Source organism: Lithobates pipiens, unplaced genomic scaffold (genome assembly GCF_037356315.1).
Source record: "Lithobates pipiens isolate NorthernLeopardFrog02 unplaced genomic scaffold, aLitPip1_a1.2 Scaffold_8, whole genome shotgun sequence".
Taxonomy (NCBI): Eukaryota; Metazoa; Chordata; class Amphibia; order Anura; family Ranidae; genus Lithobates; species Lithobates pipiens.
The window spans coordinates 535,560,926-535,633,014 of NW_027507903.1; the positions used below are offsets into that span (position 1 = coordinate 535,560,926).

At 45.1% G+C, this 72,089-nt stretch overlaps 1 protein-coding gene across 1 annotated transcript; it reads right to left on the reverse strand.

Annotated features, from left to right (window-relative positions):
• Nucleotides 1-336: 336 nt before the first annotated feature.
• Nucleotides 337-26,119, reverse strand: SFTPB (surfactant protein B). Its single transcript, XM_077469574.1, has 11 exons — nt 25,972-26,119; nt 21,481-21,611; nt 20,999-21,070; nt 17,308-17,433; nt 15,392-15,544; nt 12,062-12,148; nt 10,328-10,511; nt 7,662-7,801; nt 1,260-1,340; nt 761-868; nt 337-471 (listed from the first exon to the last, which is right to left on the reverse strand). Exons 1-11 carry the CDS (start codon nt 26,048-26,050, stop codon nt 436-438), a joined length of 1,197 nt encoding a protein of 398 aa, XP_077325700.1. The 5' UTR covers nt 26,051-26,119; the 3' UTR covers nt 337-435.
• Between the last annotated feature and the right edge of the window lie 45,970 nt (nt 26,120-72,089).

The following is a 72,089-nucleotide window of genomic DNA, read 5'->3' on the forward strand; positions in this document are numbered from 1 at the left end:
TGATCCTGACAAAGGTCTTGTGAGCGAAAAACTTCCTGTGCTTTCTGCCTATGCAATACACATCCACCCTATGTTCTAAAGAAGAGGAGAGTTGGTGGTGTTTTGTAGTTGTGTCCTAAGGTGACCTCTGCTCTTCCACATTCAGTATGTACAGTGAGCATAAACGCCCTAGGACAGGAAGTGTTTTACTGGCTGGATCGTGAGGTGAAAATTAAGGCATATACAGCCTTAAAAAAAGAAAACGAATGCAGCTACATCTAAGGACAGGCATCCCACAATATATAACGTTTTGGATACTTTTTGGTTTTGCAGGTAATAATGACAGCACCGTTGGGGTGATTGTAACCAGACAGTATTTTATTGAAGTAAAACAGGAAAGTGTAAGGCTCATGTTCACAAAGTGCTTTGTAAGGTGCTCTGAAGAAAGTGGGTCCTTTAGTGCCATACGTTGGCCAGGCAGTGTCCGATGGCCTGGAAAAGAGAATATCCATTTCATTTACACAATTGATTTTGATAACCCCCACCCCTTGGATACATATTGCCTGGCTATCTCTGGCTTTGGTAATTCGAGTTACTGCCTTGGAACAAACATACAGATAAAAGTAGGAATGAAGGTAGAACTTCTAATCTGCATATCTGTTTCAGATCAACTCAAAGTATTGAAGCCATTCGATTAGCATAAAAGCCAGGCAACTAGCACTTTCAGAAGACATCAACAGTCGTCGTCTCCCAATTATTATTATAGATTTTAATTACTCACATTGCATTCTCTTGCATTGTCCAAATTTTGACACCAATAGGATGGCCCAGCTGCACACCCAGAATCCTCTGTGATGGCCTTAGAAGCTGCAGGACAGGCTCCAACTACCTGCAAGAAGAACATAAGGGTTTTTCTAAAGTTTTATTTTTTTACCCAGCAACATTTTTTTTTATTTTATTTTTTTTAGGCTTTGAATTGAGTGAGTTTTTGCTACGTGTTCCTCCCAAGGGGCGTATTTTCCCCTCATTTCCTGTTCTGGTGACATTTAAGAAATTTCAACTTTGTGTCCCAGTGGTAATGATCACCAGCACAAATAGAAAGTACTCATCTTTACAATTTGGCTGCAGACGCCAACAAATGTTTTTGTGACCCTTTTCCCACTCAATACAGAACTAGAATAAAAAGGAGGATGGTCTGCTAGAAACATGTAGCAGATAATATTGTGAAATGAGCTCATCTCAAAAGCTAAACATACATAGTCCTGTATTGCCTCATATACCTGACAGGTTGTCTTGTGGTCCCACGGTTTGAGGAGAAGCTGCGACAGTTCTTTCTGGTGCTCTTGCAGGAATACATGACACTGGGGAAGGACATAAACATTTCTGTACATTGCAAGGAACATTTCAAATTACATTCAAGTATTGTATTCTTCCTGTATATTAGACATGAGATTCTAACAAGCTCTGCATTTTTACTAGAATAAAAGGTTTTAAAACTGGGTTCTGAGGATGAAGAATAAGTGTTTAGTTCTGTATTAGGTTGGCCTCACAAATCAAAAGTTAGGCCAATTCCTGCTGAAATATGACTGAAATTTGTTCCATGGGTGGCCCTCTTGACGCTACTAGGGTTGAAAAAAAAAAAAAAAAAGAAGGGAGCCCAGTGGAACATTCTCAGCCCAAAAGCACTTGCATCCAGTCAGAGGCAGGCGCTGGTGCGGATTTGGTATTCTGACAGGCGCTGGTGCAGATTTGGTATTCTGACAGGCGCTGGTGCAGATTTGGTATTCTGACAGGCGCTGGTGCAGATTTGGTATTCTGACAGGCGCTGGTGCAGATTTGGTATTCTGACAGGCGCTGGTGCAGATTTGGTATTCTGACAGGCGCTGGTGCAGATTTGGTATTCTGACAGGCGCTGGTGCAGATTTGGTATTCTGACAGGCGCTGGTGCAGATTTGGTATTCTGACAGGCTCTGGTGCAGATTTGGTATTCTGACAGGCTCTGGTGCAGATTTGGTATTCTGACAGGCGCTGGTGCAGATTTGGTATTCTGACAGGCTCTGGTGCAGATTCATGCTTTTTAGGATTGGGGAATAGTGATGGACAAACTTCCGACGGGACGTTTCGCGAACGCGAAACGCGAACGGACACAAACGTTCGCGAAAACGACCGTTCGCCGCGGGCTCCATTGACTTCAATGGGAGGCGAATTTCGCAAACCTTTAGGTCGAATTTGCGGCCACGGGGTAATTATTAGGGGGTAGCACGTAGTCCCACCACCTGGACAATAGCATAATACATGTATGAGGTGAATTTGGGATCGATAACTACAAGCATTTTTTTTTTATTTGGGAAATTGTTCTGACAATTCAGGACTATGGAGCTAATGAAGGCAATGGAGGAGAGGGAAGGTCAGGGACCAGGGTAGGCAAACAAGAGGGTGCAGGAGATACAGAGCACTGACAGCAGCACCGTAATACAGAGCACTGACATCAGCACCGTGACATACAGCGCTGACAGCAGCTCCGTGACATACAGCGCTGACAGCAGCTCCGTGACATACAGCGCTGACAGCAGCTCCGTGACATACAGCGCTGACAGCAGCTCCGTGACATACAGCGCTGACAGCAGCTCCGTGACATACAGCGCTGACAGCAGCTCCGTGACATACAGCGCTGACAGCAGCACCGTGACATACAGCGCTGACAGCAGCTCCGTGACATACAGCGCTGACAGCAGCTCCGTGACATACAGCGCTGACAGCAGCTCCGTGACATACAGCGCTGACAGCAGCTCCGTGACATACAGCGCTGACAGCAGCACCGTGACATACAGCGCTGACAGCAGCTCCGTGACATACAGCGCTGACAGCAGCTCCGTGACATACAGCGCTGACAGCAGCTCCGTGACATACAGCACTGACAGCAGCTCCGTGACATACAGCGCTGACAGCAGCTCCGTGACATACAGCGCTGACAGCAGCACCGTGACATACAGCGCTGACAGCAGCTCCGTGACATACAGCGCTGACAGCAGCTCCGTGACATACAGCGCTGACAGCAGCTCCGTGACATACAGCGCTGACAGCAGCTCCGTGACATACAGCGCTGACAGCAGCTCCGTGACATACAGCGCTGACAGCAGCTCCGTGACATACAGCGCTGACAGCAGCACCGTAAGCAGCCCCAGGAGGAAGTCAGCACAGCACAGGGATGGTGTGATCCCCTCATAATAAGAACCCCCAGGAGGAAGTCAGCACAGCACAGGGATGGTGGGAGCCCCTCATAATAAGAACACCCAGGAGGAAGTCAGCACAGCACAGGGATGGTGGGAACCCCTCATAATAAGCAGCCCCAGTAGAAATATGACACCGCTCAACCTCTTCAAAGAGGAGGGTAGGGGCATATAGTACGGTGTGCTTTTTTGGGTCAGGGAAGTGAGCCAAATGAATTAAGAAGGTCTGTGTGCTTGATTCCAAAAATTGTTTATAGACATATACATGGTCTACTGATCACATGTGTTGAATTCCTCCGAGATCCATGCCTCATTCATTTTTAGAAATGTGAGGTAGTTAACACTGTCGTGAGCTAGGCGAGTACGCTTATCGGTCACAATCCCCCCTGCTGCGCTGAACGTCCTTTCGGACAGGACACTGGATGAGGGGCAAGCCAACAGTTCGATTGCAAATTGGGCAAGCTCTGGCCAGAGGTCAAGCCTGCCCACCCAGTAGTCTAGGGGTTCATCACTCCTCAGAGCGTCCACATCGGCCGTTAACCCAATGTAGTCGGACACCTGACGGTCTAGGCGTTCCCTGATGCTGGATCCGGATGACACCTGTCGATGGGTCGGCTGAAAGAATGACCTCATATCCGAAGTCACCAACACATCTTCAAACCGGCCTCTTCTTGCAGGCGCTGTTGGATTGGTACCCGCAAATCCTTCTCTGGGAGTGGGAATTGCTCCTCTGCCAGCGCACGCAAAAGCAGAATGCAGCATTTCTCGAAGCAAGGCCTGGAAGTGCTGCATTCTGACAGCCCTCTGCGACGGCGGTAACATTTCCGCCATTTTGTGTTTGTACCGGGGATCTAAGTACGTTGCCACCCAGTACTGGTCCTTGACCCTCATGCTTTTTATACGGGGGTCCCTATTAAAACACTGGAGCATGAAGGCCCCCATTTGCACTCAAGCGGAAGGTATGTGGTGGTGGTGGTGTTGTTGGTGGTAGTGTCTTTGGGGGTGCACATAGCAGAGAGTGAAGAAGAGGGTGCAGATCGAGAGGATGAGGAGGGTGCAGAAGAATAAGGCTGAGTGAGCCACTCAACCAAGTCTGGTGCGTCCTTTAAAGTAATTGAACGCACCTTCTGCAACTTCCCACTTTGGCTCAAGGCTGTTGCTCCTGCCCTACCCCTACCACCCCTGCGGAAGGGCCTGCCTCTTCCTCTGCCTGTCATTTTTTAAATCACCCTGTGACAAAACTCTTAGTCCCTATACCGCTGAAGGACTGCTGCAGTATAGGGCAGCGGTCAGCAGTAGTGCATGTCAACCCTATGTATTGTGGACCGATAGCGGTCCTTACAGAACAGCAGACTGTACTGCACTCAGGCCTATGTACCGTAGCACCCTATACCAAGTTACCAGTCCTTATAAAAACTTTTGTGGACCAAGCAGGTTGTGTGTTAGTGTTTAGCAGACTGTGCGTCAGTCCCTATACCGCTGAAGGACTGCTGCAGTATAGGGCAGCGGTCAGCAGTAGTGCACGGCAACCCTATGTATTGTGGACCGATAGCGGTCCTTACAGAACAGCAGACTGTAACGCACTCAGGCCTATGTACCGTAGCACCCTATACCAAGTTACCAGTCCTTATAAGAACTTTTGTGGACCAAGCAGGTTGTGTGTTAGTGATTAGCAGACTGTACGTCAGTCCCTATACCAATGAAGGACTGCTGCAGTATAGGGCAGCGGTCAGCAGTAGTGCACGGCAACCCTATGTATTGTGGACCGATAGCGGTCCTTACAGAACAGCAGACTGTACTGCACTCAGGCCTATGTACCGTAGCACCCTATACCAAGTTACCAGTCCTTATAAAAACTTTTGTGGACCAAGCAGGTTGTGTGTTAGTGTTTAGCAGACTGTGCGTCAGTCCCTATACCGCTGAAGGACTGCTGCAGTATAGGGCAGCGGTCAGCAGTAGTGCACGGCAACCCTATGTATTGTGGACCGATAGCGGTCCTTACAGAACAGCAGACTGTACTGCACTCAGGCCTATGTACCGTAGCACCCTATACCAAGTTACCAGTCCTTATAAGAACTTTTGTGGACCAAGCAGGTTGTGTATTAGTGTTTAGCAGACTGTGCGTCAGTCCCTATACCGCTGAAGGACTGCTGCAGTATAGGGCAGCGGTCAGCAGTAGTGCACGGCAACCCTATGTATTGTGGACCGATAGCAGTCCTTACAGAACAGCAGACTGTACTGCACTCAGGCCTATGTACCGTAGCACCCTATACCAAGTTACCAGTCCTTATAAGAACTTTTGTGGACCAAGCAGGTTGTGTGTTAGTGTTTAGCAGACTGTGCGTCAGTCCCTATACCGCTGAAGGACTGCTGCAGTATAGGGCAGCGGTCAGCAGTAGTGCACGTCAACCCTATGTATTGTGGACCGATAGCGGTCCTTACAGAACAGCAGACTGTAACGCACTCAGGCCTATGTACCGTAGCACCCTATACCAAGTTACCAGTCCTTATAAGAACTTTTGTGGACCAAGCAGGTTGTGTATTAGTGTTTAGCAGACTGTGCGTCAGTCCCTATACCGCTGAAGGACTGCTGCAGTATAGGGCAGCGGTCAGCAGTAGTGCACGGCAACCCTATGTATTGTGGACCGATAGCGGTCCTTACAGAACAGCAGACTGTACCGCACCCAAGCCTATGTACCGTAGCACCCTAGACAGACCAAGTTACCAGTCCTGATAAAGAGCTTTGTGGAACAAGTGAGTTGTGAATGATTAGCAGACTGCAGCAGAAGGGCAGCAGTCAAGTATAATATTCTTTCTATATTTGGAAGAAAGAATATTATACGTGTACAAGCCTATTACCGTACCACTGATACCAGTCCTGAAAAGAACCTTTGTGGAACTAATAGTAACAGCAAGTCTTTAAAATTATCCTCACTGCCTGACACACTGCTTCCTGCCTGTCCCTATACAAATTGGCAAAAAAGAGTAGGCTGGAACGATTAGCTGGAACAGCTCTTTTGTGGACCTGATAGTAACAGCTAATGATGATGATGATGATGATGATGAAGAAAGACTAATCTGGCTGAGCTGTCCCTAAAATAGCAGCATACAGCGCTCTGTCCCTTTATCTAAACTGACAAAAGAAACTCAGGCTGCTGACCTAACACCTATACCAGTCCTGAAAAGAACTTTTGTGTACCAAATAGCTAGCGTTTTCTCTGTCCCTACTCCACACAGGATCCTTTCCCTACAGTGACAGAAGAAAGAATGTAAAATGGCCACCGGATCGGGTGTATTTATAGGTTAGGGGGAATGTCCAAGTGTCCATGAGCTGTCATGTCTCAATTGGTTGTCCTGTAACACATGATAAACGTGTCACGAAAGGTTAAAGTTCTTGTATACATTAAACACGTAAGTCCGCCGGGGCGAACGACGGAAAAAGGCGTTCGAACCCGCGGACGGCGAAAGTCGGAAATTCGCCGCGAAACGACCGCCGGGCGAAACGTTCGTCCATCACTATTGGGGAAATCTGCTTGGCTAAACAAGAAAAATCTTGTATGGCCAGCTTTACAGTTTAAAAATGCTACAAACATGAAAAACCATATGGTGGGAAAACTGCACAAGGTGAGATAATGGCAATAGAAAAAAGAGCATTTCACGATGATTAGCAGATCTAGGCTACTTACATTAAATGAAAATCTTTGCTGGAAAAGCCCAGTTGGGTCAGTAAGGCAACACATTGAACTCAATTTTTCATGTGAAAGAGACCAAAGGCCATGCTCTACTTGAGATGTAAAGATATTCATATAACATTAGTGTCACTTCTGGTACTACTTATTGGTTTGAAATTCAGTTTACACTGAATATATTCTCTGCATATGCATTTTTTTGTGTTTTATTTTATATATATATATATATATATATATATATATATATATACACATACTCATTTTGAATTGTTTAGATTTGTAAGAGTTTTAATTTAAATTCTAGTTGACAGCATGGCAGGCTGTGATCATGGCTTCAGTTCCTTGAGTCCCTGGTTGGGCCAAGCTTCTGTTGGACTTGAATGTGAAAATTTCTTGACTCAGATCAGTGACTCTGGAAGTACTAAAGCACTAGCAGATGAAGACCAGAAAAGGCAGTGTATATTTGTATGATAACTTGATGCTTGTGGTGCCTTTTTACCACTGCCATAGTGTCAAAGAATCTTCTGAGATTCAAGGTAACATTTTTCTCATAAGTGTTCATCCTACTTTACTCTTTAATAGAAAAAAAACACATAAAAGCAGGAAACACACTATAGTATCTATTTTACTCCAGCTCAGCTGTGGTACTTCATATGTCAGTTCATTGCTTGGTGTCACTGACCGAAATGGAAAAGGGGGTCAAGTTGAGTGAACATACTGGAAACCTTTACTCTGTAGGAACACGGTTTGTGTCTTTACCCACCTCCTTCCAGCCCTGCTGTTTGGGGCACACACTGGATAGTGACTTGGTGATCTGCTCCTGGGTCACATTTTCCTTAGCCATTGGCTTCACGAGGGAGGTGACAGCCAGGCAGGTTTCACAGGTGATGTCGTATTCTAGATCTAGAAAAGAAGCAGAAAAGCAAAAGTCATTCTAAAGCCGCGTACACACGGGCGGACTGTATGGCCTACTTAGTTCGTCATACAATCCGACGGACAGTCCGTCCTACTTTCGAATGAACGGACTTGACCACACACGGATAGCCAAACAGTCCGTCGAAAGCTTGCGCGATGACGTGTACAGCACGTACGATGGGACTAGAAATAGGAAGTCGAATACACAGCAATGCAACCTTTCGCCGTGTAAATCGTTTCTGAGCATGCGCCATTCTTAGTCCGTCGAACTAGCCTACTGACGAGCGGATTGTCCGCTGAAACCAAAGTATGACGGACAGAATTTCGAAAATTCCGAAATACTTAGTACGCCAGACTGCACGCTGAAAAAGTCCGGTGAAGCCCACACACGAGCGGACTGTCCGCTGAAATGTGTTTCGACGGACTAAGTAGGCCATACAGTCCGCCCGTGTGTACGCGGCATAACTTTACCTAGACAGCCATACAGCCATTTCAAGTCAGGCTCAGTACAGCATAAGTGATCCAGTTCCATATGATGAGCAGACAACATTTGGCAGAATAAAACAGACTGGATTTTAAAACATTAAAAAATTAGTTTTGAAATTATATTAACATGTTAAAGCTCCAGGCTATCCTTTATCTGCTTTGATGAAAAAAAAAAAATCTACTAAAAATCTTTTCGGTGTCAAGGTCAGCAAGCAGAGGTAGTGACACAGGGCTTTTAAAAATCACAGGTATGTTGATCTACATAGATCAAGGCAGACTAAACGCAAAGGAACAATTGTTTTCTATGTGCCCTTTCCACATCATATTTGTGTGCTCTGCATAAAAAATGCACTGCATGTCAATGCACCACAGAGTGCGGCAATGCTCTATGGCAGTGATGGCGAACCTTGGCACCCCAGATGTTTTGGAACTACGTTTCCCATGATGTTCTTGCACTCTGAAGTGTAGCTGAGCATCATGGGAAATGTAGTTTCAAAACATCTGGAGTGCCAAGGTTCGCCATCACTGCTCTATGGCATTGATATGCAATTAGCGGACCTCCAGCTGTTGCTAAACTACAAGTCCCATCATGCCTCTGCCTCTGGCTGTCATGCTTGTGGCTCTAAGAGTCTTGCTATGCCTCATGGGAATCGTAGTTCTGCAACAGCTGGAGGTCCGCTAATTGCATATCCCTGTTCTATGGTGTCATTTATAGCCTTTAAGGTCTATGTGAAGCTGTTTCAAACGAATTTATTTATGGCGAAGATAATGTAATACTTAATAAGTACAATGTATTCATGTCTTGTGTTCACAAAAACTGTAACAAATAAAATAATTTAAAAACTCAACATTTTGTGACATTTAATAAAATAAAAATAATCAATAAAAGCAAAGTAAACTGTGTACTATATTGTAATAACACACTGCACCACCTTTCATAAAGCACACAGGCTGATGCAAGTCTCCCTTGGACTTCCGGTACCAGGACATTCTTCCTCCCAATGACAACCAACATTGGAACATCCTTTCACCTATTAGTAGTGTATTAGGGTGGGGTAATTGGCGCTACCTCATAGATAGTCCTAGGTTTTGAATTCACTAGAACCACAATATAGCTAAGGGTCCAGATGCCTCATCTATTTCTTATGATGCAATGTACTTCCTTCTTATACCTAACAAGGTCTATATCCCAATGATCATATACTTAGGGGAGAAAAGAGAGAGCAGGGATATGGGATTATATATGATAAGTGAAAGTGACTATCCTTTCACCTATTGTCCAACAACACTGGTGCAGTATTCCTCCCATGGACCAACAACCTCTGTATTTTATATCTTTTTGCTCACCAATGACAAGGTGTTTTTTTTTTCTCCTACTGGCCAATAAGGCTGAAGCATTTTCTTTCACTGATCAGGGATTCTGGGGCATTTTTTTTCCTCCCAATCGTCAGCAATGTAAAAGACACTGTTACATACTCCTGCCCATTGCATTCTGCATGGTATGCTTTACCTTACATACTCATGACCCATGCACTCTGCAATCTTTGCTGTGCATTACAAGCTTGTCACATATCTATGCACTACATTTGTGATGTAGTGCCATACATACATTTCACGCCTGTGCTTAGTAGGTCTAACTGTACACTTTTGACATAAAGGTGAAACTTAAAAAACAGTAGCAGTGCTGATTAGGCTGCTAATTTTGGAAAGTTTGTTTCAAAACATATGATGGAGCAGATTATGAGGGTATCAATACATATACATGCTGAAGGAATTAAAAGGCTCCCATTGAAAATGTTATATGATGATGGTGATATACTTGCTTTGTGTTTTATTCTTCTTTTATTGCAACGTCCTTCATAATTGGTAAAGGTCTATGTCTTTTTGTATCACTTTTAAGACATTTACATATAATACACCCTTTTACATCAGACAAATGCTCTATAAAACCTTCTTGAAAGTAAATAAAAAAACATTGTTATCCTAACAGTATTAAGACTGACTGTATGTGGTCATACTGACACCCACCTGCCTCGCAGTTCTCTTCAGTAGCACACATGAGTAGTAGTCCACACACCAATTTTGGGCCCAGTTTTCCCAGTATGGTATCCAGTATAATAACTGTGTACTTCTCAATCAGACACTGGCACACTCCAGCAATCTTTCCCGGGAGGGCTAGGCACAGAGCTGAGGCACTCTTTGCAATGGCACTCTGTAAGCAAAATCAACATTTATTATGCGCAGTATTTTAAGAGAACCTGTCACTAGTACAGGCTTGTAAAGTTCTTCTGAAGGTCTGACACAAAACTTGGTTTCAACTGTAGACCCCTGCCCCTTGGCGCTAAAATTGCAGATATCAAATTTCCAGCTATAAAAAAAAAATCTGATCTCTCTAATAACCTTCATATAATACCCACTTTTTCTGTTTAGAGAGGCCCATTCACACCTATGTGTTCTACAAAGTGCGTTAAACCTCCTCTTCACATTTGGAAATAGTACTGTTTACATTCTCATTAGTGGTGCACTCAACACAAATCCCTGCATTCAGCAATTTGTTTGCCTTCAGGGTGCTGTTATAGGGGTTGTCATAGGATGCCTTATTACAGCACTGAGAACCAGGTCTTACAAAGGCCTTAATATGTCCTCAGAGTTTATGGTATGGAAGTTTCGGAAGTTTACAGTATGGAAGTGTTGGAACTTTGTAAATGGTTCTAATGCCCCTATCTCAAGAGATAAATTCACAAAAAAATGTAAGTTGAACAAAACCCACATTACTTAGAGTTTGGCAAGTCAGTACAGATGGATAACTAATATTACAGCCCAACTCTTGGCAAAGCAAGAACACCCTTCCTTCCAACCCATCTAGTTATTCGCTGAAACATTAAAAATAATTCATAAGCCCTATTTACTTACCTAAAGCCACAGCCGCATGACATTTGGGTCCCAAGCCTCGTCTACTCTTGTTTACATCCAGTGGGTCCTTTTTACTGATGTCCGCGGCATTGCTATGTGGACTCTTCCTACTGGTGGAGACTTATGTTCCAGCTGTGAGAGCCTCATCACAGAGGCTTCAAAGGCAGCAGAACTACAAAGGTCAGTGAGGGGACTGGTCCTCAGGAACATAACTGGCCAAATCATCCCGTCTCCAGGGCAGGAAAAAAAGATTTCCAGCGCAAGCGAGAGATGAGTGTTAAACACTTCATCTCAACCCAGGAGAAAGGTAAGTCATTTTCCATAAACTGTTAAAATTATTTTTTTTTACAAATTTGGGCTTTAGGCTATTCAAAGTGAAAAATCTTCAGAGGAAGTGCTCTAGGCGGCTAAGCATGGCCATGTAGTACAACTATAGTATACATCTTGAAGTGTGGCTTTCATAATTTTCCTAAATAACATGTACGTGGGGCTGGTAGAAGCTAGGAAAAACCTGCAGCTGAGGTAGAGGAGGTGGGTTTACAGTAGTGCCTTAAAAAATAGACATAGCAATGTATACTGTCATTAAGAGGTTTGATGATAAGCACATTACAGATTAGGCTGGTCCCAATGAGCACATCTGTATAGGGTGATTTTTCATTAATGCCCATGAAGAAGTACAGTACTGTACATTGCTAAGCTAGGCCAAGATTCAATCCACTGCTTAGAGTACAGCTCCTGCATCTTGGTTGCAACAATGATAAATATAGTGGTAACAACAATACCCAAAGAGGTTTGCTTTCTTACAACTGCAGAGGTCTAGCAGAGCATGGTTTGCTGTGGAATACATACCACTGGGATTGCTGCCTCAAATTTAGAGACAAATGATTTACACATCCAACACATTGGCTTCGGAATTGGCCAGTCTTCCTTCATATTCTGCAAAACAATGAAAAGTATTGAAATAGCCTGCATGAAGGCCCTCTTTGAGGTGGGCTGAAACATCACTTTAGTCAGCTGAGTACATTTAAGATGCACCTAGGCCAATAAAAATGTGTGATGGGACCCCATATCAAAACCATCAATGGCCTCAATACCTTAGTAAACTCCATCTCAAAGAGAATTTCTTTATTGAAACATACCGTTTTCATAGCAATTTTATAAAGGTCCCCAATGAAGATATAAATGTATTTATTTGTTGTGCTAAATGCTAGTGCTGCCTGTATAAAAAGGGCTGGGCCCTCTGTACTTCTGGGCCCCACAGCAGTTGCATGGCCAACTAAGTCTATAGTTAAGTGCTTGAATGCTGCACACACTGAAGTGGATGTATTCAGTGAACATAATTCAGTCAGTGTTTCCTGCTGGTGGCACATGAGATGGGGCCTGCCCTCTTACTTCTATGGCTTCCGTACCACAATCCTCCAAATGGAGGATGGGTGAATAGGACATTGTATTCTCACTGATAGAATGTGGTCAATGCACAGACAACTGATCACCTGTACTGCCATGATACATAAATGTGTCATAGCACACAAGTTGTATTGAGAATCACTACTGAGCTGTATATACACAGGTCCTATATACATTATTAACTTTTTTTTCATGTTTTAGTTACATAGTTGATTAGGTTGAAAAAAAAAGATAAAAGTTACAGTTAAACTAATAGAAAAAAAGATTAAATAAGTAAAAGTGAAAACTTCCATATATATATATATATATATATATATATATATATATATATATATATATAGAATCTTATACCTTACAGACAATCCAGGCAAAAAAAAACCCTATAAAGCATGGCCCAATTTGCTCCAACAGGGGAGAAAAATTCCTTCCTGATCTTCTAGGGCAATTGAATATTCCTTTGATCAACAATCTCTGGTGTTATTACTTATACATTTTAATAGCCAGTTATATTCTGTGCATTTAGGAATGTAGCCAGCTTAATAAAAAAAAAAAATAAAGATTGACTGAGCTGGATAAAACTAATGTCTGAGAGTCTATTCCCCATTTTCACAGCTCTTAATGTGAAGAAGCTTTTCTGTATGAGGAGGTTAAACTTATTTTCCTCCAGATACAAGAAATGCTTCTTGTCTTTTGCAGTGATTTTAAAGTGAACAACTTTGCAGCAACTTCACTATATGGAACATTTTATGCATTTATACATGATGATCATATGCCCCTTAAAGCAGATGTAAACCCTCACATATACCCAGTAAAGTGAACAGCCTCAGATGATACACAGAGAGGAAACAAATCTCCATATATAATAAGTTTTACATGTATCTCTACTATCTTCATCTGTATATATCCTTTAGAAAGTGCACGTCCTGTTAAAGTTTCTCTCTTCCTGGTCAGCACTGGGAGTGGATTATTGGCATACAGTCAAGAAAGCTGATTGGAGAAAAGGCACACACCCCCTCTTCTCATAGGCAAAGGAAGAAAGAAAGGTGCAGAGCTCTGCTCTTAGAAGGTAAGCTCACTGCTTATCTACCTCCCCCCGACACACACTTCTATCTCCCGTCTCGGAGAATGTGTAAGATGTTATCAGGCTGATAACAGAAGAACGGGGCAGGAGAAAGCTACGGGACTCAGTGCTTTTAAGAGAGGTAACAAAACACTGCAGATATATGTGCCAAACTCAAATTTCATGAATTGGGTTTACATCAACTTTAAACACCTTTTCACAAGGAAGCATACATTCAGTTCAGCTAATCGTTCCTCATAGGTGGATTCCTCCATGCATCTTAGCAATTTATTTTTCCTTCTCCAGTTCCCCAACATTCATCTTATTGGCCAGTGCCCAAAACTGAACTGCATATTCCAGATGAGGTCTTACTAATTATTGGCACAGGGGCAAAACCATAGAGTTGATATACTATAAGCAAATCCACTCTGCACTACAAGTGCACGTGGATATGCAGTCGCTGTAGATCTGAAATGACGGGAATCTTCTGATTTTATCATCCAATCATAGGCAAGCAAAAATGCTGTTTTTTTTTTCTTATTTCCTTGCAGTGCACATGTAAGGGCACAGTGAATTTGCCTTTAGTAAATAACCCCCAATGTCTCTGTCTCTTGAACCTACATCTGCATGTTGCAGCCTTTGCGTCATTTCCTTACCGCAGTAATCAGGACTGTAATAAGCAGAAAAAAAAGATCAGATTATTTTGGGCCAATTTTCCTTTGATAATTAAAAAAAAATCAGGAGATATCCATAACCATTTACCCCCAAATAAAAGCCCAATTTGTCCTGAAAAAAAAAAACTGATATAACCAACCTGGATGCACAAAGCAGTTCTGATGATATGTACGGTTTTAATAACACATGTCAAAGTTGCAAAGTTGTGCTTAGGCATTAAGATTTGTTTTACCCTTAGGCGTGAAGGAGTTCATTTCTTAATTTTCCAAAAAATTGTGACTAAAAATTAAAACTTCCAAAAACTCACAATGCCTCCTAATAAATATCATGCACTGTCAATTTTCCAAAATTGAGCCATTTTAGGGGTATCTGTTCTGACCTGGCATTTGTGTCTTCAAGAAATGAAAACAGACTACATTTTCTGAATCTATAGACCTTAAAGAGACACTAAATTATATTCTTATTCCCCCGAACATCATGTATCTACGTCCACTGACAGTTTAATCAATCATTAAATAATTTAAAGAGTGTGGTACTGCTGTAATTCTATCAAGAACAGGCTCTCCGCCTAAACTGAGCAACCATGCAGGCAGGGTACTAGTGAGGGAAGCCATCAAGAGACCTATGACAATTTGAAGTTACAAGCCTCAGTCGGCGAGATTCATTTGATATATGCAAATGACAACTGCTTCCCAGGTTCTTCACCAGTTGCAGCTTTATGGGGAGAGTTGCAACAAGAAAGTCACTATTAACTAAAACTTATATGACATCTCACCTACAGTTTGTCAAAAGGCACATGATAGATTCTAAATTAATTTAGTAGAAAATTGTATGGTCTGATGAGGCTAAAATTTAAAGTTTTGGACATTAGACTAAATATCATGTTTGATATAAGCCAAACACTACACATTATGATAAACACACCATCCCCACTGTGAAACATAGTGGTGGGAACATTGTTCACTGGAATTGCGTCTCTGCAGCAGGTCACAGAAGGATTTTTACTGTACATCAATATATAAAATAAAATATTTTACCTCTGTGTTTTTGTCATGCATAGTCTGTATATTTTCACGGACAACAGACAATATATTTTCCAGAAAGACAGAGTCACTTAGCAGCTCCAGCTTCAAGTTATCAGACTGGTCGTGAGAACACAAGGCGAGTTTAGCGCAGACTGAAGTAGGATTCTGGAATACAGTTCATTCATAGGTCATAATTCATAAAAATAAAATGGGGGGGGCCTATTTATTAATTTTTCTCTAGCGCATAGGTCTGTTTCCAAACATGACTCTTCCACTGGGCAACTGCTACACAAAATATAGCACATGAGCTTACAATCACTACATCTGGAAGCTAATTAGTTGCTAAGGTCAACACATCCAGTTACATAGTTAGTAAGGTTGAATAAAGACACCTGTACATCCTGAGTGTCTACAATTGTTGCTATACGTTGCACACTCACATTGGTCCCTACCCTCAAGGAACCCATAATCCAAGGTCCCCATTCATATACTAGGGCCAATTAACCTACCAGCATGTCTTTGGAGTGTGGTAGGAAACCAGAATACCCGGGGGAAACCCACACAGGCACAGGGAGAACATGCAAACTCCAGGTAGGTAGTGTCGTGGTTGGGATTTGAACCAGCGACCCTTTTTACTGCTAGGCGAGAGTGCTAACCACTACACCACTGTACCAATATGAAGGATTATAGAAAACATTTGTTAGATTTGTTTGTTCAACCTGTGTATTGCAAGCTAGCCTGCCATACTGGGTGTGGGAGAATTCTGAAGCCAGCTCCATGCTCTGTTGAAAGTCAATCACTTAGTGCAGCCCTCAAAATTTCCACTCACCTCCTTGCATTTGGCAAGTGAAAATTAGCTGAGGGCAAGTGTGGAGCAGGGACAGACTGGGCCTACAGTTTCTTGGCTGATCACTTCTGGCAGAAGTGGTGCAGTCTTTTTCAAAGGGCATCTGAAACGATCAGCCAGGAAACTGTCAGGAGGTTAGCTGACCAGCTCACACAGAGCAGGGATCACCCGCTGTGACACAGCTTGTATATGAAACAACAGCCACTGTCAAAGTCCCGCCTCCGGCCGGCAATCCTCCTGATTCCGCCCTGTGATCGCTGCATTGATGGGCACCGATGAGGCTGCACTTATGGGTACTCATAGGCTGCATTGGGGGCTTATGAGCACTGATAAGGGTGAAGTGATGAGAACTGATATGCTTTATGTTAATATTGTTTAAGTTGTTGTTGATTTTTATTTTTGTAATTAAATTAGGGGCGGGGCAGGGTAGGGATTGGGTGGGGCAACTGGTGGTGAGTAATTCTTAAGGCCTGGCTAAGAGCTCAGGCCTTGAAATTTTGAGCCCTGACTTAGTGTACGGTATAAACCGATACCACTAGAATCACTACAGCACAGGCCTTAAGTTGACTCAAATAAATGTTTTCCTAGACATGAAAGCATTAAAGAGAGTGATTAGGATCACTGCCACCAAAACTGTTCATGTAACATGGCCCTAACTGGTTTATCTGTAGTACAGACTTGTCCGGTCTATTTCAGCCGCTTCACATCTTCATGCACTTGCTGGAACAAAATATCTCTGCATGGATAACCCGTTGGTGGACCATGTCTGCTCAATGTGTGTTGGCAAGGGTGCTTATAGTTTCCACCAGATAAGTATGTGACAGGGTGAGAACTCAGGAACAGAACTGGGAAATAGTTGTTACCCTATTAAAGGAAGTGCTTATACAAAGACCCTCATGGTGGATTCATTGAGTATTATTTTTAATAAAAGCTGTGTATTAACAAAGATAGAAAACAACAAGATAAGGAGGCCTCAAGTTAGTTGAGCCTTTGGCAAATGACAGCCATGCTAGACTTTACAACTATGAAGTCACTTATGTAGACAAATTCATGGTAAAAGCAACATATTGTAGGTTCTTACCAGCCATTTTTCCATGGTATCGATCAGGGCACTTTCATATTGATCCAACAGCTTTTTGCACTCGTCCAGGAATAGATTAAAAGGGTAATAATTGCACTGTTTGTGCAATAATTCTTTGATGGAGTTCTGAAGTGGCAAGACAGATACATCAAATTGGCCAGGTATTCAAAGGTATTGGGTAAGGATCAGTTCCAAATATACAAAAAAATATACAGTACCGACATCCCAAAGTTGAAAAATATAAGGAAACTTAAGGACCCATGCTTAACCTGTATTCCTTTTAATACATATCTTTTCAATTAGGCACGTGAATTGAATTCCCAGATTTTGTCTGTTGACGACGTGTACCAGCTTGGGGATTTGGTTGGCCATTTTGGCCACCTCCCCCCTGGGGCTCATTGGGGGCATCCGATATAGGAGTTTTGGTGACATTTAAGGTGAGGGCTTTATTCTTTAGACTTACCAGCTATACTTAAATGGATTTAATAATGGGCTATGGCTCAAAGTTGCCTACCTTATTGTCTTTGTTTCTTTTTCATTTTTCTTTTAATTTTCTCTCTTAGATTTGTCAGTTAAGGGTAGTGAAGTCTTTTTTCATGGCAATGTAGTAGCTCTCTATAGGGCTTACCCGAGCTTCCAAAATAATTTAGATGTTTCAATTTAGCAACGAGTGGGAGGTCAGTTTTTGGAGCCTGTCTTGGACTGTTCCTCTGTCCCCCTCCATTTTTTGATGTATAAGTTCTTAATTGTTTAAATATTTTTGCAGGCATCTTACTGTACCTTGCAGAGAAACATTTATTAATTTTATCCCTCTCTACGGACAATCTGGCCTTTCTGTGGACCTCTGTTGGCTGTGTGGGCGATGAGACCTGTGGGGAGTTTTCTCTGACTGGAATTGACCCTTACGCTCCCCTTTTTTGGAGGTAGGGGGAACATGTAGCATCATGTCTTTTTGCAGGGATTGTTTTCAGGGAGTTTATTTGGTGTGGGGGTTATATAGTCACGCATGTGCAAAAATGTATACTTTGTGTTTTTTGATATGTATAATATACTAACTTTGTTTATCTGTTTTTTGTCTTTTCGTTTTATACATCTAGAGTGAGTTACACATTTTTTTTATCTAGAATGAATACTTTACGTCCATTTTCCTGAAGAAGCCACATCAGTGAAACATGTCGAAAAATGTTTTATATACTTGAGTGTAATGATTCCTTCAGTCTATGATATGTTGTGTGTATAGACTTATGACAGTAGGAAACATTGCAGTCGCCACATCTTCTTTTTAACTTTTTTCAAATAAACAATATATGTCTTTTTTTTATATAATTGTAGTGTGTTATCTTTATAAATAGGTACCTTAAAAGTCCTGTATCTCCAAATTTCCTTATATCAAATTGGCCAGGTTGCCTGGCATTCATCTACAATATTATATTACTGTTTTACAAAAGTCAGGCTTTAGGTTGGGTTCACACCCCCGCATCCAATTTGCATAGCAGGAGAATGTGACCGGCTCTCTGTGAACCAGCTTCATATATCTCCGGGGCGGCTGCGGAGCGCACTGCACAGAAACGCGGGCGTCTTTAGCTCCGTTTCAGGACCGAATTCAGGCAAAGATTCGTCCCTGAACCAGAGAATGGGGACGCACAGTTGAACATTCCATTTAATTTGTCTAAATACATCAAAACAAAACATGTTCAATGTGTTAGTTTGTTTTCTTTCTAAAGCAGCTACAGCCTTAGTAGAAAAGCCTGTTCTCTGCCAACATCCTGTAGATAAGGACCCTGGCTTTCTTTGTGGAAGCAGTGGTCCTTCTGCAGAGGCCCAACATTTGCCCCCTTCTGAGTTACACCTAAAGCTCTGCAATTGGCAAAGCTGCTTTTCGCTGAATGTAGTTCTCTGGCTCTAACACTGGGGGCATTGGGGCCTCTACAGAGAGAGCACTGCTTCCCCACAGACAATGGTCCAAATCTTACAAAAAAACAAGAGAAAATACTGCGCTAAAAATAATATAAAAATGAAAAAAACGAATCCAAATACCTAAAAGCAGCGATTAATATGATGTGATACACACCCATAAACCATATAAATCAGAAAACTATAACCGCGCTCTCCCATATAACAAATTCTAGTGAGAAAAATTAACCCCTAAAGGTTATAAGAAAAAAACACATTAAAGTCAAATAAAAAGTGAAAAAATAATAATAATAACCCTAACGTGTAGACAAAATACTGTGTATGAACAATTACAATCTAGTGAAAAAATATACAGTATAAATTAATAAATAAATGAAATAAGAAACATATTGAAATAGTTATGAATTCATACAATCCATAAAGTGCATTAAATATACAAAACAATCACAGACACCATAGATAATACATAAAGTGCTCAAAGAAAAAATGTTTCTCATAGAACTGTAGTCATAAACGTGAGTCCAATGAGCAAAAATATATCTCCAAAGGAAATCCAGTACAGGTGCAGTAACAAGCTTCCTTCACCAACACCGTGCTGATAAATAGTAAGAATGCGCGCTTACCAAATCCCAAATCAAATAGGCATATATTATCAGGGATCTCAAAGGGTCATCACACCGGGACACCAACTCATCTTTCCACACGGTTGAGCCATTCATAAATGTAAAATAGAAACTCCCATAGCGTAAATCCGTAAATAAAATCTTTTATTCAATCGTAGAAAACATACTCACAAACATAAAAGGTCAAATCAGCGTTAAAATGCCGGCCGGCAAAGCGAACGCCCAAATGTCACGTGATAGCGTCAAGCACGTCGAGACCACCCTACGTCCGTTTCGTCATATATGATGTCGTCTGGGGCATGCCCCAGTATGGCTCAACCGTGTGGAAAGATGAGTTGGTGTCCCGGTGTGATGACCCTTTGAGATCCCTGATAATATATTTCTTATTTCATTTATTTATTAATTTATACTGTATATTTTTTCACTAGATTGTAATTGTTCATACACAGTATTTTGTCTACACGTTAGGGTTATTATTATTTTTTCACTTTTTATTTGACTTTATTGTGTTTTTTTCTTATAACCTTTAGGGGTTAATTTTTCTCACTAGAATTTGTTATATGGGAGAGCGCGGTTATAATTTTCTGATTTCAATGGTCCAAATCTGCAGCATGCTGGCAGGACACCGGCTTTTGTGCTCTAAACTTGGGCTAAGTTTAGATGTGGAGCTATCATCTGTGGTGGATCGCTCCTTAGAGGTGTCTGACAGGTGGTGAGAAGGCGATATATTGCCACCTCATGGCCTGTTTTAACCCTGTAAACTCCATATTATTGTGCCACATCTGCATGCATCACACATGGTTCCTGTGCGGCCCCATTCACTGAAATTAGTTGCATTTAGCGGTGGTACTGCCGAACCCAGCAGATGATAAAATTGTTACCACCGCTTCACAACAAAGCATTGTGGCCAGTGGCATATGTACACCTCCATCCAGCTGCCTTTACAGCTTAAGGGGATACGGGAGGGGGAATACACCCCAACTGTCTGTTTTTACTGCACCCCCAACCATAAGTGTAAACGTCCAAGAGCCCAATTGCTAATATTCCAGATCTAGGCTTTATGTTGCCCATACATACATACAAATTTAACACATTCCTTCATCCACTCTAAACAGTGCACATTGAAGAACCTCTTGCTGTGGCCATTGTATTACCTGGAGATGAGATGACTTCACCATGCTGATGAATAATGAGACCATCTGCTTACATTGGAGGCATACTGGGTCCTGTTTATGTGAAAAAGAGACAGGGGCATTATTTATTGTTAGACGTCTTCTAAGGAGAAGATATCAATCCCATCACCTACATTTAGACCTCATTCTAAATAAAAACTGTGAATCTGACCTAGGAAGTAGAGAAAAGACACTGCACAACTAGGCTTCTGATTTTCTGTTTCAGAACAATTAGTCCAGATGCCATTATATCCTACCTGATGCATGAAAATGTAATGAATTGTTTAGACAGGCCCTTACACCAAATAGTTGATGCAATAAGTGTTTAGAATGCATAAATAAATTGAGATTCATTTAATATTTCATTTTTCAAATTAGAGAATGAAAGCAAGCATCCTGTTCCGGGCCACCCTTTTGCTTTAAGTTGGCCTTAAACAAGACCTAATTTTCTCTTCCGCTCTTACCAGTTCTTCCTTCCATACATTCTGCTTGCAGTGATCCACTTCTCCACACTGAAAGGCACTAGCCAAATCCTGGCACCAGAACTCTGGACCCTGGGCACATCCATCTTTCACCAGAACCTTCCCAGACACAGCTGTGGAATGAAAACATAATATAATGTTTTAATTAAAATACCGGAGGAGGCTGAAGTTACAGAGGTGACTACAAAGGATGACAGTCAATAGAAGGTGACATAAATTTTTTGAAAATTGTATGATCATAAGGTGGTTCAAAACTCTATTTTTAAATGACCAGTTCCTCTGTTATGTATAAATGTATGTGTCCCTTTGGTTTGTTTTTCAATCAGTTGATTTGATGTCATTTTCAATATTTGTGAAAATGGTGGGCTCCTGGATAACTTCAACAAGCGACATCATGCACCTCTATTGCCTTTCGCCAGTAGAAAAGCCCTAATGCCGCGTACACACGACCGGCCTTTTCAACGGACTTGGTCCGGCGGAGAATGCGACGGACTTTGCAGCTGAGTTCCGCCAGACTTTCAAACGAACGGACCTGGCCACACACGATCACTCCAAAAGTCAGACAGATTCGAACGTGATGACGTAGAATAAGGAAGTTCATAGCCAGTAGCCAATAGCTGCCCTAGCATCGGTTTTAGTCTGTCGGACTAGCACACAGATGACCCGACTGTCCTCTAAAAGCCGAGTCAAATTTGATGCCAGTCTTATTTCTAGGTCCGCCAGACTTTTGGGAAAAAAAAGTACACTGGAGCCCACACACGATCGAATTGTCCGATGGACTCTGGTACACGGCATTACTACTGTTACAAAGTGCACTAATGATGCAATCAGTCAGGTCAGTCCATTAGGAATGGACTGGTCCACTTAAAAGTGATATTTTCATTATAGATGGAGCATCATTGACTTAGTCAGCCACTGATTTTTTTTTTTTTTTTAAGGCTTGAATATTCAAACAGTGAGCTCTCCTGCCATAGTTTCTGAATCTGTTCCTGACTATCTGGGAGATTTTGGTGTTCCCCTCGATCATGGTCCAGTATCTCCTTTTGGTGTCTCCATATTAAAAAATAAACTAAAAAAACCTAATAGAGAAAGTGGAAAGTCTCATATTGTCCACAGAAGGACAGGATATCTCACCAACAGCAGCAATTCCTAAAAAATAAAATATCAGTTTCGGGTGGACTGACCAAAGTTTTCCTTGCTATAGTTTGTATTGGTTTGCGCATCATTTTTGCATCCTGCACTGCTGTTCTAATGAAAGGGCTCATTCACAGCGGAACATGGTGCAAGAAACCCACATTCCATGTGCGTTTTCCCACACCATGTACAAAATGCACAGGGTCTGCGATCTGCTGCAGATGTCGATGTAATCCTAATGACACCCCAGACACAGTTAGCAAACGCAGGTCATTTGCCTGCACTGGATCGCATGATACCGCAGTACCATTTGATCCAGTTGCCGTACATTTTTAAAGTAGTGCTTGCATTATTTTTGGTGTGATCCAGTGCTATTCACACCACACTGAATGGCACAGGATTCAGTCCTCGGAAACCAAAATTTCCAATTTTACATGGAGGCCCACCAACAAGCTACATTGGCATTTTCACCTAGCTTTTAAAGTCATGGAAAATGTAAGCAACAGGGCAAGAAATGTTTATGGGAATAGTAGTGGCCTTGCTCAGGTTTTCAATGGTCCTGGAAATTCCTTTTATTTTAAACTTTGTGTATGCAGGTAGATATCCTAGTATTTCCCCCATTTGATGGAGTGACCAGGGGAATCACAAACACAATGCACTTGTGCCTAGACCATGGATATTAACCATATACACTGAAGTGTAGCTAAAAAGAAAAAACAATGTATACAGCTTTAGTCATATCACTTACGTTAAGGTGACCACATTTTTAAAATGAAATCCGGGGACATTTTTTTTTCTACTAGCAATGACGGTAATCAACGACTCATAGCTGGACTGTCATATTGTGGCGGACAAATTGGACACTAAGTGACACTTTTTGGGAACCAGTGACACTAATACAGTGATCAGTCCTAAAAATATGCACTGTCATTGTACTAATGACACTGGCTGGGAAGAGGATAACATCTAGGGCAATCAAAGGGTTAAATGGGTGCCTAACAAGTGTTTTCCTACTGTGGGGGTAGGGGGTGCTTTTACTAAAGGGAAGGCATACATCCCTGTACCTGTCTTCCATACTGACAGACCACCGTCCTGTCTATGTACATAACGATCAGTGGAAACCGGTGGGCCTCGAGTCCGCCGGAGTCACTGATTGGCTCCCAAACTGAAGAAATGGCCCCTCCGTTCTGACCAGTATATGATCATCAAATACAAATAGGGACACAGATGATGGAAAAAATATACCCCCTAAGCTAGTAGGGGCGGTGGAGCTGGGGGGGGGGGGTGTAATTCAGAATTTATTTTTTTAATTCTGCACTGACTGTCTTTGAAATTTCACAAAACCGGGACAGACTTGGTCCGTGGACAGTGTCCTCATTCCGGGGACTGTCCCCGCAAACCGGGGATGTCTGGTCATCCTAACTTACGAGTAGTGAAGGATGTCCCACATTGTGCAAGCATTTTGATCCTGGAGAACTCTTCCCTGTAGGGATGACTGTCCTCTTCTTGTTTCTGAACTTCTATCACTGCAATGGTTAACAGCTTCAGGTCTTCAGGCAGAACAACAGTACAGATGGTCTGAAGGGGACACATCCCCTCCTTCCTCCTCCTCCATTTTTTCATTGATTAGCAGGCTTGTAGCATGATCTGTGAATGATGGAGAGTCTAATCAGTCACAGGATTCTCTCCCCCTTTCACAGATCATGTCACAAGCCCTGTAATTATTAAAACAAAAATAATTTATCAGTGAAGGAGAAGGAAGGAGGGGATGTGTCCCCATCAAACCATCCGTACTGCTGCTCTGCATGAAGACCTGGAGCTGTTAACTATTGCAGCACTGGAAGTTCAGAGACAGGAAGAGGACAGGCATCCCCACAGTGAAGATTTCTCCGGGACCAGCTGCCTGCACAATGTGGGACATATAGGTAAATGAAATGACTAAAAATGTAGGTATATATATATATATATATATATATATATATATATATATATATATATATATACTGCAGATGCTAGATTTGTACCCTATCCAGAAGTCTCCAAACTACAGCCCTCCAGGTGTTCAAGAACTACAATTCCCTTCATGCCTAGTCATGTCTGTGAATGTCAGAGTTTTACAATGCCTCATGGGAAGTGTAGTTCCGCAACAGCTGGAGGGCCGTAGTTTGGAGATCCCAGCTCTATACAAGTCAATAGCTGCTGCCTCTGCTGTTCACACGTAACTGCTTATCTAAGCAGGCACATGCAAATAGAGTCTCCTGGTCACAGGCAGTATGTCTATGGTAGGCTTTTCTGTTGAGTTTTGGCCACAAAAAAACTGGCTGAAGCTAATTGTGCAGTTTGTACGCCACCGTAGCACAGTGTTGCCATTTAGCCGCCTCTGAATACAGCAAACTATCCACTCAATTCACATTTTGAGGCCAGTAACACTAAACTGCCATGTGAATGTAACCTTAAAGATAGCCTCTTACTCGTTGACACCTGTTGCATCTGCAGTGCAGGTAGTGAAGGTTAATCTCCCTATTCGGACACAGATGAGTAAAAAAATGCAACAAAATTATATGCAAAATTAAAAAAAAAAAAGTATTGACTTTATATATACAACTTTTAACTTTAACTTTTGAGCCCTAGTGTTATTATTATCAATTCATGAATGTTTACAACTAAAGTGGATGATGATTAATACTATGAAATATATCTTCACCTATCACTAACACAAAATACTTTGACTCATGTTGTTCTATTCAATATAAGTGACATTTTTGGTTCAATTATCTATTAATATGCATATGAAGTGACATTTTTATGAAACAAATACTGGTTAATTTCAGTAAATAAACTCAAATAAAATCAAAGACATAAGGCATAAGAATTTTCCTATAATGCTAATAATCCAAACATCCACTCACCAATTCAGTGTTGTCACTAAAACCAAAAAAATGAATATAATGAAAGGAACCCTTGTAATCAAGTTACCTTGGTAAAAAGGGTTATTTTAGGCTTGGCTGAGTCTATTCAAATGAAATAACTTTATTTAGAGACTCAGAAAATTGTTAGTGTATCAATAAAAATCCACAATTATGAAAAAAAAAAAAATTTGAATTTTTTGAAACATTACAATTTTCTAAGTATCTAAATAAACATATTTTATTTTTTTCATAGACCCAACCATGATTTTTGTAAAAAAAAAAAAAAAAATCTAAATTTACAGTACTTTTTCATTTGCAGTGCACAAAATAAAAAACCCAGCAGGAATAAAAGGCCAGCAGGAGAAAAAGTTTTGCTGAATACTCATGATAATCAGCATAGTACAGTGCATATTCAGTGGAAGTCACTCACCTGCAATGCCAGCCAGGAGACAAAACAGGCTCACCAGAGTCCTTTCCATGATGAGGTGGAATAGGCAGTGCCCAGTCATAGGTGACCCTATATACCCAGGCTGGAGGAGCCAGCGATGCAAATCACCCTCCAGAACACTGTGACACTCCCACATCTCCCAATGTCTCTGAGTCATATGTCACCTACTTGTTGCTGTGTCAGTACAGACCACACATATTCTGCAGATCTCTGCTTCTCATAGAAAGTTATCAGATATTTATTGAGGGTTGATTAAAAGTATATTCAGGTTGTTTTTTATTTCTTAATTTGTATTCTGATCACAATAACTGTGAACTTAGTGATAGGAGAATCAAACACTACTATTGCTTCTTCTAACAATTCTGGCTGTGATACGTATCCTACAACAAGTGTGATGCCAAAGACTTTATTTAGGTCATCCCTTCTATTACTTAATGCATTTACAGTTCCAATACTTTGACCACCTCTATCATAGGAAGAACTCACAAGATGAGGACTAGATCAGAGGAGAGCATGGTTCAACCAATCTCTCTAGTTACCTTAGCTTTCTGAGTTACTGATCAGAGACAAGTGTACAGATAAGTATTTATGACTTGCATTTTTTGTATGTTTGTTCATAGTTAGTGACAAAGAAAGTATTAAAGGTGAACACAAAAATACAACTAACTACCATTTCTACACAAAAATACAACTAACTACCATTTCTACACAAAAATACAACTAACTACCATTTCCAGATGGAAGCCACTCCTTCTCTTACAAGAAATATACTTTAAAGGAGACACCCAGCCCAAAAAAAAAGATAAAAAGCGCTAGCTTGTAGAAAAAACAGCTTTGATTGGAATAGTTACTTTCAGTCGCGAGGTTTCTCCTGCAGTACTTCTTTTCTCCCACAAGATGTCCTCAGTCTGATGACCAGGATCATGCTACTCGCTTTCTTTAAAGTGGTTGTAAACCCTTACAAACCACTTTGACCTACAGGTAAGCCTAGATTAAGGCTTACCTGTAGGTCCAAGAAATATCTCCTAAACCTATACGGTTTAGGAGATATTTACCTGAAGACAGCCACCGCTGTCTACGGCGCATGCGCCATAGACAGCGGCGTGCAGGCGCACTGGGTAAGCCGCAGATCGCGGCGATATGCCGCTTGTGTTTGCTCCTGTGAGCATGCGTGGGAGTGACGTCATCGCTGCTCTGGCAAATCACAGCGGCGGAGCAGCAAGACCCACGGAGACCCACCAAGAAGATGGACGCTCGGAACTACAGGGTACAGCGGTGACTTTGCTGGCTCCTGTGTCAGGTAAGTGACACATAATGGACTACTATGCGATGCATAGTAGTCCATTATGCTTTACCTTTGCAGGGAATCAAAGAGGAAGTAAACCCATCAGAGTTTACTTCCTCTTTAAAGGGGTTGTAAAGGTAATGCATCCTATGCATTAAGGTATAAATAAAAAGCAGTCGTTTACCCCCTTCCTGCCCAGGCCAATTTTCAGCTTTCAGCGATGTCACACTTTGAATGAAAATTGCGCGGTCATGCAACAATCTACCCATATGACATTTTTAGCATTTTTTTTCCACACAGAGCTGTCTTTTGGTGGTATTTATTACCACTGGGTTTTTATTCTTTGCTAAATAAACTAAAAAGCCTGAAAATTTTGAAAAAAAAAAAATTTTTTCTTAATTTCTGTGTTAAACTTTTGCAAAAGAAAAATAATGCCTCTTCATAAATTTAGGCCAAAATGTATACTGCTATATATCTTTGGTGAAAATAATCCAAATCATTGTACATTATTCAGTCTTTAGGTAAGTTATAGAGTCCAAAAACTATGATATATATCTGAAAATCGTACAATCCTGATGTACTGACTGAGGCCCCATAATGCCAAGACAGTACAAATTTCCCCAAAAAGACCCCTTTTTGGAAAGTAGACAGCCTGAGCTTATATTTAGTAAGAGGCATGGGGAGGTGATCAATATATATATACATGTATATATATTTTTTTACACACGTTAATAATCACTATTATAAGCAAACATTTTTTCTGAATGAAATCAATTCATTCTGTGTGTGCTATTATAATTAGCTGTGATTGGCCATAGCTATTCGCATGGTACAGCTGGGCTGCCATTGGCACTGTCTGTACCATGTGATCACTGTGACGAATCACAGAGATCAACACAATAGTACAAATGCATTTTATGAATGGGAGCCATACATTGTGTACAATTGTCACGTGATCTGCTGTGATTGGTCACAGCGATCCCATGGTACCGGAAGCGGCCTGGTACACTGATCTGTTATCTGGTGGACACAGCAGCTGACAAATCACTCTGCAGCATGGCTTGTAGCTGATGCTATATGATGTCCACCCAGAATGGAAGAGCTCCCACCCAGCTGTCATATTACAAAAGGCCAAAAGGGAAGCAGTTCAAGTTGACCTAAAGGCAAAACTTTTTTTATCTTGGATATAGTAGGGGAGCTTTATAAACCCCTATCAGGTTATTTATTTTTGTTTGTTTTCCTATCTGTCTCCCATTGGGGGGTTTTCCTTCACTTCCTGTCCCATAGCCAAAACAGAAAGTAAGGGGAAGTCTCACTAAAGTGAGAGAACCCCTGGTTGTCACTTGGGTCGCCAGAACTATTGTTCCAATTGGAAGATTTCCCTTCTATTCCTGTTTTGCTGAAGACCCAAAATGTGAATTTTCTTTCACTCTAGGTAAACAGGACAAATAGAGGGGATGAATCTCCCTAATGGGGACACAGACACCAGAATTTTTTTTACAGGTGTTGTAATCCTTCTCTACTCTATCCAAAATGTAAAAACAAATGCGTTCAATTATACTTTAAGGAAAAGATCGAGTTGGTCACTTTTTGCCATAAGGCAGCAGAACCCCATGAAACTCTCCCTCCTACTAATTCCCATTGATTTATTGGTAGCAATAGAGACTGCTCTACAATCACTGGCACCAGACACTGAGACCTACAGTATACAGTATGTTTATCATTGGTGTGGTATTTTACATTTTGTTGAATTTATTGGTTAGCAAAATACAGTGTAATAATCACCAAACCTAACACTTACTGCCACTGCAAGTAGATACTGCCTGGAAAAAAGAGGCCAGTGTATCTGGAAGGTTGGCACTACAATCTATTTAGATACAATAAATGGTATTGCCCCAAATCCAGACTTTTACTTTTGTTGATGACTAACACAGAACAATATTCTGCTACTGCCATTGCTAAAGGCTTGACTACAACCTACCAGAGTGCCTCTGCGAGGAGCTTTGAGAATTACTCCACAGTGTCTGTAGCTATAGAGGTCAGTGAGGCCATGTTTTCTTTTACAGGTTGTTAATAATATGTAAATAAATGTAAATATTTCATTGTAGTGACTATAAGCACAACTGAAGAAAAGCTAGCATTTTGAAGCATAATGGAATACATGTAATTTTGGATTACCTTCACCCACTGCAAACAGTCATTTTTACGGGACAAAAATTACCATAAAACTTGAAATCATTTGTTTTTTGTGACTACATCTCGTTTGCTAATTTTGGAAACAGTTTAGTCTTGACTTTGTTAATCTATGTTGACTTCATTTCATTTTACTCCCTCCCTCCAACACTGCTCCTATGTCTCAGTTTTCAAGGGCTCTTGAATCCTGAAAAAATGACAAGACCTCGTATGAAGTGTCTTACAAACACCAATTGTCCCTCACTTGTCCTCACTGTGTTCCACAGGAAGGACCCATGACTGTGAGAGGAAATTGAGGAACGTTTTTTTTTTTTTTTTTAAACAGGCTATATGGGAAATGATGATGAAAATATTGATCAGTTTACCTTCAACTAAAATCCAAAGAAGTCCAAAACTAGAGTATATGAATAAATGTTTATTCGGGTGGTCATGTACCCTGAAGGAACAATGATATGTGTACAGCATACAAGCCCTAGTTATGTTCAACTGTTTTGCAGTGAATTAAGAGAGCCGATGATTGTAGACGCGATGAGATAAGGTGATCAGCTTGGCGTGGACTGCAAAGAATCACACAAACAGCATGAGATATGACCACTGACTTTATGGCTGGAAGTAGTTTAATTTCCAGTCACATGGTGTGTGGCCTTATATAGACTCTGTTTGTGTACCTTCTCTGCCATCTACTGGTTATTAATAGAATAGAAGGGAGATGTTTAGAAATATAAAAAAAAAATGAATATGTACTTTGCTTTGGGGTGTCTGTTTTGTTACCATATAAACCCCAGTCCGTCACACTCTCCCCTCCTTCAGTTAATGGCTCCCGACATTAAACTCAATTGGTATCTGAACACTATTTAGTGATTTAAGTAACCCAAATAGGTACTTGTTGCCACCAAGGAGCTACGTTAACTACCTGGCATGTCCTGGGAGTAGCTAGCATTGTAGGAGTTTGTATGGTGTGAACCTGACTTGGTATGCATCTTGGCTGACCTAGTGTGTCATACGTAAAGATCTCTTTAGGCTTAGCTTGTCTGGTAGATCTTCTGACAGGAGTTGAGTCTTCTCCATCAACATCATTTTCCATTTGCATATCTTGGTTCACAGGTGAAGATTTCTTAAGACCAATGGTTTTAACTTTTCTGGTAGAACTAGCTGTTTTCGAGTTCCAGAGTGTCGGTAGAGGATTCCTTCATCGACTCTGAGTTTATTCCATTCATGTATCAAACGTCTTGTTTTGCTGGTCATACTCTCCTTTTCTTTGTGGTTTGGAATCCAGTCGTTCTCCTTAAGCCAGACCACTTCTCTAATGTTGGTATCGTCTTGTTGTAATGCTCTGATATTCTCCTGAGTCAATGGGCAGATTGTCTATCTGCGTCTGCATTCTGTTTACCTGGCCTGTACTTGATATCGAAGTGGAAATCAGCCAACTCGCCAACCCAGCGATGACCCACAGCATTCAGTCTGGCAGTACTCAATACATATGTCAATGGGTTGTTGTCTGTGTAAACGGTGAATGTTGGAGCGTAGTACAAGTAATCTCTGAATTTGTCACAGACTGCCCACTTGAGAGCTAAAAACTCAAGTTTACCAGAGTGAAGATGGTAATTACGCTCTGCTGGAGTCAATGTTCTGGAGCCAAACCCAATAACACAAAGTTTTTCTCCTTGTCGTTGGTATAGTACAGCACCTAGGCCTTCATTGGAAGCATCAGTGTGTAAGACGAAGGGTAAGTCAAAATCAGGGTATGCTAGAATTGGTGGATTGGTTAGCATGTCCACCAGTCTGGATACTACAGCTTGATGTTTGGGTGTCCATTGAATCAGTGTTTTAGATGGCACTTGTGCTTTGTTCCCGTTTTTCTTTGTAGATTCCCTCCGATTGTTTTTGGGGATGGATGTAGCAGATTCTTTCTCAGTGTTCTGCAAAAGTTCATACAGTGGTTTAGCAAGTCGAGAGAAATCTTGAATGAAGGACCTGTAGTAGCTCAGGAATCCTAACAAAGATCTGACTCCTCCCACTGTTTTTGGTTCTTTCCTTTTCAAATGTAATACCGCTTCAAGATCTTTTGGGTCAATTTTTATGCCTTCTTCTGACACCATTCGTCCAAGGTATCGAATCTGTCGTTTAACCACTTGCTTACTGGGCACTTAAACCCCCCTCAGTCCCAGACCAATTTTCAGCTTTCAGCGCTGATGCAATTTGAATGACAATTGCGCAGGCATACAACACTGTACCCAAATGAAATTTTTATCATTTTTTTCCCACAAATAGAGCTTTCTTTTGGTGGTATTTAGTTACAGCTCGGAGTTTTATTTTTTGCTAAACAAACAAAAAAAGATGCAAAAAAAAAAAAAAAAAATCATGTTTTAATAGTTTGTTATAAAATTTTGCAAACGGGTCATTTTTCTCCTTCATTGAAGTGCGCTGATTAGGCGGCACTGATGGCTGCATTGGTGGGCACTGATGGGCTGCATTGGTGGGCACTGATGGGCTGCATTGGTGGGCACTGATGGGCTGCACTGGTGGGCACTGATAGGCATAGTTAAGGCGGCACTAATAGGCACAGATAAGGCGGCACCGATGGGCACAGATAAGGCGGCACTGATGGGCAAAGATGGGCACAGATAAGATGGCATGGATGGGTGGCACGGATAAGTGGCACGGATGGGTGGCACGGATGGGCACTGATAGGTACCACTGATAGATGGGACTGATGGGCACTGATAGGTGGCACTGATAGGTGGCTCTGATAGGTGGCACTGCTGGGCACTGATGGGCGGCACTGCTGGGCACTGATGGGCGGCACTGCTGGGCACTGATGTGCGGCACTGGGTCGCAGCACCTTTGAGGCAGATTGTGGGCACTGTGGGTGGCACTGTTGGTGGCACTGCTGGATGGCACTGTGGGTGGCATTGTGGGTGGCACTGTAGGTGGCACTGTGGGCACTATGGGCACTGATGGGGGGCACTGATGGGGGGCACTTACTTTTATTCAGGATGGCACGGCGGTGGGCAGGTGGGCACTGGCAGGGGGCAGGTGGTCAGCTGTATTGCTGGCCGTGATCGGGACTGATGTCCCGATCACGGCCGCCGGTGATCGGCTTTTTTTTTCTCTCCTCGCGCTGTCAGCGCGAGGAGGAATAATAGCCGATTACCGGCTCCGTTCTATCACATGATCAGCTGTCATTGGCTGACAGCTGATCACGTGATAAGGGGTCGGGATCGACCCCTTGCACGGATCGGTGATCAGGCGAGTCTCACGGACTCGCCGATCACAGTGCGCGCCGTGCGCGCCCCTCAGGGGGCGCGCAGGCCGCTCGTATCCGGGACGACGTCAATAGACGTCGTCCCGGAAATGTAGGTCCGCGCTGATGCCGTCATTTGGCAATAGCGCGGATCTGTAGTGGTTAAAGAGTTCGCACTTCTTCGGTCTAAGTTTGATACCATGCTCACGCATTCGACTAAGCACTTGCCTAATATCATTGACATGCTCCTGAAAAGTTTTGGAGTAGCAAAGTACGTCATCCAAGTATGGAGAACAACATTTGTCTCTGATGCCCTCTAATACATTCTCCATGCATCTCTGAAAAGCTGCTGGGGCATTCGTTAATCCAAATGGAATACGGTTCCACTCCAGGAGTCCCCAGGGGGTGCTGAAAGCCGTCAGATGTCTGGAATCTTCATGCACAAAGCCTTGATGATACGCACTACCCTGGTCCAGGATTGAGAACCACGTAAATCCTCCTAAGCTATCCAGCAGATCTTGTATTCTGGGTAGTGGATGTCTATCTGGGATAGTCTTTCTGTTTAACTCCCTAAAGTCAACACATAGTCGTAGGCTACTGTCCTTCTTTCGAACACAAACAACTGGTGATGAGTATGCGGAAGAAGATTTTGTTACCCAACCTCGGTCAAGAAGGTTTTGGATATATTCTTTCACTTCTTTGTATAGGGGTTTCGGTATCGAATTGTAGCGTTTCTGGACAGGAGTTTCATCTTTCAGATTTATCCTCAGTTTCAGGTTAGGGATGCATCCTATGTCTCCCTCATCTCGAGCAAAGACATCTGATTCATCATATAACATTTGTCTCGCTATCGCCTGTTCTTCTTCTGAGAGATCTTCCAAATTGACAGGTGGGTGCCACTTAACAGATTTGTTAGTGGGTAGCTGATTTCCAGTGTCCACTTGATTCAACTGGTTTACATGAAACACCCTTTTCTTCTGGTCAATTCCCTTTCCATCGTCTTTGTTTGGAGACAATGGTAGAATCTCAGCTGCTGGAGAAATGGTACCCAATACTGTTCTGGGTGGAAGGTAGATGTCATGTTGAGCACGGTTCAGTATAGGTATCTTCACCAGTTTAGAGAACCCATTTGGCACATCTACCACTGAAGGAAATAGTTCAAGTCCTTCCTCGACTGGATATTCGGGAAGTGGTTCAAATGACATGATTCCTCCTTTCGGCCACGCTCTAATTCTGCATTTGACTTCACAGAGCTCGCCTCCTTTAATCTGGAGTCCCTTCTTCCCCACTTTGACCATACGACTATCGAATATTTCTCCTGGGTCAGTTGCTTGACTGACAGCATTGACAATGTTATTCGCTACACTCTGTCTTACTTTCATAGCTTCACTCAGCAAGATAGTCAGGTTTTGGGTGCTGTTTGGTCGGTCACGGTTTTCTCTGATCAATTCTTCGATAACATTAAACCCAAGAATTGGATTGTCATTACAGCAGTCACTCACCAGCATTGGCACATAAATGGCTGAGTTTCCATGTCCACTACTTTTGAATTCCAGGCAGACTTCAATCCATCCGATGAATGGAATGAGAGAACCATTTGCAGCTGTAATGGATAAGTTGTCATCACAAAGTAAATCTTGTATGTGCCTAATGGAGACGCTGGGTAGAAACTTTTGTAACCATGTCTTCCCGACAATGCTGACCTGAGCTCCTGTATCCATCAACATGTCAACCGGTACACCATTCATCTGACATGACAGTAGGCATTTTCCTCCAATTAATTGTGCTACGTGTTGTTTGGAGAATCCATTCTCTTTTGGGAGTGTTCTAGTTGACCGGTGGGTGAATACCCTGTTTACCTTAGCATGGGACAGATCATTTGAGGTGGTCACTGGTTGTCCCTTTCCCAGTGACCGTCTGTCGTTTCCCGACTGCCTTCTTTTCTTCAAGCAATCAACCGCTCTGTGTCCTGTCCAACCACAGTAGAAACAATGGTAGCAGTTCTGACTCTCTCGTTTAATGCAATCATCACACCTGGGCTTGCAGTGAGTTGTATCTGGAACTTGAACATTGGTTAGTGGCTTAGTCATTTGGTTTCCAACAATAGGAGTTAGCTTCATCATCTTTTCCAGGTTCTTTGTGAGAGCAGAGACCTGTGTTGTTAGTTCCATTAATGCAGTGTGATTTGCTTTAACATCTCCCTCAACTCTCTTTTGGAAGGTGTCTTTTTCACTATTCCCTGGTGTCTGGGATGAATGAACAGTAAGAGGTTTATGTTTAGGAGCACTGTTTAAGCGTCTCTGCCTTTCTGTTTCCTCATCAACTGATCTGGTGACTTGCTCTATGATAAAGTCATCCGTTACTGTCAAATCAGACACATAAGGCTTGATATCTCGTCTAACATTAGAATTTTTCTCATTTAGTCCCTGATACAGTGTATGAAGGAATATGCCTTGCACCAGTTTTTTGTCATAGTTAAGCTCTCGCCTATCATGTTGTGATGTAGACAGAACTTTTTGTTTTAACCCCACTAGCCTATAAACAAATTGTTGTGCTGTTTCTCTTTCTTGCTGGGTAGCATTGCTAAGGTCCTGAAATAACTCATTACCACTTCGTTCTCTCATATGTGACTTCAAAAACCTTTTCAATTCAGCAACAGTAAGATCATCTTTGTCAGTCAACATATCTTTAAAATTACCAGGTTTGATTATTCTCAACACTGTGCGTATAATTTCAGATTCAGGGAATTTTTCTGTTAGACCCTCGTCAATTTGTCTGCACACGCTACTGTAACTCATGTCCGAACCATGATCTGAAATTACACCACCATGCATTTTAAATTCTCTACGTGGCAATAAAGCAACAACATCAGTTAATCTCACCACCTCCGATACCTGTTCAGTCCTTGCAGTTCCACTACTTATTTTTTTTGCAGCAGTTGCAATGTCCACAGTTGGTGTACTTTCCTTGTTAAGTTTTAGTTCATTGATCTTGTCTTGGATGATGAGTAGGTAAGACATACCTTGATCTTCCAACTTTTCCAGCTGATCACTTCTCAAGTAGTCTTCAATAAATTCAACAAGTTCCATTTCGTTGGTACCAGTCACTGATGGAACGTCCACGTCTCTTTCATCTTCCAGCGTAATAGCGAGGCTATGCAGCTGTTCTTCATTAAGCAGATGAATTTGTTTCTGGATATCCCACATCAGCGCACGACGAGGAGACGCCATCCCTGTTGCAATCTGAAGACTTGCACTCACGAGGCAGACGACTCTCACGACTCTCCTTGTAGCTCTGTAGCAGGTTCACGCTTGTCTCGCGCTTCCTTCTCACTGGTAACACAACGAATCCCGGACGAGCCCCCAAAATGTTACCGGCCTCAAAATGTGAATTAAGAGAGCCGATGATTGTAGACGCGATGAGATAAGGTGATCAGCTTGGCGTGGACTGCAAAGAATCACACAAACAGCATGAGATATGACCACTGACTTTATGGCTGGAAGTAGTTTAATTTCCAGTCACATGGTGTGTGGCCTTATATAGACTCTGTTTGTGTACCTTCTCTGCCATCTACTGGTTATTAATAGAATAGAAGGGAGATGTTTAGAAATATAAAAAAAAAATGAATATGTACTTTGCTTTGGGGTGTCTGTTTTGTGACCATATAAACCCCAGTCCGTCACACAGTCAGATAAACTAAATCTGCTTTTAGATTAAATGCTCTAGACTGCTGGGCACACCAATATTGCTCTTCATACTTACTTCTTAAGTAACCCGAATTGAGTATCTTTCTTCAGAACCTGAGAAGAACTTTCATGCCCCTGTATTAATAAGATAATTCCACCAAAGGTTTCCTCACAAACCTGGCCCTAAGATGTCCAAGGGACACCATGGAAGGAGGGAAGTACTGCTAGGACCAGGATCTAAACCCATAACCTCTGCTGCATCCGGCAATAGCTGTCATTGAGAGCTGAGATGCTGGACAGCATCCTATCATCTAAACCCTTAAATAATCGTGGATTGTACCTTGTGTCTGGTGAACCTTGAACTCCTTTCTCCTCCCATGAAATTCCTATTTAAATAGGAACTGCAGTCTGCGCACATAATTTTTAATAAAAATATCTTTGCCATTCTGAAGCTTCCCTCCAACCACTTCGCATATTATTTTATATATACTGTGACTCTGTACTTGCCAAATATGCTGCTCCCTCCACTAAGTCTGGCTGCAACCATTTTTAACTGTGGGCAACTGAAGCTGCTGTCTGTTCACTTCCTGGATTTACACAGACACACAGAGGCACACCTCAAGCTCTGCAACTCTCATTGACCCCCCTATGACTCATCCCCCTTGCTTCCTGGCAAACTCCCACAAGAGCTAGAGAGAGAGCTGTGCATGATGTCATAAGCCTAGGCTTTTTACCAGACAAGAAACAGGAAGTGGGCTGTATAAGGTAATTACTGGCAGAAAATAAATGTTTTTCTATCCAAAGTTAAAACAACAAGGGCAGAAGATTTAATAGGTGAAAAAATTACTGAAGGTCCGCTTTAAGCCATGCCTTTGCACTTCCTGTTTGCCAGATTATTGTGTTCTCTCCAGTTGATATCTTGCCCCTTTGCATACCTGCAGCTGCCTTATCTTCACTACCACTCGTTACTATGCTTCCTCTTGGTCCCAACCTGCAACCACTAGTTGCCCACCTTTGGCTTGTAACACTCAGTAAGACCACGCTTCTGCTTGATCCTCACCTACCATATTTGCTGCTGGACTTTGGCTTGGCCACCTCCTGGTGAGGTGATCCTGAAGACCATGACCTGGTACTAATACCCAGCAAAATCCATCACCGCCATCAGGAGCTCTGGTGAATACTGGTTAGTGCTTAGACCTTGCACCTTGGGTGAGCTTGCATCATCCATTAGGGTGGCTTGCTTGTGTACTTATCCAGCTGGTCAGTGGGATCCTCTCTACTGCTATGGCTAGTGTTCTCCAAGACTGCCCCCCGACTGCGACAAATGCCTTCGATTCCCCCAACAAATACAATTCAAAATGCTAACAACAACATACAAAACCATCCATTACTCCTCCCTGAGCTACTGTATATCACCAACCTCATCTAAAAATATCACCCAAGCTGTTCTCTTTGCTCATCCCAAGACCTCCTGTGCTCTAGCTGCCTTGTCATCTACTCCCATGCTTGCCTCTAGGAACTCTCCAGAGCCCCTCCAATCCTCTGGAACTCCCTACTTCAATCTTTCTGGCTATCTCCAACTCATCTTATCAGGGAGGCCTATCTACCCTCTTGTATTGAATTGTATTGTAACTGTACTGTTTACTATAACCCCCCCACCCTCCAATCCAATTTTCTATAAAGGCTCAGTCCAGTGCAAACTTAATATTAGTTTTGGTAAAGGCTGGAAAGGTACACCACCTAGAGATTTGTGGTAAAATATCTGTAGGAGTGGGATCACCCCAAGGTAGGTGATAACACCCAAAACTCCAAGATAGGCTGGATTAGAGTGACAAACAACCAAAGGATGACTCTACTGCACCCCATGATCAAACTAAAATATCTCTTTATAATAAGACTTTAAAGTCTAACATAGAATCACTTTAACTGAACCAAATTCTACCTACTCGCATCCCTTTTAGATTGCAAGCTCTTGTGAACATTACATTTTCATTGTTTGTTACATTGGGTTAATCATTGTATGTGCATTTATTTAGTACTAATGAGTGCAAACTTGTATAATAATAGGTTGCATGGAGATAGCATTTCTTTTTCATGTGATGTCCCTTCGTGGAAATGCATGTTGCAAATGTTACAGATTGCAGTAGGTAAAGCGTCTAATGAAAGAAGATTATAGGATGAAGGAATTAAACTGCATTGTAAAACATTTGTGTGTTAGAGTACAGGTCCTCTAGTGCACCTTGTGCCTTTATGTTTACTGACATTTATATTGATTGTAAACAGAAAGGTGTGTAGTGTGGTCATTTCCATATTTAAACCTCTTATCCTGCTGAATTTTTTCCTAATTTATTTCTGTGAAGTGGATGGTGGGAAACATTGATGAGGACTCTTTACTGTTGTGTGAAAAGACCTGTAAGCCTCCTTCATATTTAAGTTGTTTATTTTACAGGTAAGCGGTTCACATGACACAACACTGACTCGCTGTGCGTCATACAAAGAGTCAGCTCTTGTGCAATCAAATACCTCTCCAAAGACATTGTGCAACAGCCAGTTTTATGGATTTTCAAGTGGCCTACATTCTTGCTGAAATCTTTCTGACATATACTGTACATAGCCAGCAAGGAAGATGGCAAACTCCGACCTTCTGATTTGATTGCCATATGTATATTTCCTTTTACTGTATTGGTGGTGGTGAACCTGGAAGCTGTTGGAGTGAATATAATGGGCTCCATTGACAAAATGAACAAATCAGGATAAGTACTGTCTATGTAGCACCCTCCTAGTATAGGTGCTAGGATGTAAATTGTTAGATTAATGTAATTTGCTCTTATAGTGGGGCTGGAGGCAAATCTTTCTTCAACATTTTGCAGAACAGAATGCTGCAATTCATTAGTTAGGACTGCTCATGGTGTTCTGGTGCTGTTAAGCTTGCCAAGGGGCTCCTCCCGCCTTCTAGAAACTAGTAGAACCTTCTGGAACATGGGTGGGAGCTAGGCAAATAGGCAGCGGGAGTATGTAGCAGCCTCAGCCAATTACAGGGGAGGTGGCCCTGGGCATGCTGGGATTGGCCTATATATTCTGGGAACATGTGAGTTCTGGGTCCTTCCCAGAGAGTGGAGTGCACCAGCCAGGGGTGAGGCAGGCTTGCCTCCCCTGGCACCTGCTGCCATGTGGCCTTAGGTGTGCGACCCGAGGGTCTAAAGCTAAAATGGAGTGGTCCTGGTACTTCTGAAGAGCTGACTGAAGGGAAGCTGTGCCTGAGAGGATCTGTTTGTGACTCCTGTGAGTACAGACCAAAGATCTATGGGTAGGGTTGCCACCTTTTCTTCAAGTAAAACTCGAACACTTTGGGGGCGTGGCCTGGACGGCGATGGTGTAGGTCGCATGTGAGCTGAGCTCCGCTCCCGGCCTATCCTGCCCAGACATCCTGCTAGCCTACACTCGACCGGGAATCGCCAGTGTATACCCGGGAGGCTCGTGGACATCCCGGCCAGCGATATCACGATGTCCCCGCCGAAGAAAAGTAGCAGTTCTGCTGCATCTTCCCTCGAGAAATACCGGAGAGCAGACAGGGAGGGGGACCAAGATGGCGCCTCCTCGCAGCGTGCGGACCAACAGCCGGCAAGCGACACTACTAAGGTGCTCGAGGCCATCTCCGTATGCCAGATGTCCTTAACCTCCAAGATCGAGGAAATATGTGTGGACATCTCCCTGATCAGACAGGACATGACCAAGCTCAGGGACCGTGTCAAGGAAGCGGAGGACAGGATTAGTACCGCGGAGGATGCGCTGCATCCGCTCCAGCATTCCCACGCGGAGGTACAGCGCCAATTGCAGCTCCTCACCATGAAGCATGACGATCTGGAGAACAGGGCCCGCCGATCGAACCTTCGCTTCGTGGGCCTATCGGAGGGTGCTGAGGGACAGGATCCCCCCACCTTCCTAGAGAATCTCCTGATTACAACCTACGGGAGGGAGGCCTTCTCCACGTCGTTCATGGTGGAGAGGGCGCATCGCATGCCGGCCAAGAGACCACCAGAGGGTGCGCCTCCCCGCACGTTCATCGCCAAGTTGCTGAATTTCCGAGATCGTGACGCCATTCTACGTTTAAGCAGAGAAAAGGGTAACATACCCTTTCAGGCTGGCTGATTGATGGTTTTTCCGGATTTTTCGGCGGAGGTGCAGAGGCAGAGGGCTCGTTTTGTGGAGGTGAAGCGACGGCTGCGGACCCACCATCTGAAGTACACGATGATGTACCCAGCAAGGCTCCGAATTATTGGGGAGGACCGTGCACACTTTTTTGACGATGCTGCGCAGGCGGCGGAATGGCTAGATAGACGGGAGGCCGCCAGGAACCGCCCGGCCTGAGCAGCGGAGGAAAGCCTGGATTGCATCGCGGAGGTGAGCCCTCATTTTGACTGTTCTTCTGTTCCAGGGTCCTCCTTTGTTGCCCCTTGTTGTCCTTACCTGCATCTACGCGGATTGTGTTGCGCCCACTGCTGCTATTTATATGCTTCTCCTGTTTCTAAATTTTTTTAATTTTTCTTTTTTTTTATATTTTACCCCTTTTCTTTTTACCTTTGGTGCCTTTGGGCTTCCCGCTCTATGCTGACTGTGCTGTGCTGACTAGCGGACTATGAGCGGCTTTCTTTCTTCGGTGGGCGCCAGGACTGTCACAAGAAGTGAGATGACTTTGCCTTTTCCGGGGGGAGGGGGGGGGTAAGATGTATGCCTCAATTCTCTGTTCTTTTTTTTCCTTCTTATTTTACTATCGCTTTATTTTTGCTTGTGCTAACTGCTATGACATGTTCTCGAGATGGCTGTTATATATGTTTCACGGACATCGTGCAATGTCTCTGGACTTTTTTATGTTTTATTTTTCTTATGCCTTTCTACCGGGTTGGGGGCGGGGGCGGTTGGCTCTATTGCTCCTATGGGCTTATGGTATAGCCACAGTCGCCGTCTCAGCGAGTGGTCATCCTCTGATAGGGTGGGTACCACGTTGGCCGCATGCGCAGGGGACTGTGCGGGTTGACCGGCAGCGGCCGCTCGGCTGTCCTTGTGCGCATGACGAGGGGACAGGGACCTACTAGGTTGGGGATGTATGCTCCAGTTATGTTGGGGAGGCTGAGGGCTGGGTGGGGGTGGGAGGGGGGGAATTTGTTTGAAGTTCTGTTCAAGGTTGTGTTTTTGGTGGTACAAGTGACTATCTCTGTAACATGGGATTTCTCATGTGTCCTTTTTTTTTTCTTTCTCTTTTCTTACGGTGTCATACTCGGGGGTGGAGGGAGGTTCCGCTTTGGAGGTCAATCTGTACGCCCTGGTTCATGACTGCAATTCTGTGGGTACATGTCGGCCGTTAAATTTTTGACGTGGAATGTCCGCGGGATCAGAGACAAAATCAAACGTACTGCTGTCTTTGGTTGCCTAAAGGCATACAGGGCTGACATTGTTGTGCTGACTGAGACGCATGTGACCGGCCAGCTCCGGCTCGCACTGCGGCGGCCCTGGGTTGGCTGGTCTTATCACGCAACTCATTCCCCTTACTCTTGTGGTGTCTCGGTCCTTGTGGCTAAGACGTTACACTTTGGCCTGATCTCCCTGCGGACAGACCCACTGGGCCGATATGTTTTTATGCACTGTAATATTTATGGCAAACCATATCTAATCATAGCCCTGTATATACCACCCCCATACTCTGCATGCCTGGTCACAGAGGGACTGATGTACATGGCCAAATACCCGGGTACCCCAGCCATTTGGCTTGGGGACTTTAACATGACTCTGAACCCCCGCAGGGATAGGCTACGTGGTGACATGGACCCGGCCACTCCGACAGAAACTAGGCTGTCCCGCACTCTTGGTGAGTTCTCCTTGACTGAGGTATGGCGTCATAGAAACCCCGCTGCCACTGTTTTTCCCTGTTTCTCAGTCTCGCACACCACTATGTCCCGGATTGATTATATCCTCGTGTCCGATGTCCTCCTCTCGTGGGTGGAGGATGCGGGATACCATGTTAGGTCCCTTTCGGACCATGCCCCCTGTTGGGCGACTATATGTCTGGCCCCTCGGGTGGGGCCTCGATCCTGGCGCCTTAACCCCTTTTGGTTGACGGCGTTGGGGGAGGAGGGTGGGGGCCTGGCGGGGGAATGGCAGTATTTTTTTGAGGTCAATAGGGACACAGCTACGGTGGGGACGGTATGGGAGGCGTTCAAACTGCATGCTCGCGCTATTCTAATTAGCCGGATCAATAGGTTAAAGCGGGCATCCCAGGAGACCTTGTGACAGGCGACGGTACAGCTGGAATCGACGACTAGTGCGTTCATGTCTGTTCCCACACATGCCAATGCCTCGGCACTTAAACTCCAAACGCGCGTGGTTGAGCAACTACATTACGAGCGGGCTCGGCGTAAGCATTTTTTTTCGAAACAGGGCGAAAGGGCTGGGAAGCTATTGGCATACTTGGCCCATCAGGATGCCAGGCCACCGGTGGTGGTCTCGCTACTAGACCGGAATGCTGCCCTGACATCTGACCCGATGGCTGTAGCAGAACTGTTTCAACGGTATTATGCAGACCTGTACACGTCCAGAGCGTCAGCCACGGCACAGGAGACTCAGGCGTTCCTGCAGACCGTCCCATTCGCACAACTGTCTGCGGCTCAGACCGCGGAGTTGGAGCTCCCCTTTACTAAGGAGGAGGTGGAGGCTGCGGTTTTGTCTTTGGTGGCCTCTAAGGCCCCTGGGCAGGACGGGCTGCCTTTGGATTTTTATGTGGCGTATCTGGAGGTGCTAGCCCCCGAACTCCTCCGACTATACAATTTTTTATTTGAAACTGGATCCCTTCCCAATTCCCTTCGGCAGGCGACGATAGTGGTTATCCCGAAGCCGAGAAAGGACCCCCTCCTTCCTGACTCATACAGGCCAATTTCTCTGCTCCAGGTGGACACCAAGATAATGGCCAAAATGTTGGCATCCCGACTGAACCCGCATATTCTTTCCCTGATTCATCCGGATCAAACCGGGTTTATGCCGGGCAAGAACACGGCCATGAATGTCCGTAGATTGCACATGAATCTTCAGGCATGTCATGAGGGGACGGGTGCCCTGGTTGTGGTGGCATTGGATGCGGCCAAGGCGTTCGATTCTGTGGAATGGGAATATTTGTGGAAATGCCTTAGACGATTTGGGATTGGCCCTAATTTTATTCAATGGGTTAGGGTGCTATACTCCTCCCCGGAGGCCAGGGTGGTGGTGAACGGGCAGATGTCGGAACCCCTGATCCTGGGACGGGGGACTAGGCAGGGCTGCCCACTGTCCCCTCTCCTGTACGCCTTGGCAGTGGAGCCGCTCGCGGCCTCCCTCCGCGCTAATGTTAATGTCCAAGGGCTTCGGTCGGGTCCCACCAAGGTGAGCTTGTATGCCGACGACATGCTCCTTTATCTGGCGGATGAGGGGCCGTCCCTGCGGGCTGCTCTGCAGATTATTGAGGATTTTGGGGTTCACTCGGGCCTTCGGGTTAATTGGTCGAAATCCCAGATATTGCCCATAGATATGTCTCCCCCCACCTGCGACGCAGCCTCCCTTCCACTTTGTCGTGTATCGTCCATTCAATATTTGGGAGTCCAGATCACCAGGGAGCCTCTAGATTATGTGACCCATAACATCTTACCCCTGCTCCCATATCTCAAAGCCAAGACTCAAACGTGGGCCAGACTCCCCTTGGGAGTAATGGGAAGAATCAACCTGATAAAAATGATTATTTTACCTAAAGTCCTATATAAACTGTAGCACTCACCCACTTTTATACCCCTCAAGATCTTCAAAACAATAGACCCTATCCTTAATAGTTTCGTTTTGGGATCAGGCCGCCATAAGCTGGCATGGAATACACTTAAAAACCCCACGGAATCGGGAGGGGCGGCGCTCCCTGACCTACGTTCGTATTATATTGCGGCCCAGTTGTCCCATTTACACCACCTGCATAAGTCGGATGGCCCCCGATATCACGCGCTGATGTGTGGAAAAGTTAATGACCCTACACACGCTCCCCTACAGGTTCTGTTTCGCGGACGAGCGCGGGGTGGGAGGAGGAAAGGCGGTTCACCCCTATTGGACCAACACAGGCCTGTCTGGGATGTCGCTCAGGGGATGGTCGGGGCTGAGAGGGTACACTCTCACACTCCACTGTGGCACAATCCCCAATTGGGGGAGCTCAGATCGTTACCGGGAGTGGGGCAATGGGCTTCTAGGGGGGTGATATATTTACACCAGGTAGTCTCCCCGATGGGAGTCCGCAGTTTTCCTGCATTACAAGCGGAATTTAGACTCCCCTCGCACATGGCTTTTTGCTATGCACAACTTTCACATGCCCTCCGGGCCAAATTTGTGGACGGGTTCCCCAGTACTCAAGAAATGCCCCTGGTGGGTGTTATAGTGGGGGAGGATCCCGCCAAGCTTATTTCGAATATATACACCCTCCTTAGAACGCGCACGGTCACCGAGATTGCGGAGGTAGCTAAACATAGATGGGAGGAGGATGTTGGCCCACTGGACACTGAAGAATGGGAGGATATCCTCACTAGTGATGGCCGAACGGTTCGCCCGGCGGTCGTTTCGCGGCGAATTTCCGACTTTCGCCGTCCGCGGGTTCGAACGCCTTTTTCCGTCGTTCGCCCCGGCGGACTTACGTGTTTAATGTATACAAGAACTTTAACCTTTCGTGACACGTTTATCATGTGTTACAGGACAACCAATTGAGACATGACAGCTCATGGACACTTGGACATTCCCCCTAACCTATAAATACACCCGATCCGGTGGCCATTTTACATTCTTTCTTCTGTCACTGTAGGGAAAGGATCCTGTGTGGAGTAGGGACAGAGAAAACGCTAGCTATTTGGTACACAAAAGTTCTTTTCAGGACTGGTATAGGTGTTAGGTCAGCAGCCTGAGTTTCTTTTGTCAGTTTAGATAAAGGGACAGAGCGCTGTATGCTGCTATTTTAGGGACAGCTCAGCCAGATTAGTCTTTCTTCATCATCATCATCATCATCATCATTAGCTGTTACTATCAGGTCCACAAAAGAGCTGTTCCAGCTAATCGTTCCAGCCTACTCTTTTTTGCCAATTTGTATAGGGACAGGCAGGAAGCAGTGTGTCAGGCAGTGAGGATAATTTTAAAGACTTGCTGTTACTATTAGTTCCACAAAGGTTCTTTTCAGGACTGGTATCAGTGGTACGGTAATAGGCTTGTACACGTATAATATTCTTTCTTCCAAATATAGAAAGAATATTATACTTGACTGCTGCCCTTCTGCTGCAGTCTGCTAATCATTCACAACTCACTTGTTCCACAAAGCTCTTTATCAGGACTGGTAACTTGGTCTGTCTAGGGTGCTACGGTACATAGGCTTGGGTGCGGTACAGTCTGCTGTTCTGTAAGGACCGCTATCGGTCCACAATACATAGGGTTGCCGTGCACTACTGCTGACCGCTGCCCTATACTGCAGCAGTCCTTCATTGGTATAGGGACTGACGTACAGTCTGCTAATCACTAACACACAACCTGCTTGGTCCACAAAAGTTCTTATAAGGACTGGTAACTTGGTATAGGGTGCTACGGTACATAGGCCTGAGTGCGTTACAGTCTGCTGTTCTGTAAGGACCGCTATCGGTCCACAATACATAGGGTTGCCGTGCACTACTGCTGACCGCTGCCCTATACTGCAGCAGTCCTTCAGCGGTATAGGGACTGACGCACAGTCTGCTAAACACTAACACACAACCTGCTTGGTCCACAAAAGTTTTTATAAGGACTGGTAACTTGGTATAGGGTGCTACGGTACATAGGCCTGAGTGCAGTACAGTCTGCTGTTCTGTAAGGACCGCTATCGGTCCACAATACATAGGGTTGCCGTGCACTACTGCTGACCGCTGCCCTATACTGCAGCAGTCCTTCATTGGTATAGGGACTGACGTACAGTCTGCTAATCACTAACACACAACCTGCTTGGTCCACAAAAGTTCTTATAAGGACTGGTAACTTGGTATAGGGTGCTACGGTACATAGGCCTGAGTGCGTTACAGTCTGCTGTTCTGTAAGGACCGCTATCGGTCCACAATACATAGGGTTGACGTGCACCACTGCTGACCGCTGCCCTATACTGCAGCAGTCCTTCAGCGGTATAGGGACTGACGTACAGTCTGCTAAACACTAATACACAACCTGCTTGGTCCACAAAAGTTCTTATAAGGACTGGTAACTTGGTATAGGGTGCTACGGTACATAGGCTTGAGTGCGGTACAGTCTGCTGTTCTGTAAGGACCGCTATCGGTCCACAATAGATAGGGTTGACGTGCACCACTGCTGACCGCTGCCCTATACTGCAGCAGTCCTTCAGCGGTATAGGGACTGACGCACAGTCTGCTAAACACTAACACACAACCTGCTTGGTCCACAAAAGTTTTTATAAGGACTGGTAACTTGGTATAGGGTGCTACGGTACATAGGCCTGAGTGCGTTACAGTCTGCTGTTCTGTAAGGACCGCTATCGGTCCACAATACATAGGGTTGCCGTGCACTACTGCTGACCGCTGCCCTATACTGCAGCAGTCCTTCATTGGTATAGGGACTGACGTACAGTCTGCTAATCACTAACACACAACCTGCTTGGTCCACAAAAGTTCTTATAAGGACTGGTAACTTGGTATAGGGTGCTACGGTACATAGGCCTGAGTGCGTTACAGTCTGCTGTTCTGTAAGGACCGCTATCGGTCCACAATACATAGGGTTGACGTGCACCACTGCTGACCGCTGCCCTATACTGCAGCAGTCCTTCAGCGGTATAGGGACTGACGTACAGTCTGCTAAACACTAATACACAACCTGCTTGGTCCACAAAAGTTCTTATAAGGACTGGTAACTTGGTATAGGGTGCTACGGTACATAGGCTTGAGTGCGGTACAGTCTGCTGTTCTGTAAGGACCGCTATCGGTCCACAATACATAGGGTTGCCGTGCACTACTGCTGACCGCTGCCCTATACTGCAGCAGTCCTTCATTGGTATAGGGACTGACGTACAGTCTGCTAATCACTAACACACAACCTGCTTGTTCCACAAAAGTTCTTATAAGGACTGGTAACTTGGTATAGGGTGCTACGGTACATAGGCTTGAGTGCGGTACAGTCTGCTGTTCTGTAAGGACCGCTATCGGTCCACAATAGATAGGGTTGACGTGCACCACTGCTGACCGCTGCCCTATACTGCAGCAGTCCTTCAGCGGTATAGGGACTGACGTACAGTCTGCTAAACACTAATACACAACCTGCTTGGTCCACAAAAGTTCTTATAAGGACTGGTAACTTGGTATAGGGTGCTACGGTACATAGGCTTGAGTGCGGTACAGTCTGCTGTTCTGTAAGGACCGCTATCGGTCCACAATAGATAGGGTTGACGTGCACCACTGCTGACCGCTGCCCTATACTGCAGCAGTCCTTCAGCGGTATAGGGACTGACGTACAGTCTGCTAAACACTAATACACAACCTGCTTGGTCCACAAAAGTTCTTATAAGGACTGGTAACTTGGTATAGGGTGCTACGGTACATAGGCTTGAGTGCGGTACAGTCTGCTGTTCTGTAAGGACCGCTATCGGTCCACAATACATAGGGTTGCCGTGCACTACTGCTGACCGCTGCCCTATACTGCAGCAGTCCTTCATTGGTATAGGGACTGACGTACAGTCTGCTAATCACTAACACACAACCTGCTTGTTCCACAAAAGTTCTTATAAGGACTGGTAACTTGGTATAGGGTGCTACGGTACATAGGCTTGAGTGCGGTACAGTCTGCTGTTCTGTAAGGACCGCTATCGGTCCACAATAGATAGGGTTGACGTGCACCACTGCTGACCGCTGCCCTATACTGCAGCAGTCCTTCAGCGGTATAGGGACTGACGTACAGTCTGCTAAACACTAATACACAACCTGCTTGGTCCACAAAAGTTCTTATAAGGACTGGTAACTTGGTATAGGGTGCTACGGTACATAGGCTTGAGTGCGGTACAGTCTGCTGTTCTGTAAGGACCGCTATCGGTCCACAATAGATAGGGTTGACGTGCACCACTGCTGACCGCTGCCCTATACTGCAGCAGTCCTTCAGCGGTATAGGGACTGACGTACAGTCTGCTAAACACTAATACACAACCTGCTTGGTCCACAAAAGTTCTTATAAGGACTGGTAACTTGGTATAGGGTGCTACGGTACATAGGCTTGAGTGCGGTACAGTCTGCTGTTCTGTAAGGACCGCTATAGGTCCACAATAGATAGGGTTGACGTGCACCACTGCTGACCGCTCACCTATACTGCAGCAGTCCTTCAGCGGTATAGGGACTAAGAGTTTTGTCACAGGGTCATTTAAAAAATGACATGCAGAGGAAGAGGCAGGCCCTTCCGCAGGGGTGGTAGGGGTAGGGCAGGAGCAACAGGCTTGAGCCAAAGTGGGAAGTTGCAGAAGGTGCGTTCAATTACTTTAAAGGATGCACCAGACTTGGTTGAGTGGCTCGCTCAGCCTTACTCTTCTGCACCCTCCTCATCCTCTCGATCTGCACCCTCTTCTTCACTCTCTGCTATGTGCACCCCCAAAGACACTACCACCAACAACACGACCACCACCACCACCACCACATACCTTCCGCTTGAGTCACTGGAATTATTTTCCGATCCATATCAAGAGGACATTTCTGATGCGCAGCCACTCTTGGTATTGGATCAGGAAGAGGAGGTAGCAACAAGCGCTACTCAGCAGTCTGACGCCAGTACCCAGATCAGCCCAAGGAGGAGGTTGGTCCCCGGTGTTGCTGCCTACTCTACTTATAGCGGTGGGGAAGGTGACGTTGATGATGACGTGTCTAGTGATGTCACGTGGGTGCCCACAAGAGAGGAAGAGGAGGGGAGTTCAGAGGGAGATATGGACCAGCAGATAGGGAGGAGAAGCAGCAATGACTTACATTGCACAGCAGGGACAAAGCAGACTGCAAATGTATCAGGAGCGAGTCATCGACCATGTACGGTCACATCTGGCGCTCCCAGGACACCGGCACATGGCTCCGCAGTGTGGGCTTTTTTTAACGTGTCCGCTGCTGACAATAGCGTTGCCATCTGCAATCTTTGCAGTCAACGCGTTAGTCGCGGTAAGCCCAATACTCACCTAGGGACGACCGCCTTAAGAAGGCACATGAGCAGCCATCACCGAGCCCAGTGGGAGCAACGGAACACACAAAGCCACACTGCAGGCTCTCACCGTCCAGCCTCGTCTTCTACTTCTCCTTCTCCTCTCTCCTCACAATTGTCCTCCACTCCACCTTCCATCACGCCAAGCTCACATTTTTCTGCAAAAAGGCAGGCTTCCGTGGGCCTAATGTTTGAGCGTAAAAAAATGATGACGCCGGATAACCCTCTTGCCCAACGGTTGGCGGCTGGCTTGTCAGAACTCATAGCCCGCCAACTACTGCCATATAAACTGGTGGACTCGGAGGCCTTTCGCAAATTTGTGGCCATTGGAACACCACAATGGAAGGTCCCAGGAAGGAAGTATTTCTCAGAGAAGGGCATCCCAGAGCTATATGGCCATGTTCAGCGGCAAGTGAATGTATCTCTGGCACACAGTGTCGGTGCCAAGATACATCTGACCACAGACACGTGGTCTAGCAAACACGGGCAGGGAAGGTATATCAGTTTTACTGCCCACTGGGTGAACCTTCTGACGGCCGTCAAGCATGTAACCCGTGGCACCCGTGTAGATTTGGTTTTACCGCCACGGATTGCATGCAGGCCTGACTCTTCTTCTCCTCCTCCTACTCCATCCTCCTCCCTCTCCTCCTCAGCTGCCTCCTCCTTTTCCGCTGCTAGCGTCTCTTCCACTGCACCGCCCAAGCTCCCCAGAACCTATTCCACATGCCAGGTGAGACGTTGCCATGCCGTGCTGCGTCTGTTGTGCCTGGAAGCAAAGAGCCACACTGGCCCGGCACTCCTTTCAGCTTTGCGTTCACAGGCAGATGAGTGGCTAACACCGCTCAATTTGACAGTTGGTAAAGTGGTGTGTGACAACGGTGCCAATCTGCTTAGCGCATTGAAACAGGGCAAAATCACGCACGTGCCGTGCATGGCACACGTCTTAAACTTGGTCGTGCAGCGATTCCTTGTCAAATACCCTGGGGTCCAGGACATCTTGCGGCAGGCAAGGAAAATCTCGGCCCATTTCAGAAGATCTTACACGGCCATGGCTCGCCTTGCTGACATTCAGCGGCGACACCATCTGCCGGTCAGACGTCTTATTTGCGATTGCCCGACGCGATGGAACTCAACCTTCTATATGCTTGATAGGCTGCTCCAGCAGAAACGTGCAGTTAACGTCTACCTGTATGAACTCTGCGAAAGAAACGGTTCTGGGGAGCTGGGTTTTTTTTCACCGCGCCAGTGGCTGCTCATGCGCGACACATGCAGACTTCTGCGGCCATTTGAGGAGATCACCAAACTGGTCAGTCGCAGCCATGGCGCCATCAGTGACATGGTACCTTATGCCTTCTTTCTGGAGCGTGCATTGCGTCGTGTCATTGATCAGGCTGTGGAGGAGCAGGAGCGGGAAGATGAGGAAGTCGCAATGCTGGATGAATTCCCAGGGGGGGCTACTCTATCTGAGACAAGTCAACAACAGGAGTCTGATGAGGAGTCAGAGGAGGATGGTGCCGGGGCGGATGAGCAGGAGCAAGAAGAGCATGCTTTAAACCTTTCTGGGATCCCTGTTGTGCGAGGATGGGGAGAGGAGAATGAAGAGGACGACATTATCCTGGATGATGAGCAGGAGCCAGGCCACCACACCGCTTCCACTTTAGTGCAAATGGGGGCCTTCATGCTCCAGTGTTTTAATAGGGACCCCCGTATAAAAAGCATGAGGGTCAAGGACCAGTACTGGGTGGCAACGTACTTAGACCCCCGGTACAAACACAAAATGGCGGAAATGTTACCGCCGTCGCAGAGGGCTGTCAGAATGCAGCACTTCCAGGCCTTGCTTCGAGAAATGCTGCATTCTGCTTTTGCGTGCGCTGGCAGAGGAGCAATTCCCACTCCCAGAGAAGGATTTGCGGGTACCAATCCAACAGCGCCTGCAAGAAGAGGCCGGTTTGAAGATGTGTTGGTGACTTCGGATATGAGGTCATTCTTTCAGCCGACCCATCGACAGGTGTCATCCGGATCCAGCATCAGGGAACGCCTAGACCGTCAGGTGTCCGACTACATTGGGTTAACGGCCGATGTGGACGCTCTGAGGAGTGATGAACCCCTAGACTACTGGGTGGGCAGGCTTGACCTCTGGCCAGAGCTTGCCCAATTTGCAATCGAACTGTTGGCTTGCCCCTCATCCAGTGTCCTGTCCGAAAGGACGTTCAGCGCAGCAGGGGGGATTGTGACCGATAAGCGTACTCGCCTAGCTCACCACAGTGTTAACTACCTCACATTTCTAAAAATGAATGAGGCATGGATCTCGGAGGAATTCAACACATGTGATCAGTAGACCATGTATATGTCTATAAACAATTTTTGGAATCAAGCACACAGACCTTCTTAATTCATTTGGCTCACTTCCCTGACCCAAAAAAGCACACCGTACTATATGCCCCTACCCTCCTCTTTGAAGAGGTTGAGCGGTGTCATATTTCTACTGGGGCTGCTTATTATGAGGGGTTCCCACCATCCCTGTGCTGTGCTGACTTCCTCCTGGGTGTTCTTATTATGAGGGGCTCCCACCATCCCTGTGCTGTGCTGACTTCCTCCTGGGGGTTCTTATTATGAGGGGATCACACCATCCCTGTGCTGTGCTGACTTCCTCCTGGGGCTGCTTACGGTGCTGCTGTCAGCGCTGTATGTCACGGAGCTGCTGTCAGCGCTGTATGTCACGGAGCTGCTGTCAGCGCTGTATGTCACGGAGCTGCTGTCAGCGCTGTATGTCACGGAGCTGCTGTCAGCGCTGTATGTCACGGAGCTGCTGTCAGCGCTGTATGTCACGGAGCTGCTGTCAGCGCTGTATGTCACGGAGCTGCTGTCAGCGCTGTATGTCACGGAGCTGCTGTCAGCGCTGTATGTCACGGAGCTGCTGTCAGCGCTGTATGTCACGGAGCTGCTGTCAGCGCTGTATGTCACGGAGCTGCTGTCAGCGCTGTATGTCACGGAGCTGCTGTCAGCGCTGTATGTCACGGTGCTGCTGTCAGCGCTGTATGTCACGGAGCTGCTGTCAGCGCTGTATGTCACGGAGCTGCTGTCAGTGCTGTATGTCACGGAGCTGCTGTCAGCGCTGTATGTCACGGAGCTGCTGTCAGCGCTGTATGTCACGGAGCTGCTGTCAGCGCTGTATGTCACGGTGCTGCTGTCAGCGCTGTATGTCACGGAGCTGCTGTCAGCGCTGTATGTCACGGAGCTGCTGTCAGCGCTGTATGTCACGGAGCTGCTGTCAGCGCTGTATGTCACGGAGCTGCTGTCAGCGCTGTATGTCACGGAGCTGCTGTCAGCGCTGTATGTCACGGTGCTGCTGTCAGCGCTGTATGTCACGGAGCTGCTGTCAGCGCTGTATGTCACGGAGCTGCTGTCAGTGCTGTATGTCACGGAGCTGCTGTCAGCGCTGTATGTCACGGAGCTGCTGTCAGCGCTGTATGTCACGGAGCTGCTGTCAGCGCTGTATGTCACGGTGCTGCTGTCAGCGCTGTATGTCACGGAGCTGCTGTCAGCGCTGTATGTCACGGAGCTGCTGTCAGCGCTGTATGTCACGGAGCTGCTGTCAGCGCTGTATGTCACGGAGCTGCTGTCAGCGCTGTATGTCACGGAGCTGCTGTCAGCGCTGTATGTCACGGTGCTGATGTCAGTGCTCTGTATTACGGTGCTGCTGTCAGTGCTCTGTATCTCCTGCACCCTCTTGTTTGCCTACCCTGGTCCCTGACCTTCCCTCTCCTCCATTGCCTTCATTAGCTCCATAGTCCTGAATTGTCAGAACAATTTCCCAAATAAAAAAAAAATGCTTGTAGTTATCGATCCCAAATTCACCTCATACATGTATTATGCTATTGTCCAGGTGGTGGGACTACGTGCTACCCCCTAATAATTACCCCGTGGCCGCAAATTCGACCTAAAGGTTTGCGAAATTCGCCTCCCATTGAAGTCAATGGAGCCCGCGGCGAACGGTCGTTTTCGCGAACGTTTGTGTCCGTTCGCGTTTCGCGTTCGCGAAACGTCCCGTCGGAAGTTCGTCCATCACTAATCCTCACCAATGTTGGACTGGTTTCCCCTAGATTGTCAGATCGGCTGACCCAACTCTACATTATACACAAGGCATACCTCACTCCGCTAAGACTGAGCAAGTTCCGCACAGCACAAGACCCGGGGTGCCCACGCTGTGGGGATCACCCGTGTACATTTTATCACTTACTATGGGCTTGTCCAGACGTTCAGGCCTTTTGGCTGCATGTTATTCAATTTTTACATGACCACATGGGTTCTCCGATACAGGTTGACCCCAAAATTTGTCTACTAGGTCTTCTTCCTGACGCACGGAACACTCGCTGTCATACCACTTTTCTACACGAGACCCTGTTTAGTGCTAGAAAACTGATTGCTAGGCAGTGGCTACGCACAGTACCCCTCACAGTCAGAGCATAGATACTCAAGGTGAATCTGTCGCTGCCTCTGAAGAGGGTCATATATGCACACAGGGGTTGCCCCAATAAATTTACTAGGATATGGGACAGGTGGCTTGCCAGCCCGGACACATGTGTGGAGTCTGCTTAATGTTGTGCAGTGGGTAACCTGCTGGAGATTGGGGTACGGAAACTATTTATGATCCGCGGTCCCAGTCTACTGGCGGAGCTGACCGGTGGGTGGTAGGGATAGGGGGGTGGGGCGGGGCTGCTGGTGGCATAGCATTGACCTGCATTGACTCAGGGCACGGCCTCCCGGGCGGTCCTACTCCCTGGGCCATATTGGCGGCTGCTTGGCGGGTCTAAGGGGTGGGATGGTGGGGTGGTCTTGAATGCAGTATGACCAACGAAGCTATAATGTATATCTGTGCTCTGTATGACATCTGTGTTTGTGCTTTGATTGCCGTGTTACTCTCAATGCATTGTTTGCTGTATGACCTGTTGATCTAGTCCACCAATAAACTTGTTGTTTTAAAAAAAACTCGAACACTTTAGCGGCCTGGGACACATTTGGGTGCCCTGAAGGAGAGGAGTAATGTGGGTGTGGCCAAATTGATCTTGCTGATATCATCGGCTTGCCCCCCAGTAATGTCGAACCTGCCCCCAGACAGCCGCCACAACTCCCGGTCAGCAACAGATTTGTGTATGACTATCTTCGTTACTTGGGGAGCCACAGCTAGGTCTGAATAATGTGTCCGGGTTTCAGCCTGCCTGAAACCTGGACACATGATTCAAAACCTGGACTGTCTGGGTGAAACCTGAACAGGTGCCAACCCTATCTATGGGCTGTTTCTTTTTGGCTACCAAAAGCATACACACAGGGTGGACAACGTGTGCCTGGGCACACCCTAATCACCCCATGCGCGTTAGCATTATCGATCTGTGTGTCAGCAGGAAGGATGGGAATATCTCCCTCTTACTGGCTCTGTCATAAGAGAAGTGTTTACACACTTCTCTTTCAATGTGCCGGCAGGGAGATCAATGTGCCAGGGTCATATATATGTAGACACATGTGTTTGAGCTATAGGGTGCACACCATAATCCAATAGGCTGCACACACCTATGAGCTATCAGTTTGTGCTAGTACATTCAGCCAAGGGTCCAACTAAAGAGATCACTGGCTAGTGATCTAAAGAGCTTTGTCTACCTGTCCTTCATTACAAGAGACTTTGCTCATACTGACATTGAAGACATTGTTCCTACACTGTTACACAGGAGAAGTCTTCCATCTGGTCCCAGAAAGGGACTTCACCTACCGCTCAATTCTAGATTAGCTAGACTTGAGTCCTCAAGTTGTGGATAGTTTTGTTCTGGAGTATCCTACTACAAATCCCCTACCTAATCCATGTTCCTCAAAAATAAAGCTAAAAGAAAACCAATAAAACAACCCCTAGACTTGTCTTTGACTACTTCGAGCCTAATGCCGCGTACACACGGTCGGATTTTCCAACGGAAAATGTTCGATGGGAGCTTTTTTTTCAGAAATTCTGAACTTGTGTAGGCTCCATCGGACATTTTCCATTGGAATTTCCGGCAACAAAATCCGTTGTCAGAAATCCCGATCGCGTGTACACAATTCTGACGCGCAAAGTTCTACGCATGCTCAGAATCAAGCAGAAGAGCCGCACTGGCTATTAAACTTCAATCTCCTCGGCTCGTCATACGTCACCGCGTTCTTGACGTTCGGAATTTCCAGCAACATTGTGTGACCATCTTTATGAAAGACAAGTTTGAGCCAACATCTGTTGGAAAAAATCCCATGGATTTTGTTGTTGGAATGTCCGATCGTGTGTACACGGCATAAGTGTGTGTACATGGCTGCCAGTGAAGAAGGAAGGACTATCTGGATAATACTCAAGCGGCTCCTATGGGGGTAGCACTACATATATTTATTTTCAAAAATTGACACATAGCTAGCCAGGTTGAAAATAGACACAAGTCCATCTAGTACACCCAGTAAGTATCCAGTTATCTTTTGTGCATTTAGGAATGCATTCAACTACTTTTTTTAAAAACAATCTACAGAGCTGGGCAGAACTAGTTCATCAGGGAGTCTATTCCACATTTTCACAGCTCTTACTGTGAAAAAGCCTTTCTGTATGTGGAGATTAAATCTCTTTTCCTTCAGATGTAAAGAGTGTCCCCAAGTTCATAATATTGACCCCTTGTGTATTTATACATGTTGATCATATCCCACCTAATTTTCTCTTCTTAAGATAGAATTCATTCAGTTCCTCTAATCTTTCCTCCATGCCTCTTATCAGTTATCAGGGGCAAAATGATATCTCTCTCTCTGGAGTCCATGCCTCTGTATGGAAACCGCAACTAGGCATTGCGTGCTATTATTAAAGTGATTGTAAAGTCAGAAGGTTTTTAATCTTAATGCATTCTATGCTTTAAGATAAAGAGCCTTCTGTGTGCAGCAGCCCCCCTAATACTTACCTAAGCCCCTCTCGATCTAGCAATGTCCATGAGTGCCTCGGCCATCCGGGACTCTCCCTCCTGATTGTCTGAGACTCAGCAGTGGCACCATTGGCTCCCACTGCTGTCAATCAAAGTCAGTTAGCCAATGAGGAGGGGGGGGGGCAAACCACGGCTCCTTGTATGAATGGATACACGGAACTGCAGCTTAGCTCGGGTGCCCCCATAGCAAGCTACTTGCTGTGGGGGCACACGGTAGAAGGGAGGGGTCAGGAGCAGAAGAGGCAAAACCAACTGCACAGAACAGGTAAGTATAACATGTTTGTTATTTTTATAGAAAAAAAAGGAGACATTACAATCATTTTAACCACTAGCCAACCAGCTCACACAGATATTCTGTGGCAGGCCGGCTCTCCAGCGCAAACATAGTCCGCCAGCGAAACGTGATCGTGGTGAGGAGAGGCAGAACGGGGAACTGCCTATGTAAACAAGGGGACCCCCCGTTCTTCCTAGTGACATGACAGATATCTACTGTTCCCAGTGATCGTGAACAGTGATCTCTGTCATGTCCCTGGCAACCCATCCCCCCTACAGTTAGAACACACCTCTTCTCCTGAGGCTATCTTCCTCTGTTGTGACGTCCCCTGCTGTGTGACATCTCTTATGTAGCAATGTGGTGTGGCCATCTGATGATGTCACCTGGACAGCCCACCCCTTGTGACATCACAAGGCTACGTAAGAGATGTTAAACAACGGGGCATGTCACAATTGAGGAAGAAAGCAACAGAAGAAGAGCTTCTTTTTCATTTTCACCGGGTAACCGGCGGTGAGGAAGAAGACAGCGGTAGCGAGGGAGAAGACAGCGGCGTGGGAGAAGACAGTGGCATGGGAGAAGACAGCGGCACGGGAGAGACTGTGGTGGGAGAAGACGGCTGGGGAGAAGACAAAGCTATTTTTTTAATAAAAGACTTGTGAAAAAGCAGTTCTTGTTTTTTTTTTACATTTCACTGCATTTTTGGTGAATGGGTAGGGGTACAATGTACCTGATACCCATTTACATGGGGGGGGGGGGCGGGATCTAGGGTCCCTTTTGTAAAAGGGGCTTCTGGATTCCAATAAGACCCCGAAACCACCGGCCAGGGTTGTCAGGAAGAGGCCCTTGTCCCCATCAACACGGGGCAAGGTGCTTTGGGGTGAGGGGCGCAGAGCCCCCCCCCCGCCCCAAAGCACTCACCACCCCATGTTGAGGGCATGCAATCTGGCATGGTTCAGGAGGGAGGGGGCAATAGGATTGCCACCTTTTCTTCAAGCCAAACCTGAACACTTTAGCGGCAGCATTTTTTTTAAGTATGCACTAAAAGATTGTAAAATAACTTGAGACACTTATGGTGGCCTGAAAGAATAGTAATGCGGCATGCATAGCGTGCCTTAGTGAACAGTGTGTGTGGCCGAATTGTGACTGTTCTGCATGGAATGCGGTGGTGTGAAAAATATTTAATATACAAAATGCAGGGGCAGATGTGTGATAGGGAGAGGGCTAGTGTTAGCAGGTGGATGGGGGGAGTTAGATAAGTGCTGGGGGGACTCTTTGAGAGGGGTGGGGAGGGGAGAGGGCTAGTGTTGGGAGGGAGTCAGATATGTACTGGGAGGGGAGAGGGCTAGTGCTTGCAGGGAGCTTGGATGTGTGCTGGGGGGATGCTTTGGAAGGGGAGAGGGCTAGTGCTGGATGGCAGGTCAGATATGTGCTATGTGGTGCTTTGGGAGGGGAGAGAGCTAGAGATAGCAAGGGGGGCACTTTGGGAGGGGAGAGAGCTAAAGCTAGCAGGGGGGCTTGGATATGTGCTGGGGTGCTTCGGGAGGGGAGAGGACGTGTGCTAGCAGGGGGGTTCAGATATGTGCTAGGGGGATGTTTTGGGGGTGGAGAAAGCTAGAACTAGCATGAGAGGGTCAGATATGTGCTGGGGGGTCAGATATGTGCAATGGGTGCTTTGTCAGGGGAGAGGGCAAGTGCAAGGGGGGTGGGGGTTAGATATGTGCTGTGGGGATAGGGATAGTGCATGGAAGGGTAGGGGGTCGGATATGTTCTGGGGGGTGCTTTGAGAGGGGAGAGGGATAGTGCAAGGGGGGTCGGATATGTTCTGGGGGGGTGCTTTGTGAGGGAAGAGGGCATGTGCAGGGGGGACGTGGGAGTTAGATATGTGCTGGAGGGTGCTTTGAGAGGGGAGAGGGCAAGTGCAAGGGGGGTAGGGGTCAGATATGTGCTGATGGGGGGCTTTGAGAGGGAAGAGGGATAGTGCAAGGAGGGTAGGGGGTTGGATATGTGCTGGGGGGTGCTTTGTGAGGGGAAAGGGCAAGTGCAGGGCTGCGGTGGGCAGGGCCGTCTTTAACCACTTTCAGACTGGACCAATTTGCTGGTCAAAGACCAGACCACTTTTTGCGATTCGGCACTGCGTCGCTTTAACTGACAATTGCGCGGTCGTGCGACGTGGCTCCCAAACAAAATTGACGTCCTTTTTTTCCCACAAATAGAGCTTTCTTTTGGTGGTATTTGATCACCCCTGCGGTTTTTATTTTTTGCGCTATAAACAAAAATAGAGCGACAGTTTTGAAAAAAACGCATTATTTTTTACTTTTTGTTATAATAAATATCCCCCAAAAATACATAAAAAAAAATTTTTTTCCCTCAATTTAGGCCGATACGTATTCTTCTACATATTTTTGGTAAAAAAAATCGCAATAAGCGATTATTGATTGGTTTGCGCAAAAGTTATAGCGTTTACAAAATAGGGATAGTTTTATAGCATTTTTATTAATAATTTTTTATTATTTTTTTTTTTACTAGTAATGGCGGCGATCTGCGATTTTTATTGTGACTGCGACATTGTCGGGGACCCATCGGACATTTTTGACACATTTTTGGGACCATTGTCATTTATACAGTAATCACTGCTATATAAATGCAGTGATTCCTGTGTAAATGACACTGGCAGTGAAAGGGTTAACCAGTGGGTGGCAGTGTAGGGGTTAAGTGTTCCTAGGGGTGTGTTACTAACTGTGGGGGGGTTGGGCTTTCATTTAGTGTACACTGATCTCTGCTCCAATCACATGGAGCAGAGATCAGCGTCACTAGTTGCTAGGCAGAATGAGAAAATGTTGTTTATACAGCATTTCCTCCATTCCGCCGCTCCGTGAGACGATCGCGGGGATGCCCGCGGCGATCGAGTCCGCGGATCCCGCGACCGGACTCAGGGGGGTCCCGACCAGCGCGGGAGCGCGCCGCCGGCGGCGCGCTCCCGATGGCACGGCGGCAACGAATATTGGACGTACATGTACGCCAATATGCCTGCCCGTGCCATGCTGTCGACGTACATCGTTGTGCGCTGGTCGGGAAGTGGTTAATATAGATTGGACCCTGGGCAAAAATTTTCTTGCCCCCCCCAAGCAATTTCCCACTCCACCGACTCTGAGACATACAATAAATAGCAGCTTGACGTAAAATCAGTTTTCCATATCAGATCAGCCAGCAATTGCAATTGGTTGCCAGCAGTTACAGCATATCATTACTGCTCACTGATTAGTTGCTAGAGGTTACAGCACATCACCTGCTCACAGCAGGGGAGCATGATATACATAGGAATGCCGCCTGTATTTACATATCAATGCCACCACCCGCAACTATTTACTCAGTATTGTCACCGTTATTTACATACGAATGCAGGTTATTTACATGTAAACACAGGGTCTGCAGGTGAGTCACCTGTACACAACAATAGGGCAGAGCTGGGCAGCATTAGTAGCAGCACTTCATACTGAGATATTGGTACACAGCACAGGAATAAAACTTCAAGGTACAAGGTTATTTAAACCTGGATAGTTGGCAAGTATGAGGCAGCTGCTTTGGGCCCCACAACAATGACAGGGCCCAGGGCAGCTGCCCCTTTTGCCCTGCCTTAAAGACGGCCCTGGCGGTGGGGGTTAGATATGTGCTGGGGGTGCTTTGAGAGGGGAGATGACAAGTGCAAGGGAGGTCGGATATGTGCCCAGGGGTTGCTTTAAGAGGGGAGAGGGATAGTGCTAGAAGGGCTTGTCAGATTTCAAAGCAAGCCCACACTTCTAGCATAAGTCCCTTCCTCTGCCAAAGCACCCCCCCCCCCAGGACATATCCTCTTAACCCCCCAATAACTAAACATTTTTTAAAGGTTGTTCTCCTTCCCAGACACTCTTTCCCCCTCCCCTGTCCATCTACAGAGCATAGAAAAATGTGTACAGACCTGAGATCAGTGTGTCCCTACTCCCTCCTCCACCTGTGTGTGTGTGTGTAAACAGAGCGGAGAAGAAGTAGGGGGGGGGGACAGCTTTGATCCACTGACATCATGCTGAAACAGGATGGCGTTCAGGAGGGGAGGGGAGACACATCAGAGGTGAGCAGTCCAGTGTAAATGATGTGTCAGGGTCTGGGGCTGATCGAACACGTCAGTCAAGAACCGGACTGTCCAGGAGAAAACCGGACAGATGGCAACCCTAGGGGGCGCTCGCTTGTCCCTTTCCTGACCTGACAGGCTGCATGCTCAGATAAGAGTCTGGTATGGATTGTTTTGGGGGGGACCCCACGCCATGTTTTAAAAATTTTGACATTAGGGTGTCCCCTCCAAATCTATACCAGTATGGACTGGGGGGACCCCACACCGTTTTTTTTCATGATTTCTTTTAGCCAGCAATTTTTTTTTTACATTCAGCTGTCAGCGGGGAAGCCGAGTCCGCCGGACAGATTTGAAACGTATTTTATTTCTAGGTCCATCAGACTTTTGGGGAAAAAAAGTCTGCTGGAGCCCACACACCATCGAATTGTCCAACAGATTCCGGTCTGCTGGATCTAGTCTGCCGGAAAGTCCGATCGTGTGTACGAGGCATAAAGGTTTTACATAAATAAATAAAAGCTGTTTGTTGTTAGCACCCCTGTCAGTGGTAAATTGTTTGTCTTAGCCCTGTAACTGCTACATCTGCAAGACAGTTTGTTCTGTTGAAAGATTACAGAATTTCTAGCTATATCACCAGGTGAAAATTAAAGAAAAAAGACTAAAAATAAATCATAAAAAAAGAATAATGCAGCCATCACATCTAAAAAATTTATAAATTGCAATATATTAAATCTTTGCTTTTGTGTTTAACCCCCCTAGCGGTAATCCCGAGTCTGGCTCGGGTTGGGATTTTAATTACAGGAGCGGTAACCCCGAGCCAGACTCGGGATCGCATCGCTGGATGCAGGGGAGGACACAGGGAGAGTTACTCACCTTGTCCCCTGGATCCAGCGATGTCCTCCGCGCTGTGTGAGCGAGCCGTCCTCCGCTCGATTCACAGTGCCAAATGCCGCCGAGCTCCGTTCCCTGCGAGGTTACGGCGCACGGGAGCGGAGAACGGCGGCAAATTCAAAAAAGTAAAAACACACAAAACACACACAGTACTGTAATATTACAGATTACAGTGCTGTATTAAAAAATACACACCCCCTTTGTCCCTAGTGGTCTGTGCAGTGCCTTGCATGCACTTTTATATTATAAATACTGTTTTTTCTGCCTGGAATTTGGAGATTGTCCATAGCAACCAAAACATGTCCCTTTTTCAGTTTTTTGGGGATTTGATGACATTATTGAATAATTTTTATTATTCTTTATTATATTATAAACTTTATCATACCCGGGATGTCTGCTAGACTCTGGTTTGAAGAGATTTCAGAGCGTTATTCCTAAGAATTACAGGACTACAAAATAAAAGCCAGATTTCCATGCAAAATAATTGTACCGCTTTCAGCACCTTATTCCAGACTGAATCATACCGCCAGGGAGGTTAAAGTTATTATAAACGATCACCTTGGAAAACAACCCATTCCATTTAAAATAGACATTTTTGTATAGATATAAAAATACATTATAAATAACTTTCCCCCCATTTTATAAGTGATCCTATTCCCTCTGTTCTCAGCTGCATAGGAGCTGGGGGAGGAAAAGCAGAATTACACTGAGCTTCCCAGTAAAAGGCTGTGCGGGGGGTGTGTCTGGACAAGTCTGATCATTGGAAGAGAGCAAGCTGAGTTCCCAGTACAAACTAGAGAACTGACCACCCCATGCTCTCATGCCTAATGTGGTCAGTTATTAATTGGAAAGCAGAGGGACTGTCGGGAACACCATGGATTTTACATAAAGGAAACAATACAGAGAGAACAAGATATTTTATATACAAGTACATGAAACAGCATGGACTTATCAGGAATATTACGTTTTGGGTTTACTCCCAGACCATTAATTTAAGAAAAGATTATATTTACCTTTTTTTAGATAAGATGTTTATGCAGACATCCAAAAGCCCTGAGACTGCTGTTGGGAACTGCCATCTTGGATGCAATGTAAGCAGGCTCAAAGCTGTTACTTACCCATCATTATTTACGAAAGGCAAATCCACTTTGCACTGCAAGTGCACTTGGAAGTGCAGTCGCTCTAAATCTAAGGGGTAGATCTGAAATGAGTGGAAGCTCTGCTGATTTTATCATCCAATCATGTGCAAGCTAAAATGCGTTTTTTTATTTTCCTAGCATATCCCCCTCGGATCTATAGCGACTGCACTTCCAAGTGCACTTTCAGTGCAAAGTGGATTTTCCTTTAGTAAATAACCCCTACTGTCCATCAAGTTCAAGGGCACATTGCAAATGAATAATAAATCATTTACAGAAAGAAAAAACACAGCAAAAAAAAAAAAAAAGAAGAATTTAAAATATTGATGTTCCTGATCTTTTACCTTTCAGTTTTTAAAATGGTAACAGGGTCTCTTTAAATTAAAAAAGAAGTGTCTCTGTGGACCTTTTTCCTGATATAAATTTAAATTTAAATTTAAAAAGAAAAAAGAAAAAGAAATGACACTTCTGACTAGGGATGCACCGATACTATTTTTTTTACAATGAGTACAAGTACAGATACTTTTTTTTTTTTTTAGCACCCGCCGATACCTACCGCAAAAAGAAATAATAGATTTTTTTTTAAATTTAGCGCTTTTTCAATTTGAAATGTGTAAATGTATGTTAATATATATGTGTAAAAATATTCACTAATAAAGCAAACAAAAAAAAGTTTTCACTGTTTATCGTTTATAAAATAGACATGAACAAAAGAAAAAAAGCTGGAAAATAATAATGAAATGGAGGAGAATAGGGAGTTAATTAAGGCTGATTAGAGTAAATTAAGGGTTATTAAGGGGTTAAACAGAGGAGCATTTGTTCATCCCTTTGATCTGCAGATGAAGAAACAGAAGAAAATATACAAAAAGAAGCAAGTGTTTTAGGGCTGAGCAATGTTCTGCCGTGTAGTGTCCGGCCATCAAATAGTGTCCGGACCGTACTGCGCATGCGCAGTACGGAGCAGACGAAGCTTCGGAAAATCTCTGAAGCTGAACGGCGCCTGCTCCGTGAGTGGAGGTGGTAGCCCCACCATCCAAGCGGACATAGGGTTGTGAATATTAGAGGGCCCCTCGCGGGCAAGCTTCGCTCGCCACGCTTCGGGCTCAGCCTCGCTGCACTGGACTCTTTTTTATTCCTACTCTATGTCCACTTGGATAGTGGGGATAGAACCTGGACTCACGGCGCAGGCGCCGTTCATCCTCTGCAATTTTCGGAATCTGTGTTGCTGTGTACTGCGCATGCGCAGTACACAGCGGACACTATCCGATGGAGGACGTTATTTGACAAGACACCGGCGTTGTGTCGAATACTGTCCCCCATCAGATAATGTGCGCCCTGTTCTGCGCTTGCGCAGTACGGAGGGCAAAGAGACGCCGAAGGTCTCTGAAGATGGACTGTGCCTGCGCACTGAATCCAGGTTCAAGCCCCACCATCCAAGTGGACATAGAGTTAGCCCTTGTACACACGGTCGGAAATTCCGACCACAAAATCCGTCGGATTTTTTACAACAGATTTTGTCCGAAACTGGTGTTGCATACACACGGTCGGACAAAGTTGTCTGAAAATCCGATCGTTCGGGACGTGATGACGTTCGTTCATTCCAACGGAACCACGTTCAGCCTAGTAGCCAATAGCTTTGCTCTCGTACTTTGATCTGAGCATGCGTGGCACTGTCCTATCAGAATTCTTTACAAACGATTGGACAAAGTCCGATCGGATCATGTTGTCAGAAAATTTTATATCCAGCTCTCAAACTTTGTTGGTTGGACATTCCGACGGAAAAAGTCTGATGGAGCCCACACACGGTCAGATTATCCAACAACACGGTCGGATCTGACATTTTCTGTCGGAATGTCCGACCGTGTGTACAAGGGCTTAGAATAAAAAATTGCCGAGCGAATCCCTAGATTTTTAATAACAAGGGATCAAATTCTCCTTCAGATCATGAAAAATGAATTACTGTTTTAGTTGGAGTTGTCCTTTAGGAGACAGAAAAAAGAGTTTGGAAGGCCTGATTTTTGTTCCATGTAAGATCAAATAGATGCAAATTAATATTTCAATTTGCAAATCAACTAAATAGGAAATCCATCTCACAGCAAGAAACTGAGGATGTGGGGATACTGAGGATAAGCTATATAGCATTGGAAAAGTGGTTTGGTTAAATGCAAATTTACTTCAGCCTAGAGGTAGAACAACAGCTCCATCTGCTGGAGACACTCGGGCTCAACACTCCCTCTTTCATGTACTATGATAAAATACATGCAGGGTGATGAGAGGTGAGATGTGGTAAGGGAATTCTAAACCATTACAACCTGAACAAAGGAACAGATCACATATGGAGATCTAGAGTCTTGGGCTTAAACATTTAATATCTTGCAGTAGAAACAGGAAATTTACTTCAAAGTATAATTAACCACTTGCTTACTGGGCACTTAAACCCCCCTCAGTCCCAGACCAATTTTCAGCTTTCAGCGCTGATGCACTTTGAATGACAATTGCGCGGTCATACAACACTGTACCCAAATGAAATTTTTATCATTTTTTTCCCACAAATAGAGCTTTCTTTTGGTGGTATTTAGTTACAGCTCGGAGTTTTATTTTTTGCTAAACAAACAAAAAAAGATGCAAAAAAATAAAAAAATAAAATCATGTTTTAATAGTTTGTTATAAAATTTTGCAAACGGGTCATTTTTCTCCTTCATTGAAGTGCGCTGATTAGGCGGTACTGATAGGCTGCACTGGTGGGCACTGATGGGCTGCATTGGTGGGCACTGATAGGCTGCATTGGTGGGCACTAATAGGCTGCACTGGTGGGCACTGATAGGCATAGTTAAGGCGGCACTAATAGGCACAGATAAGGCGGCACCGATGGGCACAGATAAGGCGGCACTGATGGGCAAAGATGGGCACAGATAAGATGGCACGGATGGGTGGCACGGATGGGTGGCACAGATGGGCACTGATAGGTACCACTGATAGATGGGACTGATGGGCACTGATAGGTGGCACTGATAGGTGGCTCTGATAGGTGGCACTGCTGGGCACTGATGGGCGGCACTGCTGGGCACTGGTAGATGACACTGATGGGCACGGATATGTGGCACTGGGGTGCAGCACCTTTGAGGCAGATTGTGGGCACTGCTGGGTGGCACTGTGGGTGGCACTGTGGGTGGCACTGCTGGGTGGCACTGTGGGCACTGCTGGGTGGCACTGTGGGCACTGCTGGGTGGCACTATGGGCACTGCTGGGTGGCACTGACGGGGGGCACTTACTTTTAATAAGTGTGGCACTGCAGGGGGCAGGTGGGCACTGGCAGGGGGCAGGTGGGCGCTAGCAAGGCTGGCCGTGATCGGGACTGATGTCCCGATCACGGCCGCCGGTGATCGGCTTTTTTTTCTCTCCTCGCGCTGACAGGCTCCGTTATATCACATGATCAGCTGTCATTGGCTGACAGCTGATCACGTGATAAGGGGTCGGGATCGACCCCTTGCACGGATCGGTGATCAGGCGAGTCTCATGGACTCGCCGATCACAGAGCGCGCCGCGTTATCCAGTGTACTAAGCATAATTATAGGCTTAGCTGTAGTATAAAGTGGTTCTAAAGGGTTTACTTTGTAGGGTGGTGAGGGGTTAGAACCACTGTCAGGTTTTTATTTTTGTCTGCGTCCCCATTATGGAGAATTACTCTAATCACCAATGTCATCAGGAATGATAATGAGGGTCAATCCAAATGTTTGAGTTGCCACCAGAACAGGAACACGGGTGACATTTTCTGATGGGGACACCTATTCCTGTGACAACATCTAAAGGCCCGTTCACACCAAAGCATGGTGCGGGAAACCCGTGTTGCATGCGCATTTCCCGCACAGAGTTCAAAACTCACAGGATGTGAGATATTCTGTGGCTGTCAATGTATCCCTAAGGACACCTCAAACACAGATCTGAAATGCAGTGTGTTTGCCTGCACCGGTTTACTTAGTGACGCAAGTGACCACTTTTTTATCTTCTCATTTCCTGGCTGCTGGATAAATGCCATGTTCATTCTGGTCTTTGCTATGGATACACAAGCAGTTTTTTTTCTTACATGTAGCACAAACCCCCGAAGGAGCTGCTGGTTTTATTGGGCTTACCGTTCCCTTCGCCTCCTCGATTTGTGTCTAGGGGTTCCCATGGTAGATGGCCCAGTAACTTTAGAGACTGATGACAGATTCGCATAAAGGGATTTTTATTTGCAAAAATGTAGTCAACGAACAGTCTCTTAAAATAGGATCAGAGGGTTAGGAAGAAAGTTCAGGTACTCTTATGCCGCGTTTACATGATTAGATTATCCGGCGGACTTAGTCTGGCAGCCAAACCGCCAGAAAGTCCGCCGGACTTTCCGAATGGAGGGGACCTGCCCACACACGACCGGACTTTTCCGGTCAGAAGACCGGGCCACCGCTAGTAAAAGAGCTAAAGGAAGAAAGCAGAGGCCCGGCAAGAAGAACCGAAGAGAGGGACAAGACCCCCGAAGTCGTAAGAAGACCCCCGGGCGGCGGCAAAGAAGAAAGCCGGGCTCCTCCGCTAGTAAAAGAACTAGCAGAAGATAGCGGAGGAGTCCAGTGAGAAGACCCCCCAAGATGGAAGAAGACCCTCCTGGAGCTGTGCAATAAATTATTTTTAACCCTTGTGTGTTGTGTTTCATTTACATTTTTTTCACAGGTGAATGGGTAGGGGTACCCCATACTAATTCACATAGGGTGGGGGTCCGGTATCTGGGGGCCCCCTTATTAAAGGGGGCTCCCGAATTCCAATAAGCCCCCCACCCACAGACCCCGACAACCAACGGCCAGGGTTGTCGGGAAGAGGTCCTTGTCCTCATCAACATGGGGACAAGGTGCTTTGGGGTGGGGGGGTGTGCGGTCCCCCTTCCCCAAAGCACCCCCCCATGTTGAGGGCACATGGCCTGGTACGGCTCGGGGGGGGGCGCTCGCCCATCCCCACCCCCTTTCCTGACCGGCCAGGCTGCGTGCTCGGATAAGGGTCTTATATGGACCTTGGGGGGGACTCTCACACCGTTTTTTTGGCGTAGGACTTCCCCTTTTAGTCCACACCAGGTGACGGGGCCAGCGATGTGTCAATCTCGCCACCGAAGGCGGCGACATTGACTTCCTTCGCTAGTCCTGGCTACCTGGAGCCGCGTTCAAAATGAACGGACTTCCCTCCATGTGCGGGAAAGTCCGTTAATTTCAAAAGTCCGGCGGACTAGCACACATACAGCCGGATTGTCAAAACTATTTTCTATGTCCGCCGGACTTTTGCGGAAAAAAAGTCCGCTGGAGCCCACACACGGGTGGATTGTCCGGAGGACTCTGGTCCGACGGACCAAGTCCGCCAGATAGTTTATTGTCAAAGTCAATAATGAAGGACTTGTTTACTTTGACAAAATCCAGAGAATATCCATTCACAACTGGATGATCACTCAGGTTGGATAGTCTCTCTCTCACAAGGTCTAGCAGCCAACAAGGTGCTTAACTCAGGAACAAGTCTCTGCCACAAACGTTGTTGTAGAACATTCAGGAATAAGTCTCTGCCACAGACCTTGTTGTAGAACATTCAGGAAACTAAAACTTGTAGAACACTCGTGTGATACCTGGATCTTTCAGACAGCTTGGCGATACCCACGAGACTGGATTCACTTAGGTACTTCAGCCCCACCAGGCTCCTGCTAAGAAGCCAACCCGTATGTGGCCTTCTTCTGAAAAGTCCCCCCCTGGATAACTACGAAGTTACTGGGCTTCTCCAACTACCGGAGAAGGCACCGACCATCTCGGAGTCCTTCTTTTGTTTCCCTGCCTCGGGCTAGCCAGCCCCGAGACAATAAGTCGGGTGGATCCGCACCCCAGGCCATAGCCTCACTGGGGGCTGGTAAGGAGGACCAGGACCATGGAGTCAGAACATACTTCTGGACCGGAACTCCAAACCACGCGATGTCCCCATCTTAAGTACCCTCTCCCAGGAAGCAAAGCAAGAGTGACACTCCCACTGGGTGGACCCCGAGAAAAAGTAACCTTAAAGCACCCAACCAGACTGTAGTTCCATGCCTGCCAGAAGAGACAGTGCCCCCTGTGGCCAGGCTAACCATCCTATAGTCCAGTCAGACTGATGCTGAGGTCCAAATTTGGAACAATTGTGCCTAAACCAAACTGAAGTTTAGGTGTAACATTAACTTTTAAAGCCTATAGCGTGTGCTCTTCAGGAGCCGGTGCTACATACAATTACGGTATATGTGACTTAAATCTTGTATTAGATTGTATTCAGTTGTTGAGCAATACTGCACAGGTTTGCTGTCAAAATGATGAGAGATCAGATCAGACATTGTGAACTTTTTCATGGGTAAAATAATTCCCGAATGGAGGACTGGATGTCAAACAATGCTAGAAAATGCGCGCCTTGACTGCTGTTGCCATGATTTTGTTTAGACACCTTGGAACTTTAATTTCTCATTACAGCCACAAGATGGCGATACAAATATACATACATAGTTGGTTGTTGTTTATGGTAACAATATGCAGTAAAGAAAAAGCGTAACAATGAAGGCTTTTCCAGCAAACTACCATCATAAACCCCCCAATTGTAGGTTGTAAGGTGTATTTAATGACTTAATTGTTAGGTTCTCCTTCTGTGGTTATAGTATTGAAAAAGCCTTCAACAGCAAAAAAGAGTATTGGAAATGATAATGGAAAATCAGCTCAGCTAGTTATTCAGTGAAGAGGACTCCATTGTTCTTTCTGGTGGGAAAGTATCCACTTTTCAAAAAGGGATCAACAACTCAGAGAGGCAGAAGCCCCAACTCTCATCCTCACTCAAAAGAGTTCTCAAGTCCCAAGTCCTCTGGGTGACACTTCCCTAAAGAGAAAATACTTCTTAGATGGTGAAAAAACCTACTTCAATAGGCTTTATTCTCCTGACCCCCTTCACTGCATTCACTATGTTGTACATTGTATACTGTGTCTCTGTATATGCTGTATTGTAAATTATACCCCTGACCTCTGCACTATATACACTATGATGTACATTATACTCTTGACTCCTGCACTATGTATGCTATGCTGTACAATATACGCCTGACCCCTGCACTGTATTTGCTTTGTTGTTTGTTATGCTCCTGACCCTTGCACCATATATAATTTTCCACATTTTATCTTGTTACAACCGATAACCTAAATGTATTTTATTGGGATTTTATGTGATAGACCAACACAAAGTGGTTCATAATTGTGAAGTGGAAGGAAAATGATAAATGGTTTTTAACATTTTTTACAAATAAATATGTGAAAAGTGTAGTGTGCTTTTGTATTCAGCCCCCCTGAGTGAAAAGAACCCTAGAAACCACCTTTCACTGCAATTACAGCTGCAAGTCTTTTTGGGGATGTCTCTACCAGCTTTGCACATCTAGAGAGTAACATTTTTGCCCATTCTTCCTTGTAAAATAGCTCAAGCTCTGTCAGATTGGATGGAGATTATCTGTGAACAGCAATTTTCAAGTCTTTCCACAGATTCTCAATTGGATTTAGGTCTGGGCTTTGGCTGGGCCATTCTAACATATGAATATGCTTTTATCTAAACCATTCCATTGTAACTCTGGCTGTGTGTTTAGGATTGCTGTCTCCCTAGAATGTGAACTTTCGGTTTTCTTCTAAGATTGTCCTGTATTTGGCTCTTTCCATCTTCCCATCAACTCGGACCAGCTTCCCTGTCCCTGCTGAAGAAAAGCATCCCCACATGATGCTGCCACCATCATGTTTCATGGTGGGGATGGTGTATTTAGGGTGATGTAGAGTTTTGCTTTTAGGCCAAAAAGTTACCTTTTGGTCTCATCTGACCAGAGCACATGTTTGCTGTGTATCCCACTACAAACAGAACTTCTTATGACTTTCTTTCAACAATGGCTTTCTTCATGCCACTCTTCCATAAAGGGCAGATTTGTGGAGTGCACGACTAATAGTTGTCCTGTGGACAGATTCTTCCAACTGAGCTGTGGATCTCTGCATCTCCTCCAGGGTTACCATGGGCTTCTTGGCTGCTTCTCTGATTAATGTTCTCCTTGCCCAGCCTGTCAGTTTAGGTGGACAACGATGTCTTGGTAGATGTGCAGTTGTACCATACTCTTTCCATTTTCGGATGATGGATTGAACAGTGCTCTGTGAGATGTTCAAAGCTTGGGATACATTTTTATAACCTAACCCTGCTTTAACCTTCTCCATACCTTTATCCCAGACCTGTGTGTGTTCCTTAGTCTTCATGATGCTGTTTGTTCACTATGGTTCTCTAACAAACCTCTGACGGCTTCACAGAACAGCTGTATTTATACTGAGATTAAATAGCACAAAGGTGGATTCTATTTACTAATTAGGTGACTACTGAAGACAATTGTTCCACTAGATTTTAGTTAGGGGTATCAAAATTTAAACACCATCTATTATTTTCCTTCCACATCACAATCATGTGCCACTTTGTGTGGGTCTATCGCATAAAATTCCAATAAAATACATTTACGTTTTTGGTTGTAACATGGCAAAATTTGGAAAATTTCAAGGGGTGTGAATACTTTTTCAGGGCACTGCATATGCTATGATGTATATTATATTAATCTGAGAGACAGGGTCCTAAATAGCTTTATTATACTTGATTATTTTTATCCCACTGACACCACTGATGTGGCTTATTTAACTTCCACTGGCGCCATAATTGGCCTTATTTATACCACCGTGACCAACAATATGGACTTTATTTTTTCTCACTGTCATCGACAATAAGGAATTTATTTTATCCCGCTGTCACAGTGTCACCAACAATAAGACTTTTTTTTATCCCCCTGTCACCGACCAATAGGAGTTTATTTTATCCCACTGTCACCAACAATAAGAAGTTTATTTTATCCCACTGTCACCAACAATAAGAATTTTATTTTATCCCACTGTCACCGACCAATAGGAGTTTATTTTATCCCACTGTCACCAACAATATGGAGTTTATTTTATCCCACTGTCACCGACCAATAGGAGTTTATTTTATCCCACTGTCTCCAACAATATGGAGTTTATTT

Excerpts from the sequence above, each read along its gene's own strand:
- SFTPB (XM_077469574.1), bottom strand. The coding sequence starts at position 26,050 with ATGACTGGGCACTGCCTATTCCACCTCATCATGGAAAGGACTCTGGTG. Across the intron at positions 21,612-25,971 it reads TCTCCTGGCTGGCATTGCAG|CTGTGTCTGGGAAGGTTCTG; the intron begins GTGAGTGACTTC and ends TTCATTCCACAG. Across the intron at positions 12,149-15,391 it reads TGCATGACAAAAACACAGAG|AATATGAAGGAAGACTGGCC; the intron begins GTAAAATATTTT and ends ATTGTTTTGCAG.